Source organism: Lactuca virosa, chromosome 4, assembly GCF_052849685.1.
Source record: "Lactuca virosa cultivar CGN04683 chromosome 4, Lactuca_virosa_CGN04683_v6, whole genome shotgun sequence".
Taxonomy (NCBI): domain Eukaryota; kingdom Viridiplantae; phylum Streptophyta; class Magnoliopsida; order Asterales; family Asteraceae; genus Lactuca; species Lactuca virosa.
The window spans coordinates 133,280,725-133,352,813 of record NC_136429.1 but is presented as its reverse complement, the minus strand read 5'-3'; the positions used below and the strand labels follow the sequence as shown (position 1 = coordinate 133,352,813).

The following is a 72,089-nucleotide window of genomic DNA, read 5'->3' as shown; positions in this document are numbered from 1 at the left end:
TCTCTGGATCTAGTTCTAGGTCATTTTATGAGTTTTTAGCCCCAAATCTTATTGTTCTTGGAGTTTAAGTGAAGTCCAAAACCTTTGAGTGCATTGATAGCTTTTGGACCTTGGGGTTTGTTGGAAAGTTGGCTTTCATGGGTTTTTGAGTGAACCCATGCCTTGGTATTGTCATTAAGAACTTGGAATTAAAGATCTTAACTCAATAGCATGTCCTAATGGATTAAATGTGTTTCAGGTACTTCAGATGATCTTGATTGTACATTTTGGCTTGCAGATTTTGTAACACCCAAAAATTTCAAACCAATTTAAACTTTTAAAACATGTCAAGTTCATCAAACATTACAACTTTGTTTTCAAAATATTATTTATCAGAGTATTCCGAGAAACATAAACATAATATGAGGAGCTGTACGATCATGCCTTCGCCTTGTCGCGATCCCCTGATGTACCTGAAACGATAAACTGAAACTGTAAGCCCGAAAGCTTAGTGAGTTACCCCAAAATACCGATACACATACAGTCCACATAACCATATCATAACAAACTGAACAGCATGTAATGGGTCCACAGCCTTACAGACTGGATTACCCCTGGGCCCACAGTGTGAGTCTGGATTGCCTTACGGGCCCACAGCTCACATCTGGCTTGCCATCGAGCCCACAGTACGAGTCTCCCTTAGCCCGTAACTGGAATGCTCCCGAGCCCACAGTACGAGTCTCCCTTAGCCCGTAACTGGAATGCTCCTAGGGTTTGTTGGCTACCGCACGGAGCAGTACAACCTCAACCCATCCCACGTAACATATAACATACAACATAACCACAGAGCATGCAATAATCATATAACATCACAGGTAGTCCTACAGGTCTACCTAACTGGCATAACCACTAGCATGCAACACTAACTCATACTCACCATCTAACACTGCTAGGATAACATATCCAATGGGCCGGCCTTGGTGCCTTATACCCCTTAGTATAGTGAGGATAACTCACCTCGCAAATGTCGACTCGGAAGATAAAACCCAACCCTCAAATCACTTGGCACAGGCTCCACCACCTAACACCAAAGCACAATATACTCATAAGTCCTTAACCATATAAGGTACTACATAACCCACTAGTCAACCCCTGGTCAAAGTCAAAGTCCTCAGTCAAGGTCAATAGTCCATGTTGACCCCAACTCGCCGAGTACCCTCGGCTACTCGCCGAGTACCCTCGGCTACTCGCCGAGTTCCTTGAAGCACAAACCAACTCGCCGAGTCATCGGGGTGACTCGTCGAGTTGCTTCGATTCTCGTTCAAACTTTAAGGCCACCCGTCGAGTTCCCTCCTTGCAACTCGACGGATACATACACATATATATCCTAGGGAAAACTCATCCGACTCGCCGAGTTGTTCTTCAACTCGCCGAGTCTTATGGTAATCTTCATCGGACTCGCCGAGTTGTTCATCCAACTCGTCGAGTCCACGACCATCTTCATGTGACTCGCCGAGTCAACCGTTGCGACTCGCCGAGTCCATTCAGTCCCTTTTCCATGCAGACTTGTTTTGAGCCATGCAGCGGCTCCAAATCACAGATCCAAGCTTCTAGGGCATGCTTATCACGTAAAGTTGCAAACTTTACGTGCATGCATGGCTATAAAGGCTCTAAATGCCTATTTTAAGTTCTTAATGAAACTTCATGCTCAAGAGGGACCTTAATCCTGACCAAAACTGAAACTTTATGCTTATAGAATCCAAGGAGGGTCCAGATCTGAAGTTACAACCTCAGATCTAGCCCATAGCTCATATTTCCAACTTAATATCTCACCAAAACCCCTAAAACTCAACCAATAGAAGAGATTCACAAAGAAAAGGCGATTTGGTTACCTCCAGAAGATGATAACTGAGATAAGAGTTGATTCACACACTCTACTTGCTCCAATCTCCTTCTCCTCTAAGCCTTCTCCCTCCAAGGATCCTTTCTTCAAGCTTCAAACACATAATGGGCACACACACACACACGTATTAGGGTTTTAAGGGGCTCTCAAAGACTGCAAGGAGGCCATAGGAGGCTTATCATTCCTTAAATAGGGTGCAAAACCCCGAGATTTAGAGTTTCTTCTGCCAGCTCCTACTCGTCGAGTCCCTTAGTGGACTCGTCGAGTAGGTCACTAAACACGCGTTCCAATCCCGCTGCTACTCGACGAGTAGGGCAACCAACTCGTCGAGTAGGACAATTAACCTTTTATTTAAATCCATACCTGGAATCGGGGCGTTACAATTCTCCCCCACATGAACTAGACTTCGTCCTCGAAGTCTGCTGCAGCGAATAACTCCGGGTAATGCTCCCGCATTTCGGCCTCCGTCTCCCATGTCCACTCGGACCCCCTTCGATGATCCCACTGTACTTTCACCAAAGATATCTCCTTATTCCTCAGAATCTTCATCTTCTTCTCCAAAATGGACACAGGTCTCTCCACATAGTTCAGGCGCTCATCGACCTGAATATCATCCAGCGATACTACCGCCTCTTGGTCCATGATGCACTTTCGCAGCTGCGAAACGTGGAAAGTGCTGTGTATCCGACTAAGCTCCTCCGACAGCTCTAGCCTGTAAGCCACCTTGCCAACCCTGGCAATGATCCTGAACGGCCCAATATATCGGGGGCCCAATTTTCCCCTCTTCCTGAAGCGAATCACGCCTTTCCAGGGCGAGACCTTCAGGAGTACCATGTCACCCACCTGAAATTCCAACTCAGATCGGCGTCTGTCGGCATAATTCTTCTGCCAACTCTGAGCGGTCTGCAAACGCTGTCTAACCTGCTGGATCTTTTCGGTAGTCTGCAAGACTACCTCCGTACTACCCATCACTCTGTGTCCAACTTCACCCCAACAGACCGGGGTGCGACATCTCCGCCCGTACAACAGCTCGAATGGCGGGGCGCCAAGGCTAGAATGATAGTTGTTGTTGTAGGCAAACTCCGCAAGCGGTAAGTGAGAATCCCAACTCCCACCGAAATCAATGACACACGCCCTCAACATGTCCTCGAGGGTCTGAATAGTCCGTTCGCTCTGGCCGTCTGTCTGCGGGTGGAATGTTGTGCTGATGTGCAACCGCGTGCCCAGCTCCTCATGAAACTTTTGCCAGAAGCGGGAGGTAAACTTGACATCCCGGTCAGAGACAATGGAAACAGGAACCCCATGGCGAGACACGATCTCGCGAACGTACAATTCGGCCAATTTCTCGGCCGATGAGCTCTCCCGTATAGCCAAGAAGTGGGCGTTCTTGGTCAATCGATCCACGATGACCCATATAACATCAAACCCCTTTGCCATCCTCGACAACTTGGTAATAAAATCCATCGTGATTTGTTCCCATTTCCACATGGGAATCTCTAGGGGCTGCAGCTTTCCATGCGGCCTCTGATGCTCGGCCTTGACCATCCTACAGGTCAAGCACCTCTCGACGTACCAAGCGATCTCTCGCTTCATGCACGGCCACCAATAGCTCAAACTCAAATCCCGGTACATCTTGGTGGCCCCCGGGTGAATAGAGAAATGAGACTTATGAGCCTCCTCCATAACCGTCTGCCTAACCCCACCCGATATCGGAACCCAAACCCGACCGCATCGGGTCAATAGTCCCCGACTATCCTGTATGAACCGGGTATTCTCACCCTTGATTCTCTCCAACTTCCAATTCTCCGGTCGCATGCCCTCTACCTGGGCATCCCTGATCAAACTCACAAGCGGAGAATCCACCGCTATCCTCACACATACCGCGGGGGTGGAAGACCCAGCTGAATTGCGGCTCAAAGCATCCGCGACCACATTCGCTTTTCCGGGGTGGTAAAGGATCTCACAATCGTAGTCCTTGACTACATCCAGCCACCTGCGCTGCCTCATGTTCAGGTTCGGCTGATCCATGATATGTCTCAAGCTCTTGTGATCCGTGTAAATGGTACAGCGGACCCCATAGAGGTAATGTCTCCATATCTTGAGGGCGAACACCACCGCCCCCAGCTCCAAGTCATGCGTAGGGTATCTCGTCTCATGCGGCTTCAGCTGCCGCGATGCGTAGGCTATCACTCGTCCTCTCTGCATGAGGACCGCCTCTAAACCTGTGATGGATGCATCACAGAACACCACAAAATCCTCAACTCCCTCCGGGAGCGTCAATACTGGTGCCTCACACAACCGCTGACGGAGGGTCTCAAACGCCCTCTGCTGCTCGGGACCCCACCGGAAATCCACCCCCTTCCTCGTCAGACGAGTGAGGGGTACTGCAATCTTGGAGAAATTCCGTATGAATCTCCGGTAGTACCCTGCCAATCCCAGAAAGCTCCTAATGTCTGAGGGAGATTTCAGAATCTCCCACTGCATAACCGCCTCGATTTTGGCCGGATCGACCAAAATCCCCTCCTGGTTAACGAGATGTCCGAGGAACTAGACCTCTCGTAGCCAAAACTCACACTTCGAGAACTTGGCGTACAGCCGTTCTCGTCTCAGAACTCCCAACAGCTCTCGCAGATACTCCTCGTGCTGCTCTCGGGTCTTGGAATACACCAAGATATCATCTATAAACACTATGACCGAGCGATCAAGCATCGGTCTGCAGACCCGATTCATCAGGTCCATGAACACCGCTGGCGCGTTGGTGAGCCCAAACGGCATCACCATGAACTCGTAATGTCCATAACGAGTTCGGAACGCGGTCTTCTCCACGTCCTCCTCTCTGACCCTGACCTGATGATACCCAGACCTCAAATCTATCTTGGAAAACCAAGATGCGCCCTGTAACTGATCGAAGAGATCGTCTATCCTCGGGAGTGGGTAACGGTTCTTCACCGTCAACTTATTCAACTCCCGGTAATCAATACACATCCGGTGCGAACCGTCCTTCTTCCGGACAAAAAGTATCGGTGCTCCCCATGGAGAACTGCTAGGTCGAATGAACTGCTTGCCCATCAGTTCCTGTAACTGTGATAACAGTTCATGCATCTCTGGTGGTGCCAATCGGTACGGCGCCTTAGCGATAGGGGCCGCACCTGGCACCAGGTCGATCGTGAACTCGACCTGCCTCTCCGGAGGTATCCCTGGCAACTCCTCTGGAAACACATTTGCGAACTCCCTGACCACCGGTACATCGGAAACCGGAATCTGATCCCTGAATCGCGTATCTACCACATATGCTAGATAACCCGCACACCCGTGCTGAATGTACTGTCGAGTCCTGGCAGCTGAACAAAACCCTGATCCTACTCTGGTGCCCTCGCCATATACAATCAGTTCTCCCCCTCTTGGGGTTCGAACTACCACTCGCTGGCCCTCGCAATCAATCATAGCACCGAACCGACTGAGCCAATCCATGCCCACAATCACGCACACCTCCCCCATGGGGATCGGAATCAAATCTATCGGAAAGGTTACCCCGAAAATCTCCAAGTCACACCCTCTATAAACTGACGAAGCAGAAACCCCGTGCTCGTTGGCGATAGACACTCGCAATGGACACTCTAGCTCGCCCACAGGCACACTGAACTCCCTACTAAACGACTGAGACACGAAGGACCGACTCGCCCCCGAGTCAAATAAGACCAAAGCAGGCAAGGAGTTCACTAAAAACGTACCTAACCACAGGTACAACAGATAAGCATACATCAGATATAGGAAACGAGATAAAGGATAGAAACATACCAGCAACCACATCTGGTGCTGCTCTGGCCTCCTCCGCTGTAAGCTGGAAGGCACGACCCTGAGCCTTCGGAGGCTCTACCCTGACTGGTCTCCCATCCGTGATCCTCAAAGTAGCCGGCGCTGGAGCCTGCGCCGGTTTGGCGGCGAGTAACGGGCAGTTGGCCTTCAAATGGCCAACCTGATCACAATGGTAACATAACTTCATACTCGGTATCGGAACGGCCTAGCGACAATCCTTCGCATAGTGCCCCTCCTTGCCACACCTGTGGCAGCCACTGCTGGCTCGACAAACACCAGAATGACCCTTGCCACATTTCCCACAAGTGCGGCTCTGCTGACCCCCGGTCCTAGTATCAGCGGTCTTTGACCGCTTCGGCGCCGGCTGAGAATGTGTCGGGGCATGCCGCTGTTCTCTCAATTGCTGCTCAATCTCCAACTCACGCCGTTTGGCGGCCTCATGCAACTCTAGAAGAGTATCACATCGTTGGGTAGACACAAACTGACGGATATCCGTCTTGAGCATGCTCAGATAACGGGTCATCTGAGCCTGCTCTGAAGCAAACTCCGGGCAAAACATCGCCCTCTCAGTGAACATCCGGGTGATCTCAGTCACCGACTCCCCATCCTGTCTCAAGCTCAGAAACTCCTGTGCCAATCGCTCCCGCTCAACCCGTGGAATGTAACGGGCGCGGAACATATCCCTGAACTGCTCCCAAGTAACAGCAGCTCTCTGATCATCAGTGTACGACCCAGTCGCAAGTCTCCACCAGTCCTTGGCCCCAGACCTAAGCAGGTTTAGAGCACACCTGACCTTCTGGTCAGCAGGACACAAGCAGGTGAAGAAACACCCTCCACGTCTGAAATCCATCTCATAGCCTTGATGGGATCCTGCGTCCCATCAAAAGTAGGGGGCTTCGTGTTATCGAAGTCCCTGTACTGAAAACCTCTACCAACTCCTCTCCTGCCACTGATACAGCTGATGCAGCTGCTGCGGCGGCTGTCTCTACAAGGGCTGCATAGCGCTCATCAAAATACTCCACCATGGCGGTCTTAATCGACCCGAACATCTCCGGTAACTGAGCCCGGAATGCAGCAGCAACCTCATCATGCAGGATCCCTCGAATCCTAGCATCCAACTCCTCTGTACCCATCTGCACCACCGGCTCGGGTGCTGTCGGCCCCTCCTGGCCTCTGTCCCCTGATCCTGATCCCGAACCGGATCCAACCACATAGCGCCTCGTCATCACCATTCTGAAACATACCACAAGATATCAGATAACCCATATAAATCACTGGGAGCCAACTCCCTACTAACCCTAGGGATTGTGACTTACTTGACACGTGTATGGGTCCTGTGCTTTCAGTAGTACGGGCCCATACTACCTTCCACACCTACCCATATTTGTCTCAAGCATCATCACAAAGCCCTATACAACATGGCGAGCGCTCAATTCTCACCCCTAGAGAAATGCTAACTATCTCATAACTGGCCTCCCGGTCTCTCACTACCAACCCATCTACCAACTGCCACACGACCCTTCATTGGTGCCAGTTAACTATTGCATGAATACAATCACATACCATACGACTTAAACAATCTTAGACTAAAAGATTTAACCCCACAACGGTTGGACTCAGACAAGAGCTACGCAGCAGGACCAAATCCCTTATCCTAAGACCATTTAACCCATGTAGCATGTGAATTAGAGTATTCACCCAATGGTTAGTTCACACGCGAAAGAGTCACAAACAATCAATTGAGGTACTCTACATAAGATAAGGCATCAAAGATCAGGCAATTCTATCATACGAGTCCTGAGGATCCCTATCTTATTACTAGCATGTTGTTCTAACATATCACATAATATCAAATAACTTGTATGGTATTTTGGGGTCTACTTACTGGCTTCGGCTGATCGTACACCCTGCTTCCTCCTTTACTTATTTTGAAAACCTTTTTGAAAAATCGTTTTGAAAATCCTTTCCTTGATTTGAGACTGGAGTTACACGCATATTCCTCCAATTCACTCAAACCAAGGCTCTGATACCAACTTGTAACACCCAAAAATTTCAAACCAATTTAAACTTTTAAAACATGTCAAGTTCATCAAACATTACAACTTTGTTTTCAAAATATTATTTATCAGAGTATTCCCAGAAACATAAACATAATATGAGGAGCTGTATGATCATGCCTTCGCCTTGCCGCGATCCCCTGATGTACCTGAAACAATAAACTGAAACTGTAAGCCCGAAAGCTTAGTGAGTTACCCCCAAAATACCGATACACATACAGTCCACATAACCATATCATAACAAACTGAACAGCATGTAATGGGTCCACAGCCTTACAGACTGGATTACCCCTGGGCCCACAGTGTGAGTCTGGATTGCCTTACGGGCCCACAACTCACATTTGGCTTGCCATCGAGCCCACAGTACGAGTCTCCCTTAGCCCGTAACTGGAATGCTCCCGAGCCCACAGTACGAGTCTCCCTTAGCCCGTAACTGGAATGCTCCTAGGGTTTGTTGGCTACCGCACGGAGCAGTACAACCTCAACCCATCCCACGTAACATATAGCATACAACATAACCACTGAGCATGCAATAATCATATAACATCACAGGTAGTCCTACAGGTCTACCTAACTGGCATAACCACTAGCATGCAACACTAACTCATACTCAACATCTAACACTGCTAAGATAACATATCCAATGGGTCGGCCTTGGTGCCTTAGACCCCTTAGTATAGTGAGGATAACTCACCTCGCAAATGTCGACTCGGAAGATAAAACCCAACCCTCAAATCACTTGGCACAGGCTCCACCACCTAACACCAAAGCACAATATACTCATAAGTCCTTAACCATATAAGGTACTACATAACCCACTAGTCAACCCCTGGTCAAAGTTGAAGTCCTCAGTCAAGGTCAATAGTCCATGTTGACCCCAACTCGCCGAGTACCCTCGGCTACTCGCCGAGTTCCTTGAAGCATAAACCAACTCGCTGAGTCATCGGGGTGACTCGTCGAGTTGCTTTGATTCTCGTTCAAACTTTAAGGCCACCCGTCGAGTTCCCTCCTTGCAACTCGACGGATACATACACATACATATCCTAGGGAAAACTCATCCGACTCGCCGAGTTGTTCTTCAACTCGCCGAGTCTTATGGTAATCTTCATCGGACTCGCCGAGTTGTTCATCCAACTCGTCGAGTCCACGGCCATCTTCATGTGACTCGCCGAGTTAACCCTTGCGACTCGCCGAGTCCATTCAGTCCCTTTTCCATGCAGACTTGTTTTGAGCCATGCAGCGGCTCCAAATCACAGATCCAAGCTTATAGGGCATGCTTATCACGTAAAGTTGCAAACTTTACGTGCATGCATGGCTATAAAGGCTCTAAATGCCTATTTTAAGTTCTTAATGAAACTTCATGCTCAAGAGGGACCTTAATCCTGACCAAAACTGAAACTTTATGCTTATAGAATCCAAGGAGGGTCCAGATCTGAAGTTACAACCTCAGATCTAGCCCATAGCTCATCTTTCCAACTTAATATCTCACCAAAACCCCTAAAACTCAACCAATAGAAGAGATTCACAAAGAAAAGGCGATTTGGTTACCTCCAGAAGATGATAACTGAGATAAGAGTTGATTCCCACACTCTACTTGCTCCAATCTCCTTCTCCTCTAAGCCTTCTCCCTCCAAGGATCCTTTCTTCAAGCTTCAAACACACAATGGGCACACACACACACACGTATTAGGGTTTTAAGGGGCTCTCAAAGACTGCAAGGAGGCCATAGGAGGCTTATCATTCCTTAAATAGGGTGCAAAACCCTGAGATTTAGGGTTTCTTCTGCCAGCTCCTACTCGTCGAGTCCCTTAGTGGACTCGTCGAGTAGGTCACTAAACACGCGTTCCAATCCCGCTGCTACTCGACGAGTAGGGCAACCAACTTGTCGAGTAGGACAATTAACATTTTATTTAAATCCATACCTGGAATCGGGGCGTTACAGATTTTATGATTTTCCGCATTTTAATACTCTGATTTAGGATGACTGTATTTGATTCACCTGAGATTTTTATGACTCGGTTTTTATAATATTGGATGTTTCTCTATTTAAAAATGAATTTTTTCGTGGTAAAAATCAGCGTGTTACAGTAAACACTTACACTTCCTTTACCTCATACACAAGAGATGTAGGAAAACAAGTAAAGAAACGACGACTCTATAGGACCCATATTGGCCGTTGAAGATGAAGTTAGCTTTTTGCAAAAAATTTGCATGTAAACAAAACACCGAAAGACAAAACCTATGTAAATAAAAGGCAAGTGTGTTTGTTGTAGGGATGGCTCATTCTTATATATTTTTTTTCCAAGCTAGAGCTTAGGGCCCGAATTCTGCTTAGGGCCCGAATTCTAAAAGGCCTATATTCTCAAAACTTAACCAAATGTTAATATATCTTAAATGGGTTTGAATAAACTCAAGGAAGCACTCTGCAAGTAAAGGTTGTACAACAACATATATTTGTTCATTTGTTGGTTTGCTATCTTTGTGCGTGTCGCCATATAGCTTCAACCACATACTGTTATAAATTTGTTCTATATAACTTCTTTTAATATATGTTTTACACATGCAATCCATTATTCGCCAAATATATGGAATGCATACGCATGTTTCTTATGAAACAAAATGAATCAATGCTTCATATATTTTCAAGGTTGATCTCTTACTATTTTAGTACGTTTTCCATGTCAAACACGTCCGCATCATCTACTCGTCATGTGTTTTCCTCATGACTCGTGAGTTATCAACCCCCACCTCATCGTAATCTCATCAAGGGCGATACGTTCAAATTCCAAAGTCTTTAAAATCGGTCCAAAATATATTTCCTTACTTCTATTGCACAACACCGTCAAACATCCTTTCTCCGTTTCCTCGACTCGAATCGACTTTCCCTAAAATCTCAGTTTTCAGTTACGAATTCAATTCTTTTCAGTTTCTTCCGTTTCTCTCTCTCACACACAAACACAAAGGAAGACACACACTAAACAAGATCAGAGATGATGTCAATTGAAAGGATTTGCTCGCATGAAATTCTGTGTGGAGTTCAAGAAGAAGTTCTCACAACGATGGATCAAATAGCTCGAAGGTTTCCGAAAAATTCTATACAGAGTACGCCCTGATGTTGTAAATTTAGTGTAGTTTTCTTCTAAGTACAATACAATCAGATAATCATCAGGAGTGACTTCTGGAATTTTTCGTCAATTTTATGTTTTAAATTTGGAAGATCGTATATCCGAATCGGTTTTTATCACTTTATATTGCTAAAGACTCTTCGTTTTCTTAGTTTAAGTAATTGTTAGAAGTTTCGGTGTTTGTTTGTCTGATAAACGAAGTACCGTAATTGAAATCTGGTGTTGATGGTGGAATTATAGAATCCTAGGGTTTCATATGTGCTCTTTCCTTTCTAAGATTTGATAGTTCTGGTTGGCGTTGCTGTTTAAGCTTTTAGATAAGTAAATTGAATGGCGGGAAGTAGTAGTGCGTTAGGGTTCCCGAAGAGTCAATGCTGTAGCAGTTTAAGAGAACAGTTGGCGAGAACTACATTACGAAATGTGAGATTAAAGGGTCACTCGTATGTGGAGCTTAGGGAAGATAACAAGAAGCCTATATTCTTCTGCGTTTTGTGTCTGTCTCCATGCCATAACGATTCAGTTCTGCATGATCATCTTCGCGGGCATCTCCATAAGAAGAACTATGAAGCTGCTAAGTCTACCTTGCTGAAAGAGAATCCTTGGCCCTTTAACGATGGGATGCTTTTCTTTCATACTCCATGTAATGAAAAGAGTCCCTTGCTAACTTCAAACCCTAACTTAGGAAGTAATTTGCTGTTGAGTGAAAGTAATGAGAACAACAGTCTTGCCATTGTTGCTTCTAATGGAAGCCCAAGTTCACTTGGAGATGAAGACAATATGGATGTTGATGAAAATGGGTATCATTTGATTGTACCACAAGTTCTGCATAAAGATATAGTTACTGATCTAGAAGTTAGATCAATTGGTCTTGGGAAAATTGGTGTTAGGTACTATCAGAAAGATGGAGTTAGAAAGGGTATCAGTAGAATCTGGTGTGAATGGATTGGGAATTGTCATCCTAATCAAGATGATACAACCCCACATCATGACTTTGCCATTCTGTCATTTTCATTTAACTATGACATGGGCAGAAAGAATGTGCTAGATGAAATGTTGTTTTTGCCTTCCTCAGAAGTAAACAAAGAGAATAGAGGAAAGAAGAGGAAGTCATTCTCTGATCCAGAAGATGTGAGTGAATCTTTGAGCAATCAGTGTGAATCTTCAGGTGAAGAATACTTGGCTTCTGGTGACTCTAGTTCAAGAAAACTTGTAAAATACGATGATAACTCACTGAAATTGGGAATTATACCTAGCCGAAGTGTGAGGAAAGAGTTGAGGGTGCATCGACGTGTAGCTTCAGAAAGAGTGTGTGATATCTGTCAACATAAGATTCTTCTTGGTAAGGATGTGGCTACACTTCTCAACATGAATACTGGTAGACTTGTTTGCAGCAGTAGAAACTTGAATGGGGTATGTTCAATATCTCTTCACACTCTTTATGTGGCTGTGATTATAAATATGAAGCTTTTCTGTATAACTATGCAGGCGTTTCATGTATTTCACATTTCGTGCCTCATTCACTGGGTACTTTTCTGTGATTATGAAGTTTATACAAAACAACTAGTTGCTCCTAAAGTAAAGAAGCGAGGTAGAAGGAAGAAAGGTGTCAATATTACTGAAGCTGAAAAGGAGGAAAGAAAGCAAATTTATTGTGCATTTTGTCCAGAATGCCAGGGGACTGGTATAGACATTGATGGAGATGAGTTAGAGAAACCAACAGTCTCCTTATCTGAGGTTAGTAAAATTTATATTTTTCTTTATATAGTATTAAAATATAATAGCTTCCAAACTATGGTGTGTTATTCTACATTATTTTCTTTTTCAAAACCTGGTAACCGGGAAAAGTGGCTTCTTTAAGGGATTAAAAAAATTATAATGGTTTGATCATGAGAGAATATTTATATCTTTTGTTACTCATAATGATTTTTGAACAACCAAAATTCCCTCCATTGTTTCAGATGTTCAGGTATAAAATGAAAGCAAGTGATGGACACAGAGAATATAGAAAATGTCCTGAAATGTTGCAAAATTGCTCAACAGGGTTTCATTTTCCTACCCAGTCTGAAGAAACAATGCAGGTTATACATTTTTGCTGTTGTAGTTTTCCTAATTTTATTAGGGCAAATTGCATGAAATAGCAACGTTTTTTTTACTCTTTTTGTCAATCTAGGAAATATACTTTTACGTATTTACCCATTACAGAAACATACTTCCAATTTGATAAATAATCATGTATGTAATGTTGGTTATTTCAGGAAAACGTGTCACCATTGAAGATGCTTCGATTCTATCGTGCTGTTTGAATAATGAGTAATGTAAACCTTATGTATGTAGTTGTACATTGGAAAAACATCTGAAGTAGGTCCTTGTAATTTGTAAATGTACATGTATATCATCTCAAGTATATGGTTCTTTGTTTGGGCTGTGGTTAATAATTTCTATTTTTTTGTATGTTTTTTTATTATATAACAAATTAATTGAACACAAGATGTTGAAACCTTGAGTACGTATTGTAATGAAGAACCAATTCATGGCAGTTGTATGGATAAATGATGTTTATAATATATTAGAGAAAAATGTAGCCACTTAGCAAAATGGAACCAAAGAATAAAAGAGGGGAATTTTGTAAAAAAGTTGGGACTAATGCGCAAAAAAAAAAAAAAAAAAAAAAAAACTCAGTTATCACTTTCTCTAGCTATATTAATTCCAACAAACAAATAATATATTTGTAGGGATGAGCATCGGTCTTGAATTGGAACTGAAGAATCAGACAGAATACCACTGTTCTGGTTCCAATGGGTCATATGCCTATCCATATATATTTGCTTTCTTAGGGGTTAAAACACAAAGCTTTCGCTGCTATAACCAGGTAGATTTTGCAAAATATAATGTACTAAAATGAAAAGAAAAAAGAAAAAAGCACGATGTTGTTATTCAGTAGATTTTTCAAATTGCAATGTTTGATAAGAAAAAAATTGGATTTACAATGTTGCATACAAACAGATTATAGTAAATTACTTTAATAAAAAAACTATATGAAAGTATATTGCTACTTTTATATTTAGTCCCAAGAAAATTCAATCTTGAAAACTATAACCAGAAATGAAAGTATGCTGCTATTGTTAATTGGTTGTAAAACCAAACAAACACCGTATCTAAACAACATTTTTTTTATAACATATATAAGTCCTGAATGTTTGCTTTGTCATATTTAGACTTCGGGGGTGTTTGTTTTATCTTTTAAAACATCTTTTAGCTTTTAGGAAAAAATAAAAAACTAAAAGATGTTTGGTAAAAGCAACAGATCTTTTAAAAGCTACTTTTGGATATAAAGAAAATAAACTTTTTGGAAAAGTCAGGTAAACCTGACTTTTTGCAACTTTTCCTAAAATGACTTTTGTCCTCTCAAAAGCTAAACCAAGCACCCCCTTCGAGCAATAGACTTATTTGCAAAAATCCTTCATCTTGGATTATACATGCTAAATCTAACAAACAAATTTGCAAATGGTTGAAATTTTGTTGTCATCAACGAGCCAAATAGATATAACTTGAACTGTAAGTACAGATCAAACGTGTCAAATAAATCATAAGTCATTGAACTCAACCAAAACATATTCGATGTTTCATGTTTATCACTTATACGCCTTTTTATCATTTTTTGACGAAAAGTTAGAATATACTAGGTTAGTGTTGTTAATGCAATCATCATATCTATAAAAATAAAGAATTCAAACTGAACAATAAATACCAGATGATTAATTTTTATTATTCCTTCTAAGCTAAATCAGCAATGAATCCTTCTAAAATATCAATATAAATAAATAATCATCTAAAGCTAAATCTCAACGATTTGCAACATCCTTTGTCGATCGAAATGCGATTACTGGTTGTTGACCGACAAATTGAACGCGACTGCAAATGAAGAGAAGAAAATGAAGTCGCCGGCGATTGGATAAAAGAGTCGACGATGAGATTAGTAATGTCGGTAAGTGGTTTCCTGTACTTGTTTTTGTTCTTCTTCTTCAACGTCATCTTGGCACTAAGCTTGTTTTTGGAGATGGAGAAAAATGGAGGAATGTTCTCTTTATTATCATGGTATTGGCATAAAGAGCTCATTCCCTCCATCTTCTCGATTTCCAGAGTAGGAGAAACTTGACTGGAAGAGTTAATATATACGACTTGGATTTGGATTTGGATTTGGAGGGATGAATTTGATATTGAAATTTTGGGGATTCGGACAGTGGAGGAGGGAAAGGGAGAGTCTACATTTGGGTTTACGGAAAAACCAAAACTTGAAAAAGCTTTTCCGTAATTTTGGTTTGGGGGGCAAAATCAAATTGGCGCCTGCGGGCTGCTCTTTTCTCCGCCGTGTCATTAAAAAAAATGATTATTGTTTTAAAATAATAAAAAAAACAATTATTCGTCATATGAATGAGGTCGCTTAACTTTTTCCTTTATTACCTTTGATTACTTTTACTTCCAAAATGGTTTATTCAGTCGTTTATAAGTTATAATCATTTCAACTTTGGTTAAATGTCAATTATATTAGTAACTAGATTATAACTCGCGTTAAACGAGGATGAACGCATAAAAAACATACAAACGTCTTTGGAATTTATTATTTAAATATTATTTGTTTTTTTTTAATTTCGAAGTATACTTTGTTATTTTAGGGTTATGAACAAAACCTATATAATTTCGATTGTTATTTTAGGGTCATGTCCCGAAATATATAATTTATTGAGTTCTAAAAACTATAAAAAAAATAGTAACAAAAAATAGTAACATGAACACTATATGTTATTTATAGCAACATACTTTCAAAGTTCGTTGTTATTTTTGCTCATTTATGTTATCAACATGTGTATTACACAAATTTTAACCTATAAATGGATCTTAAAATTATATTATGTTCTATAGGACATAATTATATTAAATGCCTAACATACATAACATATATCAAATATTAAAATAAAAGTATATATTAATTTAAAATAATTAGTATAACAGTCTAAAAAAACGTATATCTTATTAATTTTAATGAACGCATCTGCAATTGTGAGGTTTGTCTAATGTGATATGGTAATAAATCAAAAGTAAGCAATGTCCATTTGCTGAATATATAGAAATAACAGTTTTGCCAACACCTCTAGCAAATAGAGTTGTTGAAGCATCTATAACAGTCCCCATGATTATACAAAGAATGGAATTAAAGAATATTGGTGAAGATAATAACGAATTAAAGTTGGTTAACAAATATAGAGATATAATTAGAAAACATGTGTCGTGATTTTATATTAAATAAAAATATATATCAAAAATAGATGAATTAAATCCTTTTTAATAAGATTAAATTAAATGATTGTTTCTAAATTGATAAGGGTACATGATTTTGAAAAGATTTAAAGATAATATTTACTTATTAAACGATTTAATCATAAATGCCTGCATTCTATATATTGAAACATGATAAATATACATATAACTATTTTGGAAAGTGTTTATGATTGGCGGTATAATTAGAATGATAATCTGCATAAATAAGAATATAAGATTCATGAAAGAAATTAAAATTTGTAGAGTACGTGCTCGTGTTGACAATTATACCATTGGTCATAAGTAATTACCTTTAAACTTAAAACAAATTAACAATAATAGACTTGGTAAACATAGTTTGTTATTTAAACTTAAAACAAATTGACAATAATAGACTTGGTCAACATAGTTTGTTAAGAACAATAAAAAAAATTATTGTTATAAAATCTTGTTTGTGGAATAACAAACTCAGTGGTTTAAGCCAAAGATTAAGGCATGAAGAAGTAACTTTTTGATCAAAGTCTAACCGGTAAAGTCAAATATTGGGATCCTATTGCAGATTTGCAAAGTAGGATGATATAATGTGTATATACTTTTAAAAAATAGTTGAAATATAATTGTATCATGCTGCAAAACATAACTAATCAAATATGATTCCAAACAAAATTTTATTTTAATTAGGGTAAAGATACTAAATGTTGACGAATTATAAGAAAGTTTGGTAGTAGAAATCAAAATTAGTACCTCCAAATCAGTAAGATTGCAATGATGGATGAATCCAGAAGTATAATTATAGTATGTGTAGGTGGTAACAATGTCATCGGCTGTGTTCTGACTACTGTTGTCTTCAAATTTGAAGAACATATTAGTGTTATTTTGACTTAATACATAACAGACTTAATTAATTCAGAAAGAATGAGTACCAAATATGCAGCCAACAGACCACATGTCAACAACTGTTGAATAATGAGTAGCACCCAAAAGGACTTCTGGAGCTCTATACCAAAGGGTCAATATCTGAAATGATACAAGTTATTTAGCAATCTTCAAATTAACTTTTTTTAAGAATTTTAACCATTTTGTCAATCGAAATGGTACTTTTTTAAGAATTTTCTCCCAAGAGGACTGTCTTCCCATCTTTGTTTACACATTGTTTCACATCCAACAACCTGTTTGATTTCGTTAATCGCAGTCAAATCGGATACGCATAATATAAACCTAAAACCCAAATAAGAGTGATTCAAATAAAAATTCCCGTTAGAATAATCAAAATGGAAAACCAGATGCAGATTCATAAAAATTCAAATACCTTGAGAAGAAGAAAAGCGCAATGGGAATAATCTTTGGTAGTGAATCTAAATTTCAAGTTGTTGGTGACAAACACGATGCGGGAGATGCATTGATGGATGATGCGACCTGAACTTCAACCGGATTATCGCTGGTAAATCGGGTTTCTCGTCGCCTCTGCAATATCACAAGAAAGAGAGGCCGTCAGCCGTTTCCCGGGAAGGTGCTCCCGGAAGAACGCTCTGACGGTCAAGTTAGAAGGTATCTAGGGTTTGTTGTGTCTTCTTTTAGGGAGAAGAGCTTACCTCGTGAGTTTGAGAGTGTATCCTTTTATACCTAGCGCTCCTGCCCAGTCCGTACTAGACAGGATCGCTTTTTGGGGAGACAAGATCAGAGGCGCTGATTGGAAGGTCGTGCGTCCTCAACCGTTAGAGCGCTCTTATTGGCTCTGGCGGTAATGGACTGACCCCACCATTTGTCCCCTGATTGTCTTTTTTGTCTTGGAGCTGGGAGCGTTCTTTGGCGGGTGCGAGCCCCTCGCCTAGGCATTCTGTCCCCGGGGGCGCTGGCGGGCGCTGAGCCCGCTGGGCTTAGCCCGACTGGAGTGCTCGGTGCTCTGGCTAGGCGCGATTCTATCGTGCCGTCTTAGGCACGTCATCAAGTCCCCCAGTCTGGTAGCCGTAGCGTTGCAGCGCTAGTTACGGCGTTCCGGGCTTAGTTAGCTTACACGTGTCGGTTTTTCTTTACCCGCCGTTCCGCCCTTAATGGCGACGTGACTGCGCATGATGGCTGGCAGTTACGTCATCGTGTCAGACATTTTAAATGCCCTGCCTCTTCTGTTTCTTTATAAAGACGCTTATAGGGCTTCTTTTTTCCTTCACTCTTCCTTCGTTCTTCTTTTCTCTGTGTTTTCCTCCTTTCTCTTCCTCTATGGTGAGTCTTCCTGGTATCCTTCCCTCCGCCGCTGAATACCGCCAGCTTGAGATTTCATATGGTTTATCTTCTGTGGAGGGTGTGGAATATCCTTCTCCTTGTTCTAGCATCTCATCCCCCTCTTCTGGCAAAATCGGGGTTTACGTGAAAACCCTAGACGATGGCATCTGTTTTCCGTTGACGGACTTTCAGGAAGAAGTTCTCCAGAAGGATGGTTGCAGCTTGCAGATGCTGACCCCAAATGCTGTTAACAAAGTGGTAGCATTCGAGATGATCTGCAGAGCCAATGGCTATCTTCCATACTATTTCATGTTTAAGTATTTCTTCAGATTCTGCGCCACCGGGGATAAGTGCACATTCTCAGTCCGGCAAGGAGGGCATGCTCTAGTTCCCGACGGACGAACCCCCAAGAACTGGCAAGATAAGTGGCTATGGGTGAATCAAGAACTGGTTGGGAGTGGTCGGTATCGTGCGAATACCTTTGCTGATACTATCCCCAAGCTTTTCCCTCACAATCAAGGTGTTGCTGATTACCTAAAAAAGTGTCCAAGTATCTCCTGAGGACTACTCTGAGGCCCTCCTCTCTGGTGTAGGGATGAGTCCCTCTTGGAGGCGTCGCGGAAAAATGGCGGTGTTCTTTTGCAACGTTGACGGTAAGTGCTTTGCTCGGCTCTCTCCTTTCCTCTTTTCTCCCCCTTTTTTTTGTGACTGATACTTCACGTTCTGGCCTTCCCAGGTGCTGAATCATATTTTTCTATGGATGAGGTTTTACGGAAACGCTACCGGAGTAAACTGGAGTATTGCGAGGTGGATCTAGTTGACCGGCTCCCTCCGCCTCGCCGGATGGTCCAACTTGCTTTGACTGCTGCCCCTTCTACTTCTCCTACAGGTGAGTCGGCGTCGGAGATGAATCCCTTCCATGCTCGCCCTATTTCTGCTTTCATGCCTCTGGGTAGTACCCTCTCTTCTTCCATGGAGAGCAGCGAGGATAGCAAAGATGGTATCATCGCTGATGTTCGGCGTATGCAGGCGAATAGGAAAGCTCTCTTGGCCATGGGTGAGCCGATTACCGACGCACCTAGTGTCGCTAAAAGAATTCAGACCAGGCGTAGCTTTTCTCGCCTGTTGAGTTCTATGGCTTCTATGCCGACCGGCGTGGTGGTGATCCCTGATGACGACACGCAACAGTCCGAAGGGATCTATGGGGCGCGTGATCAGCCCATTGTTTCATCTACCTCACCCATACCTGTTCCAAGTGTTCCGTTTCTTCCTTCGAAGCTTTCTCCTGTCAAGGATTCTAGCGATCCCGGCCAAGCGTCGCTCCCCCCGGGCGGTGTTACTGGGGAGAGTTCTGCCAGGTCCCCTGTCTTTACCCCTTCTTGGAATCTTCACAATGACTCTCGGCTATCTGTTCGTGCTAATGCTTTGGAGTTCTCTCACCATGCTTTTCCTCCTGCTGTCGTTAGTGACATGGAGGCTATGGGTAACCCTGCTATTGTCCACAATATGGCTTACGCTACTGCGCAAGACATGTTCTACCTTGTTTCCGGCTCTCGGCGCATCCACTCCCTCGGCGAAATGGAGGCCACCCATGCCACATGCGAGTCGCGTGCGGTAAGGCTGGAGCGTCGCGTCGGCGAGCTTGGTGAAGACCTCCAGCTTTCTAAACAAAAGTGTCAGCTCCTTGCTTCCGAGAAGGCTATCCTTGACGATGCTAGAGCCGCTTTAGAGGCCAAGGTTGACTCCCTTACTCAAGTGAATGAAGGCTTGATGATTCAAGTTGAGAGTCTTGAGCGCGGTGCTGCTGATCATGACAAGTTAATTTCTTCTTTGCAGGCGGATGTGGGTGTTTCTCGCCGGTATTTGGATTGGTTAGTACGTATGGGTGTTGTTCGTATTGTGGACAAGTTGATTGAGCATCCAGATTTCACGAATGCTATAAGTATTATTCGACACGCTGCTTTTGTGGCTGGGATTGAATCCGTTCAGAAAGTGACCGCTGGGGCTGGGTCTGATGATGTTGGTGCTTGTCTTTCCTCCACTGGTCCGGTGGTTAGCGTGAATGATGCTCTGTTATCGTTTGCGAGTATGGATCATGCATCTTTATTGGGTTTGGGAGATTTGGATATTGGGGGACTCCGGGAGTTGTGTTCTTTTTCTAGTTCAGAAGGTACCCCAGAGGGTATGGTGATTCAAGGGGGTGAAATCATGCAAATGGTCAAGGGTGATGCTGGCCAAGGTGGGCAAGATGTTGAGGATGATAGCGACCGCGACGTTGGGGTGGGTGACGAGGATGTGGTGGTGGAAATGGTCGTTGGTGATGGACACAATGGTGATGACAACAAAGATGCTCCGGCATCGTGTGCTACCCCTCCTGGGGCGTGAAAATATTCTCTATGGTTGTTTTAGTTTCCTTTTGTTGTTTTTGTCTGTTTTTCTCTGGGCATGTAATGTATGGACTTTGCTAAGAATTACTCTTTTAATTGTATGTAAAAACGTTTGGTGTGCTGGGTGTCCAGCTGCATGCTCTAAGCATTGCTTTCTTCTAACAGTATTTTGATGCACTAAGCATTTTGTTTTGCCCTCATTAGTATCGACACGCTAAGTGTCAAGGCTGGGTTCTCTAAGCACCCGACAATAAAATTTCATACGTTAAGTATTTAAACACTTTAAGATTTAATACACTGAGTATTAGGATTTGACATATCAACCATTCGATTACATTGGCCATGGGCCCCAATACACTAAGTATGAGAATCATGTCGCTAAGCATGAGATCAAGTACACTAAGTACTTGAAAATGTGGTATACTAGATACGACGCTGGGCAACTGGGGCTACTTGCCACTTCGTTCTTAAAAGAAAAACTTCTTCAGGTTTCTAGCGTTCCATGTTCTTGGATCCGCCTTCCTTCCACTGTTTCCAGCACATATGCGCCATTCCTATTTGCTTCTATGACCTTATATGGGCCCTCACATACCGGGCCCAGCTTGCCTTGAGGTTGGGTTCGACTTGCCTCGTTCCTTCTCAGCACATACTCGCCTACTCTGAACGCTTTCTCCTTTACCCTCTGATTGAAATATCTTTCTGTTACACGCTTGTATGCAGCTTGGCGTATCTCCGACTTCTCGCGCCTCTCTTTGAGGACATCCAGGTTCAACCTTAAGTCTTGGGCATTGCTTTCTTCGTCCGCATTAACCGCTCTTAGCGTGCCAACCGTTATTTCAGTGGGAAGTACAGCCTCCGTCCCATATGTTAGGCTGAACGGGGTCTCTCGTGTGCTTGTTCGTGGAGTAGTTCTGTATGACCACAACACTGCCGGTATCTCTTCTGCCCAATTCCCTTTTGCCTTACCCAACCGTTTATTGATGTCATTCACAATGGTTCGATTGAACACTTATGTTTGTCCATTAGCCTGTGGGTGCGCCACTGATGTGAACCGCTGATTTATCCCCTTACTGGCGCACCATTCTCTGAAAGGGTTTTCAGCAAATTGTAGGCCATTGTCACTGACGAGCACTTTAGGTGTTCCGAACCTTGTCATGATATTTTTCCATACAAACTTTATCATGTGCCTTCCCGATATGCATGCTAGCGGTTCTGCTTCAATCCACTTTGTGAAGTAGTCTACTGCCACCACCATGTACTTCAGCTTTCCAGGTGCTTCCGGGAACGGGCCTACAATGTCTATGCCCCATTGGTAGAATGGCCATGGGCTAGATATGTTCTGCAGTGGTACTGGCGGGTTTGCTTGGACTGGAGCATAAGACTGGCATTCCTCACACTTTCTAGTCACTCCCAGCGCGTCTTGGTGTATAGTGGGCCAGTATATTCCCATTCGGAGCACTTTGCCCGTTAAAGCTCTAGCTACCTCGTGTGCGCCCGCCTGGCCTGCGTGCGCCTCCTGTAGCGCCTCCATCCCTTTGGCCTGATCTACGCATTTCAACCACGGTGCCGTGAACCCTTTTCGATACAGTTCCCCGTTTATCAATGCATATGCGAGTGCTTTTATATGTATTTTTCTGGCTTCACTGTGGTCGTCTGGTAGTACTCCCCTTTGTAAATACTCCATAAATGGTGTCATCCATGTGGGCCCAGTGGTTGTCAGGGTATTTATCTGCTGTTCGTCTATACTTCTTTCTCTGAGCACTTCTACCAAAACCTTCTTCGATAGATGATCGAAGCATGTAGATGCCAACTTGCTTAAGGCGTCTGCCCTTTTATTCTCGCTCCGCGGTATTTGCTTAATTGTGAATTGTCTAAAGGACTGGACAGCTGTCTTACCATTCTCACATACCTCTCCATTCTCTGATCTCTTGCCTCAAAACTTCCATTAATTTGGTTCGCGGCTAATCTCGAATCTGTTAGGGCTGTCACAGCCTTCGCACCCATTTGTTTGGCTAAGCGCAACCCTGCGAGCAAGGCTTCATACTCCGCCTCGTTATTTGAGGTGTGGAAGTCGAAACGAAGAGCATAGGTCACTTCCTCTCCCTCCGGGCTAGTCAAGATTAAGCCTGCCCCTGAGTCTTCCCTGCTGGACGCCTCATCGATATACAATGTCCATGAGCAGTCGTTGGCTGGGACCTCCTCTACCGCCCATATTCTTTCCTTGGCTGAGCTTCCTTCGTCTGGAATTTCGAGCAAGAAATCAGCCAGTGCTTGTCCCTTAATGCTTGTCCTTGGACAGTAGCTTATATCATGCTCCCTTAGCTCAATTGCCCACTTTGCTAATCGGCCCGAAGTTTCTGGCTTGAGCAATATCTGTTTGATGGGGCAATTTGTTAGTACCTCTATTTGGTGCGCTTGGAAGTAGCGCCTCAAACGTCGCGCCGCGTAAATGAGTGGCAGGACTAGCTTTTCCAGGGTGGGGTAATTGAGCTCAGGGCCCTGTAATGCCCTACTCACGAAGTATACCGGCTTCTGCTCTCCTTCCCTTTCTATAGTCAACACTGAGGATATTGCTTCGTTTGAGGTCGAGAGGTACATTTGCAGTGTTTCCCCTGGGATGGGGCTGGCCAGTGTGGGCAGCTTGTGTAGTGCTTCCTTAATATTCTGGAGCGCTTCTTCCGCCGCGGTTGTCCATTGAAAATTGTTCTTTTCAATACAGCCTTTCAGTGTATGGAATAGTGGCATGACCTTGTCAGCAGATTTCGAGATGAATCTACTCAAAGCCGTGAGCTTCCCATTCAAACCCTGTGCATCTCTGAGAGTGCCTGGGGGTGGTGTCTCCATGAACTCGTCCACTTTAACTGGGCTAGGCTGGATGCCATGTTTGGTAACATAGTATCCCAAGAACTGTCCTTCTTCTACCCCGAATGTGCACTTGGCCGGATTCAATTTCATCTTGACCCTTTCTAGTGTATGAAAAGTCTCCTCGATGTCTTGCAACATTTTGTTTTCATGGGGGCTCTTAATCACCATATCGTCGACATACACCTCGATATTCCTCCCAATTTGCTTGGCGAAGACCGAGTCGACCAGACGCTGGTATGTGGCTCCTGCGTTTTTTCAAACCGAAGGGCATCTTGGTGTAACAGAAGGTGCCATGATCCGTGTAGAAAGCCGTTTTTTCTTTGTCCTGCTCGCTCATCAGAATCTGGTGATATCCCTTGTATGCATCCAGGAAACACTTTAGCTTAAACCCTCGCAACGATTCCACTTTTTGGTCGATCTCCGGGAGGGGGTAGCAGTCCTTGGGACACACTTTGTTCAAGTCTGAGAAATCAATGTACATGCGCCATGACCCGTCTTGCTTGCGTACCATAACCGGATTAGCGACCCAGGTTGGGAAAACTGCTTCCCTTACTATTCCGGCCTCCGCCAGCTTAGCCACCACTGCGTTAATTACCCTGTTGCGGTCCCCTCCCTGGACCCTTTTTTTTCTGCTTCACTTCCTTTGTCCCTGGTTTGATCGCCAGTTTGTGCTCAATGACCTTCCTATCTACCCCCACCATATCTGTGGGAGTCCATGCAAATATGTGCTTGTACCGTTTGAGTAGATCAACTACCGCTTCTCTTACGTGGCCTGGGAGGTCATGACCAATGCTGGTCGGTTGATCAGGGTATCCTTCATTGATTACCACCTTTCCTTTTGTCGGGTCTTGCCGCGGCTTCTTTGTTTCTTTAGTCATCTCTGCTGGCTTCATGACCGTAAAGCATTGCAATTCCCTAGGAAGGGTGGCAAGTACTGTGGCTGGGCCTGCCGAAGTGTCGAATTTCAAGATTCCATGCATGGTCGACGGGACCGCTCCTAGCTTTAGGAGGGCCGTCCTACCCAAGATAATGTTGTGCTCCGCCGAATGTCGAATAACCACGAAGTCGATTAGGACCGTCTTCTTCCGTTGTTTACAATGGCTGGTGATTGTCAGGGGGAGGTGAATCGTGCCCAACGGCCACAGGCTGTGGCCGGTGAATCCGACCAGCCTTCCCGCCGTGGGTCTCAGGTTGTCTTTCCAACGGTCTGGGAGGAGCCGAAAACAGTGCTCATAGATTATGTCTGCGGAACTCCCTGTGTCGACGTAGACCCTGTGTATGGTCACATCCTTGATGGAGGCTTGGATTACCAGTGGGTTATCACCTCTCCATCCTTCAGGACGGGGGTCTTGCGCGGAGAACGTGAGCATTCACGCTGAGGGTCCGAGGATCCACTGGTTTGGCGACTGTGCCTCCCTACTTCTTTTGTTACATATCATGAATATTGCCTTGGGTTGAACTCCTTCTCGAGGCGCATTCTTGGCGTTTCGGCGTCAAACTTGACACGCAAGCTCCGCGTTATTTCCACCAAGTCTCCCTTGAGTTGCTTTTCTTCCATTTCCTTCTTGAGTACCGAACAACTGGCAGTATCGTGTGTCTTGCTTTTGTGGTACTCGCAATATCGGCTCTTGGGTGACTTGGCTGGCTGCTGCTTCTCTGATACCGTGTACACCTCCGGTCGACGACTCCGTCTGTCGTCTCTATCGAATGGCCGAAACCTCGCCTGGGGCCTCCTTACCTGGCCAAAGTGCCTACTCCCCCCTCGAAAGTCTGTGTGACTTGGATTGTGGCGTTTGGTCGTCATGACATTTAGGTATGCCTGTTTTGCTGCCTCGCCTTCTTCCTGCCTCAAATATCGTTCTACCCTCTCCTTTAACTCGACCCTCGTCTGGGGTTTCTTCCCCATAAGCTTTTGTGACAAGGGGCCTGGCAAAAGTCCCCATGTGAAAGCGCCAGCTATGAGTCCCTCGTCGTGTCCCGGCACGTCTAACGTGGCGTTTATGAACCTGGTGAAATATTCTCGCACGGTTTCACCCTCCTTTTGCTTACAGCCTATTATGGAATGAGAATCTCCTTTGTACTTTCGTAGCTGCATGAAGTTGGTAAGGAACAATTATTTAAGTTGAGAGAAATTGGAGATGCTGCCCGAACGCAACGTCTTGAACCATGTGCCTGCGTTGCTATCGAGAGTCGTCGGGAAATATGTGCACCAGAACCTCTCATCAAGCTTCAGAGACGTCATTGTCCACTCATACGTGTCGATGTGGCTATCTGAGTCGGTAGTACCATTATAGGTTTTGAGCGTTGACAGTTTGGCCGTGTTTGGTATTTCGTAGTCTAGCAACTCTTTAACAAACGGGGATGTAACACTGCGAGAAGGGCAGTCTTGGGTTGGAACGATTGATGTGCCATGCGACTGGTGCTGGGGGTTTAAACCGTATGACGACGATGCATGATAGCCTGGACTTGGTCCGTAAAAGGGGTGTTGTTGGAATGGCAACTGGAGAGGATAGTCGGAGGGGAAAGGGTGTATTGGTGTTACAGGGCTGATTGTCGAGGCCTGCTGAAGGTTATGGTTGGGGGCAATGGTCGGTCCGGTCCATGTGCCCGCCAACGAGTAGATAGGTGGTGTATGAGCTACCATAGTCTGCGCCAGCGGGGGTAGGGAAAGCATTGGGCCCAGTCCACCCGTCACTTGATTGAACGGTGACATTGAAAACGACGGCTGGATGTTGAGAACTTGGCCTGGTGGTAGCATCGTTGAGTGGACCGATGGCGGTTGCTACGTTGGTGGCACAAAGAATGGCGACATCTGAAGGGATGTGGTTAAGAGTGGCCCCGCCGGAGTTGTTCTTGGTTGGTGAGTTGCCGGTTGTGAGGTGGTGTTGGTGGTTATTGTAGAGCTTCCCTCGCCTAGGGTTGCTCTGTTAACCACCGTGGGCGGCGGTGTTTCGTCCAACGTTGCCATGGAGCGTATGGGACTAGCCTGATAGCCATCGTGTCCATCGCTGCCGTCGAACGCCATTGATTCTTCAGCCTTTTGCTTTTAGTTTGTGTTCTTCGTCTCACAAACGGATGGCGCCAAATGATGCGACCTGAACTTCAACCGGATTATCGCTGGTAAATCGGGTTTCTCGTCGCCTCTGCAATATCACAAGAAAGAGAGGCCGTCAGCCGTTTCCCGGGAGGGTGCTCCCGGAAGAACGCTCCGACGGTCAAGTTAGAAGGTATCTAGGGTTTGCTGTGTCTTCTTTTAGGGAGAAGAGCTTACCTCGTGAGTTTGAGAGTGTATCCTTTTATACCTAGCGCTCCTGCCCAGTCCGTACTAGACATGATCGCTTTTTAGGGAGACAAGATCAGAGGCGCTGATTGGAAGGTCGAGCGTCCTCAACCGTTAGAGCGCTCTTATTGGCTCTGGCGGTAATGGACTGACCCCACCATTTGTCCCCTGATTGTCTTTTTTGTCTTGGAGCTGGGATCGTTCTTTGGCGGGTGCGAGCCCCTCGCCTAGGCATTCTGTCCCCGGGGGCGCTGGCGGGCGCTGAGCCCGCTGGGCTTAGCCCGACTGGAGTGCTCGGTGCTCTGGCTAGGCGCGATTCTGTGGTGCCGTCTTAGGCACGCCATCAATGGAGAAGAACATGGATAGAAATTGGAGAGATCATCGGCTATTGAGGATGAAGAACATAGATAGAAATTGGAGAGATCATCGACTCTTGATATTATCTTCATCAGAGACAGAAAGAGGAAGAGTAACAATTCTTATTTTGGAGGGAAAATGGTTATAAACGGTAACAAAGGCGTATTTGTAGTTCCCTTATGTTACGATGACATCAACGAAATTGATCCAGTGGTTTAAAATAATCAATGAAAAACATTGAAGGGATCAGATTGTTTTAGGTGATGTAATTAGGTTTCTGCTTTAATATATATAGAGATATGGAGTCGTAACTCGTAATGCCACTAACACCTCAGGTTATCATTTAAATTGTTCAAAAGATAACGGAATAACATGTGAAACGATTTTCAAAAACTTAACTTAAAAGATTTTAGTTTCTACAAAACAACCACTAATTTCTTCTTAAATGGCAGAATTATTTTTTATATACTGATTTTTTATTTAAGGATTTTCAAAAATCCGAGAACAAAATATTAGAAAAAATGTTTTAAATTTTGTAGAAACAAAAAATTGTTATCGTATCATTTTATGACAAATGATAATGCAATATGGTTCGTTTTTCTTTTGTTAACATGAAATATATGACATTGAAAACAAAATGTAAATAATAACAAACAACAAGATTACCGTTATTGATTTTTTTGGTATTACTTGTTTGCTTTATAGTTGCATATTTGAAATAAACTTAAATACAAGTAAAGTAATCTAAATTACCCTCTATTAGTTTTCTTCTATTTGTTTTCTCATAGACAAAGCCTTGTTTAAACCGTATTAAAATAAAAAATAAAGGCAAAACCATTTAATGGTCCATGTGGTTTGTAAGAATTAGCCCAGTAAGGACAACTATGAAACCGGAGTTGGTTATTTGCCCCATATAAAAAGACCTTTGATATTTTATTTTTGACTATACGTAGTTATTTTTTTAAACAGAGGAGATTTGACCATAACAATTTAAGAGAAACTGATAGTGATAATAATAAGAAACGCAGTCCAACATAAGCTATGTTTATAGATACCATCCTAACCTTGCAACAAATGAATGTCTAGAAATAAAGAAGAATTTGCCGAAAATATAGTCAGTCTACAAATGAATGTCTTTTACATACACAAGAAATCAAAGAGTTCCTTATCTCACCATGTTCTAACTTTCTAGATTTGAAAAGAATTATTAGTCAAAGTCCCAATCCCAAACACAATACAACATGTTTTATTCTGTCTTATAGTCTTGACAATCAATAACAGATGTCCTCGACAATTTTTTCACTATACTCTCATAAACCTCTTCCAATAAATGCCCTTTCCGCTCAAGTAATCCAATCATTTCCTTAGCTTCATCCGCATTCCCATTCCGATCCAAGAACTCAAGAATTGAAGTTAAAGTAGCCGTATCCACACTCCATCCCTTATAACTCCCCAAAATCGATTTCCTCATCGCCTCAACCGCCTTTTCCATTCCACCATTTTTAACATAACCCATCGCCATCCGAGACCACGTTGAAGCATTCGGCTCATGTCCCCCCTTCACAAGCCTCTCCACCACCCCCTCCGCCTTTTCAAGCAACCCCTTCTTACAATAAACCGTAATAACAAGATTCGGGATTTGATAATCAAAGTACACACATCCCCTTTCCCACTCCTCATACAGCTTCGCCACCTCATCAACACAATCCAACTTGGCAAGCGAACTCATCATACAAAGATACCCATGATTATAAAACTTCCCCATATTTTTATAAACCTTCCAAACGCGATAAACATCGGATTTTCGTCCGGCGGAAGCGTATAAAGTGAGTAGAATTTCATAAGCTATCTTTTTTTGACTTGGTCTTATTAAATACTCGGATTTCTTTAATAAAACAACCGCCTTTTTGATATTTTCTTGATCACCGGTTTTCAAGTAACCGTTTGCCACCGTTGTATACGCATGCCATTCCATTTGGATCTCGGGGTCCGCTTCCATTTTTAGTAAAAGTTTTTCCATTTTTGGTATTTCTGAGGTTTTCGCGTACGCGTTTAATCGAATAGCGTATGTGAATTTATCGATAGGTATACCCTTTTGTTCCATTTCGTCCATTAAAAGGTCGAGTTTTTCGTATTGTAACATAGTGGAATACAATCCCATCATGACATTGTAGGTTAACGACTTTGAATAACCTAAATCCCGCATTATTTGAAAGGTGGATTCGGCTTTTTCCAATGATTTTGCTTCCTTATAGCAATTTAGAAGTGCGCCATAAACTTGCCAAACACGTAAATTATTTGGGATTTTATTGAAGTAGTCCTCAGCTTGCTTTAGACCGTAAACTTTTGAAATTAAATCGAGCTCGACTGAAATACTTTTATGTGAAACATCGAGGTAAGGCTTGTCGTTCATCCATTGGCAAATCTGTAATAAGAATTACAGGAAACGACTTAATGGAAAAAGTCATGGAAATTAAGAACAAATGATGGATTGCTTGTAAATATCAAGATTGGTTTCTCCAATGATGTTTTTTATTAGCAAAGAAGATGGTTTTATATAAGGCTAAATGCAAGAAATAGCAACGTACTTTATTTCATCTATTACAACATTGTACTTTCAAAAATCATATTTATTTTTTAACAAGTTTATTTTGAAGAATCAAATAACTATAACACTGTACCTTTATTGATATTTTTCTTATTAGGACATTATACTTTGAAAAATCTAACTAAATTTTGGTTCACGTTAGGACATTTTCCTTTGAAAAATCTAACTAAATATAGCAATATAGCATTGTACTATTATTTTTTTTTTCTTATTATGACACTACACTTTAAAAAATCTATCCAATTATAGATTTAGAAATTGCTTTGTATTTGGATAATATTGCTATAATTTGGAATGTCTTTCAAAGTACAATGTTGCAATAAAAAGAAATGGAAGTAGGATGTTATAATAAACAAATCAATGAAGGCGCATTGTTATTTCTTGTATTTAACCATTTATATAGCATCATGCTGACATTTTTTCTTATACAACTATACAAGCATTGTACTTCCAATTTTTTTTAAGGCATTATACTTAGAAAAGTCTATCTAATTATAGCATAGCACTTCTAACTTTTTCTACTTATTTTCACTCCTAGGTCCTAAGTTGCTGCCTACAAACTGCATATAACTATAGCCATGGTCTTAATCTGATTTGGAGGTTATTGATCAGTCTACTACTTTAGGTTTAAGGCCTTGCAAAATGGTCCACTACCAATTGATAGAGTGAGAACTGTGAACTTGTTAAATGTTACAAATCCTAGCTTGTGTAACAACTAACAAATGCCAAATGAAATGAATTGCAAGAATCAACCCTTCTAGACTAGCAAACAACAGTGTCAAAATTAACAGACATTACCCACCAAATTAATTTCCTAAAAAGCCCAATGAATTCCACAAAGAGGATCAAACTAAGCAAATACTTATAATGTCATGTTCACTAGTTCGAGAGATGAATATAACCTGGAGAGCGTGCTTGTAGCGGCTGAATTTCCGAAGCTGCTTAATAATCCGATGGAGATCTTCTTGGTCGATGGGTCTTCCTTCTCCTACCCATTGGTCTAGAACCGGGACAATTGAAGGTTCTCGAAAACCGACGAGTCTGTGGTACAAAGTGGTAGCGGTAGCAGTTGAAGATGTACTGTTTACGTGATTAGGGGTTAGGGTTTGTGTGGAGTAACGCAAAACCCTAGACGAAGCGCAACAAAATTCATTCCATGAGGCTAAAGGAGGCGTGCGCAATTTCTTCATTATCATCATCATGACGGAGGAGCCACCGGAGCGTATTGTAGTTCAGACTTCAGATGCTTTTAGCCTTTACAGCGCCGCATCTCGGCGAATTTTCGCGGCGGTGTAAAAGTAGTTCGTATTTTCAAAATGGATGTCATTTTAAAATATTTGCTGCAAAAATAACATCAAAACCAATTTTTTTTTCCTGTTTAAACATTAAATTTTTATTTCTTTTAAATAAACCATGCAATTTTTAGCAAAAGTAAAACCACGATCATTCTTACATGATAGAGTCGGTCACACATGTAATCTTTGATGATATGAATTTTAATTACTAAGGTGAACATGGACGGAGTTAGAATTTTAGAATAAGGAGTACTTGAGTTATAATAAGATGTTAAAGTGTATTTCAAACACAAGATCATTAATATGATCATTAATTAATATGCTTGCTTGTAAGCAATCAAATTTATCAATTTAAGAAAATTTCTTTGCTTTCTTGAGTTAAGTCGCTAATCATGATATCTTAAAACACATGCTTGAAACATGAGCCATTTAATAGCTTCAACATAAGCTTTATGTTGTAATAATTAATAAGAATTTATCTCTCTTAAAATCGTTTTTTTTCAAGTTCAACATTAGTTGGTTCTTCGATATTACTATTCATTTCATGTTGTTGTGTGTATTATGAACATGCTCCATATTATTATTACTAATAAGAAACTAATCATAATATATCATTTCCAAATTATATTGCTAAAGAAAATAACTACAATTTACAGAAAACTTAACTGTGCAATAATTAATAAGAATTTAAATGACTTGTTATTGAAATTGATGTTTGTAAAGTAGAGGGTAAAAGTGACGCCATTTGTGTCTGCCGATGAATATTATAAAAAAGATTATGTTAGTGTGATTGCCGAATTTCTTGAAGCATTAGACAAATTAAACAATTAGGCCATGGGGGTGGCAGGTGGGCTAAATGATGAAAATCCATGGGTTTAAATGATGAAATTCAATGCTATGAAAAGTAAACAATTTTTTTTGCTAATCAAATAAAAAAAAGTTGGGGGAGACAAAGCACCTGCTAGCCTCCCCACTGCCTCCGCCCCTCCGGTGACTTTTATTTTTATTTTATTTTTGTATCTAAAGTCCATACACAAAGAAGTCGATGTCTTCCTTGTTTTGAAGTGTATTCCGAATTTCCAATCAAATGATCAATAGGTGTGGTTTTGAAGCGTATTCCGATCACCGGAGTGTGGTTTACTGGCTTTTTCCAATCAATAATGATGATGGTTTACGAGCTTCTTCCAAATCATGGCAAGTGTTTCATACAATTGATCAATCGTGTACTTGAGTAATTTTCAAGTCCATCTTTCGTATCTCATGAGTTATATTAGCTTAATCAAACCTAATATATTTATAAAATTCAAGATCATGGACATCTTGGAAAAAGGATCAACCTATCCAGAAATTTGACAAAATTGCAAAAATGGTCCCTGTGGTTGGTCCCTATGGTTATATTTTATTGTGTTTTTGGTCCACATTCCACTTAAAATGACTAATATACCCCTTAAATAATTATATTTAAATTTCTTTTATTTATTTTCTTATTCTTAAAATAAAATGAAAAACAAAAACAAAATAAATCCACCTCTCTCTCTCTCTCTCTACCCAACTCTTAAAATACCGACCCCTCATCTCTTCCATTGTAGTGCCGGAAAAAGAGCAGGAAGAAGCTACACCACTCTACTGCCCACCTCAATGATCCTTCTGGCCACCTTGCTCCACCATAAACGACCAACACCTCCCACCGGCCGCTACTTCCCCTTCCCGGCGTGAATCGCTAGAGTAAGCAAGAAAACCAAAAGTCGACTGCCACCCATCGCTGATGCAAACCACCATCATCGACTATAGCCGATGCCGTCGAAATCCCTTCCCCTACCTCCCTTTCATCTCCAACTCGTCTCTCTCCCACGTTTCTCACTTCTCCGGCGAAGAGAGCCACCACAGTCGACTGTGGCAGCTCCTCCGCCTCCCCCTGTCGTAACCCACCACCATCAAACACCCCAACGCCGCTACTGCCTTCTATCTGTTCCTTGTAAAGCTACCTAACAGAAGAGAGAGGAAGCGGCGGAGCAACCCGCTGCCATCACAGCTCCGCCATCACCAACCGATGCCACCACCCCGTTGCTGTCGTCGTTATCTTTAGCCATCACCACCCGATGCCACCCACCCGATTCACTTCCCTTCGAAACCCCTAGCCCCCTTCCTTCGCATCCTTCTTCCGAGACAGAAGAGCACAAGAGCTGGACCACTGGACCATCGATCGACCTTGGGGCTGTTCCCGTTTGTATTTCTTTTTCTCCATCGGACGAGGATCTTCATAATTTTGTGTATTTTGTGTGTGTGTTTGTTTAAGAAGATAAGAAACCAGATGAAGATTTAGAGAGAGAGAGGGGGGGGGGGTGACGGTGGGTTTTTTTTATTTTGAATAAAAATAGATAATAAAAAAATGGAAAAACAAATTATAAGGGCATAATGGTCTTTTTAAGTAGATAGGGACCAAAAACAATAGAAATATCCAATTTTGGACCAGTGGTGCACCAACATTTCGTTTTGGACCAAAAACACATAAAATTGACAACCACAGGGACCATTTTTGCAATTTTGTCCAGAAATTTTATGGATGTACGGATTAAACAATTGAAATTGTATGAACTCAGCTTTAGTTTTATAACTATGTAAATTAAATGGTTTATGTGTATGATCCACAAACAATTCAGTGTTGCAGAAATCGGCGATTAACCGTTTGACGGTCTTGAACCGATTACGATTAGGGTACTTGGCGTAAATTGGTCAAAGTCGGGTTTGGCGGTCCTCGGCGGTCATTCGGGAAATTTTTATAAAATTCAAAATTTTTAGTTTTCAAATATTACACCAAAATTTTAAAATTTCAAAATTTTAAGTTTTCAAATTTTAAAATATTATAGTAAAATTTTCAAAATTTCAAAATTCTAAAATTTTAAATTTTCAAATACTTAATTTTTTAGGGAAAATTAATTATTAAATAGTTTTATTAATAATTAAGGGTCCCCGATTAATCCCTGATTAATCTCCGCCTAGTCTGATTAATCGCTTATCGTCAGTCGACCGCCGAACTACCGCCAAACGATTTTTACAATCTTGAAACAAATTACAATTTTTTTCTAGTGAATTGATCATCCATTAGGAAATCCTCTCTAATAAATAAATGTTTTTTTTTGCAACTTGTCACACTCTCATTCAATTTGTCAAATGTCATTTTGTGGTTATTTTGAATTAATTTTTTTTCCACATGTCATTTTATGAGCTTTTCTATTTTATTAAATTTCATATAATATTTTAATGTAATAGTTGTAATAAATGTAGTAATAAATGGATATTAATTTTATTAATAAATTTACCTTTTAATTTCAAAATTCTCAAAATTAAAGTTTATTAGTTTCTTTTATTTATTTAAATTATTTGTTTAAATTTAAAAGATAAAAAACATTTTCATTATAATAATTCATTATTTAACTTTTTTTTTAAAATTAACTCATGTAATACATAGGTCTCACAACTAATGTATATTACTAAAGAGACCTTTTTTATGAAATGCATGAGTTGAGGAATAAGAAGCTTATGTCAAAGGAATTAGTGAAAATGAAACCAATAATGACGTTTTCGCATATGTTTAATATAGTAGTGTTGGTCATGATTTTTCTTTGTTCTGCCTTTTAGTAAAAAACTCAAACAACCTTAAGTTTGAGAAAACATACCTAATGACTACGGTTCTCCCAAATCGGTCATTTGCACATTTATGATCAACTAACTATAATTTATTCATGTAAGTTTGTAAAAACACGATAACCAATTTAATCCTGTCAAAAATTTGCATAATTTTGTCAAAAATTTAAGAGAATGATGGTCACAAATGTGCAAATGACCTATAATTATGAATCACATATATGGTATTATGGTGTATTTCGTGAATGAACACATAACAAAATTTCAACTTTCTAGATACAATATGTCATGTCATCAAATAATCAAAATAAGAGAAGACACAACATTACACAACATACCAAGAAAAAACAAATTCGGCCAAGCGACCTCTCATCTCGAACTGTTTGCCTTCTTGCCCGTTGTGTACTAAGCCAGGCTAAACCATATGACTCTTCATACCCAAACAACAAATCTCTTGAATTCCCAAAAATCCCCTCGTACACCATTTCTCCAAACATTCCGGATATCGGGCTTGTTGGTAAAGTTACGTCAGGTACTTCTTGTTGAAAGCCATGAAAAATATGTTGCTGACATGGCATGACATGGACCCCACAACTAGGCATAGAGGGCCTACGTGGGATCTGGACAAATTTTTCTTGAGTATTAGGTTTTGCGGTCGAGGTAGGAACGTATAATGGAATTAGGGCTTTTTCTGATATTTCGGTTATGGGTTTTACATACGGGGCATAGTGGATTTACTTTGTGTGAAAGATCAATCCATTTGTAAATACATGGCCAACAATAGAGATGTCCACAAAGTGTGACCACCGGATCTTGGACTGTATCTAGATAGATATTACAATCGAAATTATCTGAAGGTACATTGTTAGATTCATCAATGGAATTAGATGATGAATTCCATTTCTTGAGAGAGGATTCGTCGTTTTTGTTAATGTTTTCTTGAAGCACGGTTTCATGGAGATACGATGCCATGGATACAAGGTTATGAGTTGAGGTGCCTGAAATAGATATGAAGAGAATTTAGATTTATAATTTCTAGTCCTACTTGTTTCTAATTATTCATTTTACACAAAGTAGGGTTTAAAGATCAAATATAACTAGATGTGTTTTCAGCAAGAAAAATTATTTGAACTACTAAAGTATAACTTTGGAAAAAGCATCCGATGAAAAGTCGGGTTTAAAGATAAAAATTTCTCTTGAAGTGGTAGGATTCTGATGCATCAGAAAACAACTTTTGCTTTGTTTGTATACAAGATAGAAACTTACATAAAGGGGGAACTCATGACTGGCCCACATATTTTAGTATTTTTAGTTGTTTATATTTAAAGAATGTGTTCAAAGTCACAGAAAAGGATTTGATCTTGAAGAAATAATTGGTTTAGGAGGATCATCATTCAAAGGTGTTCAAAGAGTGTATAATTATATATTATATAATTACATATATTTAAAAAAAAATCCTTTAAAATCGGTGAGTAAATCTTCAAACAAGTGAGAAACAGAAACTCGATTACATTAACAGACAACATCTTCTTTGTTTTTTCAGTCGATCGAAGTAAAAACTCAGAAACAAAATACTAAAACAGAAATAATACAAGTAGTTATACATACTTTTCTAAGAATGTCCAAAACTACAAGTGATTATTATGACTTAAAAAATAGGAATCAAAAACAGAACTGTAGCAGCGATATATTTTAATTTCAGTTTCAATTCCAATCTCTAATATAACATGCCCATTAATTTGAATTTCTATATGAATTCAAATCAAATACGTACCTAAAACCGAAGATTTGAGTGTTGTCTTTTTGATTGAAGTCTCTGAGAGATTCGAAGAACGAATTAGCTACGTCGTGAAGTTGCCGAGTCCCGAGTGAAGCGGAGGAATGGCAGCTCCGTCCGAAGAGAGAGAGAGAGAAATAGAGATAGAAAGAAGACTTCGGTTTGATTAGTATATATATAAACAACAAATGTATTTTAATAATTATGTTATTTTAAAAAATTAAATCACAACTGAAAAAAATGAAGTCCACCAAAAACAGTATTTTATTAATTAGATTATATTTAAAATAAATTCAACGGCACCTCTATTATTTGATTTATATTATCATATCATACTTTTTAAACGTTATGTTTTAGTTATTTTATTATTAGTCAAATACAACTTACAATTTTTTTTCCCTTAACTATATTATCAAGGTCTATTTCAGTTAGTCGATTATAAGTTAAAATATTATTGTCAAAATACGTATTTTTTAGACACATTCAATATTCTATGTTTTGTTTTAGATTATTTTTGTTATTAACAAAAAAAAAACCCTCTTTTTATGAACTATTCATTTTTTTTTTCAATTATTATAATTTCGGAGTTTTTTTTTTTCAAAAAACTCTTTTTATTAATGTCCGAAATTTCATTTTGAAGTGTTTAATATTACAATTTTTTCAACAGGGGCGGACGCAAAATTTCACAGTAAGGGTTGCACGGGAAAGTTAGAGGTTGCACGATAGTAGAAAAAATAAAAATTTTTAAAAATTTTCGAAAATTTTTCCACTGCGGCCGGGAAAGTCAGGGGTTGCCGGTGCCACCGGTAACCCCCTAAATCCGCCCGTGAAAGAGACATAGAACAAAAGAAAAAAGAACAAAGTTCAACGATATTTATGACAGATTAACTCCCATTTCCACTCTAGAGTAGCATTTGATTATTATTATTATTATTATTATTTTGGAACGGGCGAGATTTTACTAAAGACCAAATTAGCAAGATGCCAAACAGGCCACAACCCAAAACATGTTATAAAGTACAGAATACAATTTAAGAAATACGCAACTCTGGGGAAGGGGGGAAGTTACAGAATGCTAAATGGGTTATTAAACCACTTTCACCCGATTGCAATTTTCCATTTTACCCTGTTTAATCCACCCCTAAATCATAGTAATCCCTTGGTCGGTTGGTCCGCTGTTGTGGAAGGTTTTGGAGGAGTTTTGTTAAAAATCATGTTTCATCCAAATACACCACAGAACGCCATAAACAATGTTTAATAGGATTTTCTTTTTCTAAGTGCAGTTCCCCACTGAGCCGCAAACCTGATTATATCCTCCACTTTGGAAAATAATTGAGTACCAATGACACACCAATCAAATATCCAACGTGAATGTATCTCTCGAGCAAATGAACATTCAATTAATAGTAAAATAGAAAGAAACGTTACGACGAGATAAAAAAAAATCATGTTAAGTGGCAATCAAGGAATTGAATATAACATTCCTTTCTCTCCTATAGTAATTTTCATTACATACCGGAGCAGTTTTTTTTCATGATTCATTAATTCATTAATGGAATGATATATATTATAATTGAAAATTACTTTAAATATTCCATTATGTAACATACACGTTTTGAAATCGTGTTTTAAGTAAATAATATTATGAAATATTATGTGATATTGAGTATTGAGTTCTAACGGATAGTTTTTACTATAAATAATGTAAAACTATGTTTAGAATCACTCGGAAAATATTGGAAGTCTTATGAGATTCCAATTAAAAGATAAATATCGAAATTTAACGAAAATATAAAATTTGAAATAAGTAAAATTTTATTAATGAAAGTTGTAGATAATTTCGTTAGAAACATTTAGGCGAAAACCTCATCGAAATCTGAGTTATAACAAAGAAGTTATGACCAATCGAAGATCCGTGACAAAACCGGCACGACGCCGAATGACGTAAAAAGTGAGTTTTTGATAAACTACTTTTTAGACTTGGTGATCTAAATGAAAGTCGTAGTATTTGTTAAACCGAGAATTTTCATAAAAAAATACGCCCAAATCTGACTTCGTATGAGGAAGTTATGATTTTTCTAAGTTTCAGCTTAATAGTAGACAGCTAAAAACTCGAATTTTAGATCGAGTGATTTTTAGCCGATACAACCTAAACGAGAATCGAAGGTCTCGTCAATAGTAGTACAACGGTAAAAAGACAAACGAAAACGGACGTCAGATGAAGAAGTTATGAATTTTTAACGGATTTTCCTGTCCCGGTCTGTTAAAAATAATAATATTAAAAATAAAGTCCAAATTATCCGACGAAGTCTAAACGAAAGTTGTAGAATATATTCTCGCCTACGCGTGCATATAAAGAACGTCAAAAACGGAGCCCGTATGCGAAAGTTATGGATTTTAGAAGATTTGGGCTCATTTTCCGAGGAATCTCGCAAGGATAAGGTCCGGAATAGGCCACGTCATCGGATCCTCGCATACATACCCCGTGCCCGACACGCGTGTCGCTTGCTGATTTGACAGCAGAAGTGGTCCAATGGCCTTCCGACGCGCCTCGCTTCTGACTTCGCCCAGTGTCCGAAGCGCTGGACCAATCCGGTTCCGACGCCTGCCATCCGAGCCTCGCAGATGACTCCTCCGGATCCGAGCCTCGTTCCAGCTGCCGCGTGCCGAAGCTCTGGACCTCGCTACTATAAATAGTAGCTGCGAACCCTCCCGGCTAATGTTAGGAAATTTACACATTTTCACCCCTAAATCCATATTTCCACTATTTCAACTTCCCCCGAATCCCCGAGATTATTTCCAACGCCCGAAACACACCCCGAAGTTCCCGAGAAGCCCGAAAAATTTATCTTTTCGGTTTTGAAGCTCTACCTTCGCAGAGCCCGGTTTTCAAGAAAACTCCCGGTTTTCAACGAAAGAAGTTATAATTAGAGCCGAAGTGCTGCCCAAATTACTATTTTAACCCCCGGTTATTTCACGGTGAGTTTAATATATAGGAACAATTGTATGTTATGTGTTATATGTGCTATGTGTTTTTCCATGTTATCATCTCGTGTTATTATTTCTGCTATTTTTATAGCAAGACTATACATCTGACCACGAAGTGTATGACATAGGCATCACTTGGGTATTGGTATGTACCGTTGACCATGAAGTGTATGACATAGGCATCACTTTGGCTTCGGCAGTATGCTAAGATAAGGCTGAAAGCCTGAATAATCTAGCAAAATGATATTCCTGAGTATTTTCTGTGCCACTTGTGCTGAAACTTTATTGATTGTATATCAAGTATGGAAATTGTTATGTCTCATTGATTGATATGGAAAGCTTTTCGCATTATTCACATATGCCTTTGTTGTTCCTTGTTCCTCCTTGCTTCCGCCATATTGAAGTGTATATATGACATAACGTTATATTGTATCTATTATTGAACTCACTAAGCGTCACCGCTTACCCCTCTCAATGTTTAACAAATTTGCAGGAGATAAGTAACCAGTATAATCGTATACTGTTGGAAGATTTTTGAATAGTATGAAACTATTGTATTTTGTACTCATGTATGTATAACTTATAGTATCTTGGGAAGTTATGTAACATATAAAAATTTGTAATAGTCGGTTTGTATCCAGTCTTATGTAATCAAGTTATCAATATAAAATATTGTTTTTATGAATATGCAAGTAGCATGTTTTGGGATAACAATTGTCGAGTATGAAAGTTTGGGTCTTTTAGAAATACAAAAGTTTAGAAAGGGGCTCTTTCACATTAATATATTATAATTGAAAATTACTTAAAATATTAATATAACCTTCAATGATATTAATCTTGTTAAGTATATTAAAACTTTAATTAAATATCTTAAGTATTCTTATAATAATATTTAAAATTCAGTGGTATCTATTTCTTCACATTTTGTAAATCTTTTAGACAACAGATAACTATTTTTTTTAATTATTTACAACCCATCACTACAAAAAAAATGTCAATAAGTGACTTGATCAATCATGATCGTAGAAAGAGTCGTCAGTAAGTGATTTAGTGACCAAAATTTTCGTCACTAGGTCTGTCACTAAACTGATTAGTGACTAAAATATATAAGTGGTCACTAATTAGTGACTAAATATCTTCGTCACAAAAATCCGTGACGATCCGTTCCGTCATTAATGTGTCACTGTTAGGTGTGTCAAGCCTAACAAATATTAGTGGTATATTAGACTTCAAATACACTGTTTTAATGCACTAAAAAGTAGTACAAGGCAAGCAAGGTCGAACCACAGAGACACGGGATACAAGGAAATAGATTTGTAAACAGGTTGTTGAAATGGTTCCAGTTCTAGTTCTCAATGTTGACATTTAACTTGATTACAACTTGATGTAATTCATGATTGTTATTATATGTTGGTACTGAAAGATATTAACACGCTCTAATACCTCTTGCTTGCCAAATTATCTAACCAAAATACGCTCTTTGAGTAGACCTAGCTTTACTAATTCAACCTAAACATGCTCTTAAATTGTATTGAAAAACTACATTAAGTTTTATACAAGCTTCCCAACAATGTTCATTTCTTCTCATACGCTCGGAAGTGTGAAAACATGTGATATATGTTCTACAATAAGAAAACTTATTTTTTGTTACCAATTATTAACTTAATAGAACTATTAGGTGCCCTAAAAGTTAATTAACTACACCAAAATTCAATTTATGAAAGTGGCCAATCAAACACAAATCAAATTCAAGGGTTCTAGTTTAAACAAAAACATAATCACTAATAGAATCACAAATCAAACATCAAATCACATGCTTCAAGTTAAATAGTAAACATGTTTTGAACATGAACTAGAAACCAGGGTTTCTTAGCCACACATGGCTAAGAACAAATCAAACAAGAATAAAGATGGAATTGAAATGCTTAATTCTTACAAAATGGAAATCAAAAGTGTTTGCAATGATTAATAGTATTCAAGAGCTCCAAATTTTTTCCCAAAAATCGCCCTCTGTTCTCCAAAAACTGTCTCATTAAAAAATGGCGACTTCCTCCAATTTAGCTCCACAGTTAACTCCTCACGTGCTTTCCATAAGACCATGCGTTTTTGTCATGGCCATGCCTTTTGCCCATGTGTTTCTAAAACTCCAATAAGTCTTCAGACTTGGTTACGTCTTCGGTCTAGCTTCACCACGAGTCATGTTGCTCAAATATAATATGAAAAAGGACAAACACGACCTGTGTCGGTGTGACACGAACCGTGTTCCAAACGTAGTCATTTGTTATGATGATATGCAACGACTCGGGTTACGTCTTCAGGTTTTCTTCCATGGCATGACCGGTTCATATTTTCTTCATGCTCCAATGCTCCAAGCTCCAAGCTCCAAGTTCCAAGCTCGTATCCATAGTTTCGATGCTCCAAGCTCCATAATGCCTAGAAAATTAATCAAAATTAGTGAATTACCAGGCATTCTGGATAAAACATGCAAGTGCCAAATAATTAACTAAATGCAAGAATTATGAAGTAAAATGCAATGAAAAGATAGAAATAGACGTGCAAAATAGATACATAAAATGCACCTATCAGTCACTAATCAATAAAAGTCGTCACTATTTTATCCAATTAGTGACGAGTCTTACCTGAGTAGTGACGATAAAAACCCTTCACTATTTTATCTAATTAGTGACCATAAAAGTTGTTAGTGGTATATCCAAATAGTGACCAGAAAAAGTTTTCACTAACTTTTGTTGTTATTTATTGTATTTAACCCATTTAAGTAACTAGTCAACGATAAGATATACTATAATCCATTTATCAAAATATATATCGTCAAATGATAAGCATTAGTTGTTCTCAGATTTAAAGGAACCTACGGTATTCACCATTGGACAAGATATTCAAAGAAGATGGATTCAACCACTTTTTTACCATGAAAAATACTACAAGTTTGTATCTCATGGCCAACAAAAGAACAAATAAGAGTAAAATAAGTAGATGGTAAGTTTCATTGCAATCCACAACCTTATTTCAATCACACATTTTATTTTGATTGCAAAAGTAGATCATATTGAACATCTATCAAATCATTAGTTTCAAGTGAGAACCTAGTAAAACTGGAAGATGACAAAATGATAGTACATTGATGTCCCACCCTTACTCTTCACCTACAAAAGAAGTATAAATAAGACAAAGAAAACAAATGGTGGGATCGCAAAGGACCTGGACACATTTGGGATCACATATCGGGGGCCAAGGGTAGAATAGGGATTTTTACCTGAATATTCTGTATTTAAGGAATGTTAATTGTTTGTGTGAGGTCAACTGAGTTTTGTTAGAACTTTCTCTTCGAGAATGATAACTTCTCGAATTGTTATCTTGTCATTCTGTATTCAGTATTCAATTAAGTAATCATTTGAATCTCTTGTTATTCCCTATTATCTTTAATTGTAGTAGAAAGTATCATGGAGGTTGCAGGCATAACAAATTGGTATGCTTTATCGTATACACTTTCTATATTTCCTTAGTTTTGTTTAGATTTTAGTAATTAATAAAACAAAGTATTTTTTCGAAATTCTGAAATTGTTCATCGGATTTTGAAAATTATTTTCCTAAAATCCAGAATTTCCGATTGGATCCGAAAGTTCGGTCCGAAATGTATTTTTCATCATAAAAAAAAACTTTTTGGTAAGTAAGGAATGAACCACCACGGACTTCTTGGTTATTTTTCAAAAAATATATTTTTTGAGTATTTCCTTTAAGATTAATTTAAAAATATGGTTATTTGTTAATAACTTAATATCCAATATTCTATACACATTAATTATAATTAAATATTTTTATTAAACTCTATACATATGTTGGACATGCGAATTTTAGAAGTTTTTTGAAAGTTTAAACTTAAAGTTCTGCTTTTGGAAAAACAAGCCTCCAGTTCATTGGGAAAAAGCTTTGTTTTCGTAACAGAGATTTAGTTTTGATTTGATTGAAATAAATGAGTTTATAAATTTTGTAAAAAAAATTTATCAATACGTGTTGAATTCGAACATAAGAAAAATATATATAAACCAGATTAAAATTTGACAAAACTGAAAAATGGTCAATGTTGTATGTATTTTTTCCGAGGTTTAGTCCAAACCTCGATTTTTTTTGGCTTCGTCGTCCTTTTAAGCTTGTTTCTTTGCGTCTTTGGTACATCAGTAAATTGAAAAGACTATTATGTGATATATTTTTTATGCCTTTTCCATTTAATTAAAATGAAAACGAAAATAATTAATTAATTTGGGCCTCACTCCTGTGCAAACCCACCGGCGATCCAAACCTTGTTCATAATCCATTTCAACATCAAATTTTAACATCAGAGATCCGAATTCTTTCTTGCAAACAATCGATTCCTCCGATTTCTCCATTCTCAAACAATCGATTCTCACTTTTTTCTTGCAACTTTGATTAAACCACAAACTTATAGATCTTCATCCACTTTCACTATGAACACAAACACACACACACACACACACAAGATCAAGGTATATATCCGACAACGATTCAGCAGCAGAGTGCAGGTTCGATGATAGTGGGCTGAGGTCCAGTGATTTCCGACGGATGTTGAGAAGACCCAGTTTAGTGGCTATCAAAATCGACGCTGCAAAGAAACATTAGTGATGGTAGAGGAGACGATAAACAACAATCAATTCGACTGCTCAGGTTATACCCATGATACACCTGATTTAAACGACAATCAATCCAGAAATATCGTCTACATCCAGGTTATACACAAACACCCATTCGACTGGTAATACACATAAAGGAGAGAAAGATGAATCATAAGAGAAGGAAAAAAAAAGAGAAAGGGGTGAGCCGATAAACGGGAAGAAATCAAAAGGGGCTGTTGTATGAGAGATAAACTTACAGAGGAGAGTGGGTGATTGTTGTTGTGCGCCTTTCTTCTTATCTATACAAATTCTTTAATTGCATATTGAAAACGATAATGGTGGTGTTAGTGGTGGTTTATATGGCAGGGGTGTTCATCACAACTAGAGAATCCTCCCCAAATTCGTAACAGGTGCAGGTATTGGGGTTGGAGTGCAAATCGACGGTGGTCAGAGTGCACATTGATCTAATAAACTTTTAGACCGTCGGTGCCATTGATTCACAATTAAGTGGGTGATTGTTGTTGAGCAAGGGAAGGAAATACAGTGGAATGGGGTCTGATGATGGTGAAGGAAGGGTAGATCTCTGCTTCACAGTTTTTTTTACACAAATTGGATTGTTTGCTCATAAATTCGTCGACATCGGAAAAGTCTCCGGCTGGTGGGAAAAGTCAACACACGCAAATATTTTGACAAAATGGAGGTAACAAGAAATCATCAAAGTGTTTGTGTGTGTGTTTTAAGAGAGAGAGATTGTGTGTGTGTTTTAAGAGAGAGCGCTTTGTATATTTAATAATTATAAAATATTTAACAAAAAGAAAGAAAAAATGAAAAATAGATATACTAAGCATATAATAAAAACACAAAGAAACTAGCTCAAAAGGACCACGAAGCAAAAAGAATCGAGGTTTAGACTAAACTTCAAAATAAATGCATACCAGATGGACAATTTTTGCAGTTTTGACTTAAAATATTTTTATGAGTCAATCAAATAAAAAACCAACACCTAAGTTATATGGAAATAATAATAATAATAATAATAATAATAAATAAATAAATAAATAAGACATGCCTATGTGAACTGGTAGACGATAATTATGCAAACTACGTGAAGTCAACATACCCACGACTCATCGGCATCTTCTTTCTTTAATCTAAACGCCCTTCACATGGTCTTATGGTCAAACACCACACTTCGTTTTCTCATCACCTATAATCTATTAATTTAACAGTTTTTTAAATTACATGTGAATGATCACTAAGAAGGGAACAAATAAATATGTATTTGTTAGTCAAACCAAGTGATGTCTTTAAGACTTTAACATGTGCTAACATATAATTTGTTTTTGCCTTGAATATTTTTTTAGGATCTAACATGTCTCTTTTGTCGCCTTTAATTTTCATTGTGTTGTGTCTAAACTAGATTGTAGAAATTAGGTCATTATCGGAAAATAAAGTATAATCGAAGAATTTGATGAACGTCAAAACAGATAGACAAACAATCAAACCGATAAATAATATTGAGAATTATTTGTCAATTAGTTGTGAATAACAAAAATTATTTATTATCAATTATCAAGTTTTGTCGAGAAACCATATTAACTATTCACGAAATTTAAAAAACGGAATAGCAAAATTAAAACCAACCGCGTACTTGTTGATCTTGACTGATGTAAGATTGCACAGAAGAAACTCATGTCCTTAAAGTTTTTACGTCGCTCTAAAGTTGCAGGCTAGCATAAAACCAAAGATTTGATGTAGAATATCTTCTTGTTCCAACAATATGAAAGAAGAGATAAAAACCATTCGAATTTCGAATCCGATGATGTCGTTATCTGGTATCTCATCCGATTCAACTTGGAGTTTATCTAGTCTTTTCTGGAGTCTTAACGACGAATGCGTCGCACACCTAAATTGCATCATTTCGCACACTCATGTCTACGACTAGGATAAGCGTACATGTGTGGTCTTGACTCATTTCTCGTTTCTGCTAAAGCCTTTGAATGACTAACATGAGAAAATGCTTGAATGACTACGAGTCTCACCCAAGCAAACATAACCAATCAGGCCTTGCCTACGGGTCTCAGCCAAGCTAATCATAACCAAATGGGCTTCGCCCGTAATCAAGAGCTATTCAAGCCTAAACATCACCACAACTCTAACAACCCTCAGGCCCAACAAGGATCGACTCAATAACATGACAGTTCCAACTCAACCCAAGTGAATGTTGTGATCCTCCTACAGACTTACAATCACCAACGCTACAACCTAGCTCATCCCATGGTCTTGCCAGCAATCCATATGAATACTCACCAAAAACTCAACTAGAGTTAAAACCCCAACTTGCTAGACTTTAGCAGGTGTTCGTGCCGTGCTTCGAACCGCAAGGCCTTCATAAGACAAGAATAAGAAGGGATGTCCTAACACAACCCTCAACCGAACCTAGTTACGGGACCAAAATATGTCACTACAGATGCTTCATATCCTCAGACGAGATAACCTGGATCCTCAACATTTGCTTACCTGATTACAACTGTCCGACAAACATTATTCCTTGCATAAGCCTCGACTCATTCCACAATTAGAACTGGCTATCCACTTGCCCTTGGTTATGATATTCCAAGTTGACCCGTACTTGGAAATATTTCCATTAATCCCAAGCGATTCTCCCTCACTTGGAATCATCAACACCCTATCAACCTCATAACAGTTCAAATTTCCAAGCTATCTGCAATTTCACTACTCAAGACTACCGCCAACCTGAGCTTGCAAGAACTAAAATTCCATAACCAGTCGACCTAGCGTACACATATCCCAAAATATGGATAAATATACCTTATTATCTCAAAGAAAACTTAAAGCCTCCAAGCACCTTCCATTGATACAACTCCAAAATCTTCGAGCAACTTCAATAGACGAAGAAGAACGAATAAACCAGCTATAAAAAACGGATAGATATCCAATCCAACCTCCCACTTACTACCGAGCATAACCTACTCGAAAATGCATTAACCACGCCCTAAAGTTGATAGATCAATAACAACTCTTACCCTACTAACAATAGCGATTGGTCCAACAAGTTAACCAGTCCCTCAACTGATATCTAACCTGAGCCGCACAAGCACCCCTTAACTTTATCTTTGTTGTCCTAGAAGGGACAATTGGCTACAACGAGATCTTTGCCTAGAAGCTTCTGATGTGAGGACCACACGCACATCCACTGCAACCTCCCCAGATCCATTGCGTTGAACCCATCAAAATCAACCCACCTGCATATCCTCCAGGTACAACACTTAGTTCACTCCCACCTAAGGCTCATGCTGTCACTGTCCATCTCCTCCCATGTCGACGCTCACAACCGGCTCAAAAAGATACCCTTCAAACATGATTCTCAGTATGTAAAATGACATATGATAAACCCTCGAATAATAACAATCAAGCAATTATAAAGGAACTTTGATTCTTAGACGGAGACTTAAATAAACTGAACATAATGTATCACACACACAATTATATAATCATAAGTATAAATAATAAGAGTATGAAGGAATTGAATACATTACATACCGGCGAGGTCTTGAGGTCTTGACACTACCTCTTGAAAATCCACGGATGATGGGGTATGAGCCTCCCTAATCGTCAAACATGGTAAATTTGCCCTAATGTGACCAGGATGATGATATCGATGACATAATATCACCTCCAGGGTGCAATCTTGGCGAACATGGCCCTTCCGTCCGCACCTGCCACATTTGAACTTGCAGTGAATATGCTCGTAGGTTCCTCCATCCTTAACGTAAGTGTCATGGTCCCTCTGGTCACCAATACATAGCACGACAACATTAAGATTCTTAGATGTTGCTAGGAGAGTCGGGTTAGGAGTCTACTTCCTCTTTCCTAGCTACGTCTCCAAACCAAGCTCCCGCTCCTGAGTCACCTTATCAGTCCTGTCAACTATCTGGACAACTGTAATCTGTTCCTCGAATTTGGTGACCAACCTGTCAGAGATATGCCCTATAATGCCATGTAATTCCTATAGTAAGGTCTGTGAGACCTCAACAGAAATGCAATCACAGGCTCGATCCCTATGAAGGCAGGATGCGAATCCCACCTTCCATCCCTCAGGGCAGAAACTAGTCTGCTGAGCATTCTCAATGTCATCAATCCATCGCCTACTTGCAATCAGTTCCTTCTTCTCGAAGAACTCTGGGGCTCCATAAGCCTAGAACTCCTGAAAAGAGAGTGTCCGTTCCCCGATTTGACCGACCGTAATCTCCACACGAAGAGCCCTAAGCTGCTCATCCAACAGCTCCATGATCCCCTCCTTGATGGTACCAAACATCACATCATTTTCATCCAAAATATTGCGAGCGATCGAGGACGCAACAAACCCGAGTATCCTCCCATCAATCAGCTCAACACCAAAGCCTGAACTTGAACCAGAACTAGAACCAAAAATTCCTCCACGAGTGCTCATCACCATATTTAAAAGCAACCATACAAACGATCAAAACATATTCAAAGAGTTTCTCACCCTACATGCTTCTTAGAATCGTCATGGCTCTCCTTAATTCGAGTACGGATCCTGTGCTTCCAGTAGTATGAGCCCACACTACCTTCCACACTTATCCATATGTATTTCACTACACTCGATCACAGCTAGGTGTACCAACACACACCTATATACTCAAAGGAGCCACAAGCTACTCTTCCTAGATTCTCACCCTAGGATTCTCCTCAATCACGCTTCCGCATTGCTAGAAGCCTCTACTAACACCGTTGGTTGCCTTGTGTATGGAATCCATACATAATACATGATCAAGCATACGGTTGAATAAACGATTCTACCCTAAGCCCACAAGCAAACAAGGAACATGAAATAAGGCTAAATCAAGCATACCAAGGCTATGTGTAATGCCCATAAATTAGGGCTAGACGTGTTAAGTGATTTTAGGTATAATTATTCATTTTATTGAATAATTAAAACCGTCGAATAGGATAATTATTCTTTATATGCGTTACGGTCTATATAAATATCTATTTAATATATGCACGTTATGTGAACAAATATTATAAGTATATAATATTTATTGAAAATCTTATTATAAAATTTATCGTTGAAGCGATAAAATGAGTATAAAATAAAGTTTATTTAGGATAAATAATTTTAACAAAAGTTGTAGTAGTCGTGATGACGATCCCGTAGATATAAAGAACGCTCAAATATGACTTTATATGAGGAAGTTATGATTTTTCGAAGTTTCGCGTTCAACCTTACGCAACAATGTGTCTCATAAAAAAAATGAGATGGAGATCAGTTGTTTTTTTGCCAAAACAATCTAAAAGAAAGTTGATGTCCTCGTAAATACGAATCTGTTGATATGTAGAACGTCGAGAACAAAGTTCGTATGAAGAAGTTATGATTTATAATAACATATTTACGCAGTAAAATAAAATATAAATCATATATATATATATATATATATATATATATATATACACACACACATATTTATTGGTCATTAGAAAGGTATCGAAGATGCGGTTGATATAAGACTTGTATTAAATATTTTCGACATTAGTTTAGTACAAATATCATTAAATCAATTTAAAATAGTATTATTAAGGGTTGTTTAGTAGTTTAAGTAATAATTAGGGTGCCTTTTGAAAATCAATTTACTATAAATAAGAGGCTCTAGGCTCTCATATTTCTTGCTCCAAGTATCTTTCAAGAGCCTTTCTCTTCTTAACCTCGAGCATGTCAGTCCCTCGTGATTCAACATCTCTTTCTGTAGTTTTAGTATAGTAAACTGAGCGATGAAGCGCCAGAAGAATCTTTCAGAAGAAAGATTAAGCGAAGAAGTTCTGCCCGCAAAGTTTCTAAGTTTTCACTAGGAAACCTATCATTTTAAAAGGGAAAGCTGAAGTGTTAGACATGGATCTAACTTTCCAGCGAGTCTTCCACCTCAATCAAGTAAGTGCATAGTTACTTTCATGAACATGAATTTGATACAAGTATTTATTAAAATTATTAAATATATATTGAAAGTTTATATGTGAATTAAATTTTTATTATGTGAATTAAATTTTTATTATTTGAAATATGTGTTAAATGTTTATTTGATAACATACGTTGTACAAACTAGATATGGTTATATATGTGTTAAAGAGTATATATAGTATTATTACATGATAATCTTTATAAAAGTATTATTACTTAAAAGATTAATGTATATTAAATACCTGATACTCTATGTTAAATATATAGAGTGAATTGGTATGCAAAACACATAAAAACACACAAACAGATTATATATATATATATATATATATATATATATATATATCTTATCATTATACTTCAACTTCTTTCTGTTACAACATTACACTTCCAGTTTGTTCCTAATAATTAAGGCATTGTACTTTGAAAAATATACTTGAAAAATTCAAATAGCATGGTACTTTCAATTTTTTCATACTACGACATTATACTTTCATGCATTTAACCGATTATAGCAATGTAAATTGTTATTAAAAATGAAAGTAGGATGTTGTAATAAACAAATCAATGAAAGTACATTTCTATTTATGGCATTTTATTAGATACCCTTCAGTATTACAACATTGTAATGAACTCCCTGGAAATTCTTGATTTGGCGCATTCATCTTCAAACACTGAGAAGCAAATCAACCCTAGGATGGATGAATCATAGATCACTTAAGATATCTTTCCCTTATGTATCCTTTAACTGCTTGGAAAACAGAAAATTATCAAAGAAGTGAGCTGAAAACAAACTCACTACAAATGTAAGTAACTGCAAATTTTCATTGTTCTTTATGTGTCCATTTTCATTCCAATGAGAATATAGACATTTATTCAAAATAGAGTACAAATCATAGAGCATTAATGCGTTTATAGATATTTAATAAGAGGTTTTGTAACATAATTCCATTAAAGTATCAATAATATCATGATTTGCACATAAAATTTGAGTTTCTAATTAGGGTATGTCCTTTGATTAAGTCGAAACTACAAAGAAAACTAAGTAAAATCAGAAACTATTATAACAAAACAAGGAATGAATTCATCTCAAAAGCTATTGTTTATAAATCAAAAATCAGAAGCAATAATTCAATGATATTATTCTAAAACTAGGGTTTATCAAAGGTTTTAATGTTAAAGTAGAAAGGTTAGAGATGTTACTTCTCAAGATATAACAGAGTAGCGACAGAGTAATAAATGTTGGAAATGGTGATGACGAAGAATCATATCACAAATTGGTGGCAGAAAGGACAATGGCGTGACCGGTGGGGCAATGGCAAGTAGGCAAGTGGTGAAATGAGGACGAAAATGGCGAGCCAGGGAGTTGATTTCTTGAGCGGAGCAACCCTAATCGATCGACGTTTGCTTTGATTTCTTGTGTGTTGATGATCTTCAATGGTAGTATGTGTTTGAGATTGTTTCTCAAAATCCTTATTACCTTTTTGGAAAAGCCAAAAATTCTTGTTTTTTATTTTTGGAAAAACTATTTTTTTAACTAAAAAGTTAGAGATTTTCAAACACTTTTTTAATTTATTGACTTTTTGAAAAGTCAATAAGTCATTTTAAAAAAGCACTCCCAAACACCCACTAAGGCTTTGAGGGCATTGTTAAGAGACAAATCCTATAATTTGACATTATTTTAAATAGATAGTCATTTTATGCAGATGATGACACTCGTGACATTTTCCCTAGCCAGTCAAGTTAGTCAATGACAACCTTATCTAATCACTATAAAATATCCTTTGGAAATGAAATTTGAATGCCATTTTAATATATTCAGCCAATTATTTTATTTATTTTTTATTTTATTTATTTATTTATTTTAACTTTTAACGCCATTCTAATATTTTGTTTGTCACAATTTTTTTAACTACGTATAAAATATTCTTTGGAAATGAAATTTGTTTTTAAAAAGATAAAATAGTCCTTGGTATTTTCTTAATGCAAAAACATGTTTACATAGTATAAATAAGAAGTTGAAATATCACTATACAAATTGTTAAGAAATTCATTTTATCATTTTTTTATCAAAAACATACTACTTTGTCGCATAAATATAAATCATCAACCCTATATTTAAAATTATCAATTTCAAATTTATATTTAAAAAAAAATGTATAGTTATTTCTTTTCTTCCTTACATATTGAACAAATAACGGCTATATATAGTTTCTAACAAACTTTATCAAATATATCCTATATTTAAAATTATCCATATAATAAAAAATTATTCTATACTGTCTTAAAAACTTTAATTCTTGCCAGATTTCTTTAGATTGAATTTTAATTTTCAAAAACCTTTCTTTATCTTATAATTAAATTACATCATATATCCTTTTAATTTCAACATTTTCTTATAGTGTTAACAGATAAAAAACAATTTAAAAATACGACATAAATTTACGACAGACATTTGTTGTCTGTCGTAGATCACTGATTTTTTTATTATAAATGACATACATTTTATGACAGACTCTTGAGCCTGTCATAAACCTGATGTTTGTCCTAATTCGTCAAGATTTTTTTATTTTTTTTCTAGTAGTGTATCTAGGTGTTATGAAAGTAAAGTGATAGTATAAAATGCTAAGTTGATAACTTTAATGATGTGTATAAGTGAAAGGTGGAAGATATATTTCTCATTTGAAGATCTCTCATATTTTATATCACTACAAGGAAAACGATCATTAGCGGCGACAAAAGTCGCCGGTAATAAGTCAAGTTGTCGCCGGTAATAGTAATAGCGGCGACGCGTCTCCGGTAATAAGTCGCCGCTACTACTTCGTCGCTATTGATCAACTTGTCGCCGCTAATGACCATGTCGCCACTAATGAGGTGTGTCGCCGCTAATAACTTTGTTGCCGGTAATAACTCTGTCGCCGGTATGTAATAGTGTCGCCGGTAATTACAATTTTCATTTTTTTTAATTAACGATTTTGGTTGCCGGTAATAATGTCCTCGGTAATTAGTAATTACATAACAACATTCGATTAAATATCAAAAATAATAGTGTCGACGCTAATTACAAAACAAACATCCGATTATAATTAATTAAATATCAAAAGTCATAATATCCGATTAAATATAAAAAGTAATAATGTCGCCCGGTATTAGTGTCGCCGGTAATTACAAAAAACAACCAAAGTTTTACAATCTACCAAGTAGCAAAGCATGACAACGTATGCAAATAAAACTCATCCCGGCCTACATACCATCATCTTCGTTCCCATCGTTTCCTCGATTATTTTGGGATTGAAAAAACGAATACAACTCATCCCTACATGCCAGGTCGTTCAGCATTGCACGAAGATTTTCCAACTACATAATTAATAACAACATATATAAACTTATAAGTTAAATTATCAAACATAAACAAAATGTAACATCCCAAAATTCAAGACCAAAAATTTCGTTTTAATTTAAGTTATTATATAAAACCATCAGTATAAGAACATTCATATTAATATCTCATGTCAAAACCAAAATGTCAATAATCAAAACATATTATCATAAAACCATATCAGAGTGTAATCCCAAAGATCTCATGTGCGGAAAACATAGTGTGATGCGCTGCGATCAAGCCGACTCCTTTCCTTTGAAAACGAATACCTAAAACCAAAACTGTAAACCGTAAGCACGAAGCTTAGTGAGTTCCCCCATCATACCACATACCATACAATCATATAACATATATACTGCCAGGCATATCTGGGTGCCCGACCTACCCCTTCGTCCCTCTCGACCGGTGACTTTGCCTAGCATATCTGGGTGTATGTATAGGAATAGGGGAAAGGACTGATTTTAAGAGAGTGAGCTTACCACCAAAAGAGAGAAACCTGGCCTTCCATCCGTCAATCCTTTTTCTGATATTCATTTCTAAATCATTCAAATATGATGTTTTTCTTCTGCCTTTGAAGATAGGGGCATCAAAATACACAATAGGGGACTCTTGAACTGAAAACCAGTCCAATGACGAGAAAAAGTTTTTGTCTTCATTTTCTACGACCTATGGAACGAAGTCAAGTTTAGATAGGCTTGACTTTCTATGTGCCCAAAGACCTTGCAACTAAGGGCTTCAACTCACTACAAAGGAATACACCACAAGATCGAACTGCACTCATGCCTCTCCCACATCAAGTTGACCGCCAGACTGGAGCTTCGTAACATGCATTTAGCCCCCCCCCCTTTTCAGCCCTAGACTGGGTAGATTCTTTCGATTCTTCAATGAAAGCCTTCATGAAAGCCCCCTCTCTCTAAAAGGGCCCGTCACTTCGTTCGTACCTTCTTGGCTTAGGCTTGCAACTTCACTTACTTTATGGCCTTGCCGCCTTTTTATAGCAGAAGCTAAGCGCTTGAAAAGCGCGCTAAGAAAGGTTGCTTCTGTCGGCCTTTATGTGCAACAGTGCTAGCCTACCCCTTCGGTCCTCTCGACCGGTGACCGGGAGCTGGCCTCCCCTTCGGTATCTTTCAACCGGTAACCGGGGACTATTTCACCCCTACCACTACCACATAAAACCCTAGCATATAAACATAAATCACATACTGCATAGCATATCTGGGTGCTGGCCTACCCCTTCGGTCCTGTCGACCGGTAACCGGGGACTATTTCACCCCCTACTACTACAACATAATATCATATCACATATATCATAATCTGGCTAGCATGGCTGGGTACTAAACTACCCCTTCGGTCCTATCGACCGGTTACCGGGGACTGTTTCACCCCCTACTACCACTATCACATAACATCATAACATGCTAGCACATAAAACATAACAGGTAACAGCAAACCTAGATGAATATCACAAAGACAATCATCTAACATATAACTCCTACTGGTGGGCCGGCATTGTGGCCGTAGACCCACCGCTACTGGAAGGTAACTCACCTCACACTGCTGAAGTCCCGTAGACTCAACCCCACACTGCTGAAGTCCCGCAGACTCAACCCCACACTGCTGAAGACCCGCAGACTCAACCCCAGCTGCTGGATGACAGATTCTCGAACTGTCAACACCAAAATAACACCCAATTAATAATTGGGATCCAATACATAACCATAAGTCCATGCTTTGGGGTAAAAGGCTACTCTGCCCCTAACTTGGCTTGATTCAAGCCCGAGGCCCAATCCAAAGGCTCAAGAGTCCAACTATGGCTCAAAGCCCAACATATGGCCCAATTTTTCCAAATTGGGCCCAAGCCTTTAGATGTCTTATTCAAAGGCCCAACCAAAAAGTCCAGTCCAACATTTGGTATTCTAGTGGCCTAATATCTCATAACCATAAAGGCCCAAACTATGTCCCATCTATGGCCCAATTTTCCAAATTGGGCCCAAACCCCTTACAGGGGCCTTACCCTAGCCCATTAAATTATTCTAGTCCAATTGCTTGACTTTGGGATGGTCCATTAGTAACCCAATCATCAAGGCCCAATATAGAGGCCCAACAATAAACCCAAGTGAAACTAGGGTTTCACATAAAATGACGATTAGGGTTAAGTGTTTCTCACTTAACCCATTAAAGACTTAATCCATTAAGGACTTAATCCATTAAGTCCATCATTCTTCTAAATAAGTCATATGGTGTGATTGGGATTAATCACACAATTCCATTCCAATGGCCCAAAAGTGGGTCTCAATAAGTCCAAGCCCATAAATCCAATATTAGGGTTTTCTAAACCCTAATTGGGGTTTCCAACCCCATCTTAGCCCAATAGGCCCAATTGATATGTCTTTTGATCAATTAAGGTTCATTAGACTCATTAGTCATCTGTTTGGGCTTTTAGGTCCATTAAGCTTCATTGGGCCCATTAGGGTTTATTAAGCCCATTAAGCCTCATTGGGCCCATTAGGGTTTCTTAGTCCCTTTGTCCAAACATTCCAAACGAGTCACGATCCAACAAGGCACACCACCACTCGACACGGCGGCCGGTGGCGGAGGAGGCGGCAGCCACCACCCTAAGGTGGTGGTTTGAATTTTCTTTTCATTATTCTAGTTTGTTACAATTTACAAGGCAAAAATAAACACACTAAAAGGGAAATAAACACACACTCACACACACAGCCACCTTGTGGTGGCCGGTGGTGGTAGATGGTGGCAGCCACCATGGCTGGCGGCCATGGAGGTTATCCTCTCCGTTTCCAGCCATCAACACTACCTACAACACACACACACGAGCTGGACACGTAAAACACACCCTATCGGTCATCTTGAGGCGGTAACATCGTTGATTTGCAAAGACAGCTACCACCTCACGGTGGTGGCAAGCTTTCTTGAGTCCCCGTCAGCATCACGCGCCTACAGAACACCCACTCGTCGGGGGCTTGACCCTGAACACACTCCGATCTCAGCTATTCTCGTGGAGGCACAAGGCAGTCGGGAAAGAAACCAGTCGCAACAGTGGCACTCGCGACGTCAAACACCTCGAGGAGCACAGATAAGCGAGGCGAGGTGGTCTAACCGAGAGGTTATGGCTGTTCGCGACCTGCCCCTCTTCATTCACCGCCACACTCCGATCTCGGGGGTTTCTCCGACCATTTCCGACTGAACTACGCTCCTTCGCTGGTCTCCTTCTCCAGCAACAACAGGAACGACGTCAACGACGCTTGACTCGATGGGTTGCGTCCTCCACACGGTGGTGCACGACGACTATGGGAGAGATGGTGGCGGCGGGAGGAGAAGGAGGGTGGAGTGGGTGGCGGCTGAACATTGGTTAGGTTTAGGGTTACAGAGAGCAATACAACAGTTAAATACCGTGTCTCATCAAACTTCCCTCCATAATGGCAGGAATGGCCCCTCTCCATAATATTCTTTCCAAATAAAGTCTCGAATTTACCATATCTACCCTAATTTCAGAAATTATTTACAACTCTAATCCAGAATTTACCCAACAGCCCCTAGCTCTCCAAAATCCTTCATAATAAGTCCCAGAAGTTACCATTTAGTCCCTGCCTTCATTAATACATACAAATTAAGTCCGGATTTTACACTTTTAACCCCCAATCTCTTAAAGTGTGACAATTAGCTCTACGAGACCATCATTTGATATATAATTATTTATTTTAGGGCTTCTATTCGTTCATTAATTTGTTTATTTATTTAATAAGTAAACAGGGTGTTACAACTCTCCCCCACTTAAATTAGATTTCGTCATCGAAATCATTTCTTACCATTCCTTACTCGCCCAACCACTCTAGTAGCATGGTCACCAACCTGGGCACACCCTAGCCTCCCCAGGGTAGCCATGAACAATCCTCGTAAAGCCCTAAAATCTGCAGGTGAACGATTTCCTCGCAACAAGATAATATCTACTCGGTCCGAATTCTGATATCTCGAGATGGTCCAAATTCGGACACACCACCCATACTGAATCACTATCGTTGAACCCAGTCCGTTTATCCCTCAACTGACTACTCAACTTCTTATAACCTGTGGTTCCCACTATAAAACAGGGTCACAGAACCAATTATCCTTGCATACCACTAATACTTGGCCAAGGCTCAGATACTCCCGATGTGAGTGACTTGTCACTCCCCAAATCATCTAGCTATTCCGTCCATACTCGCTACTTGAAACATAAACGCTAACACTGCCCAACGCTGAACTGCTTGAACACTGAACTAACTGCCTGGAGCAGTATGCTACTACATAGATGCTTCCCAAAATCTATCGAGACCTACCTGATCTCTATTCGTTCACCAATCATCTGAAATACCGGGTTCCGGCCCGGCTGCGGAGCCAAAGGACTCCCACTTAGTCGCCTCGCACGACTTCTGAATGAAATCCTTTTCTGGAACTAGTTGCCACTAGTTATCATGCCACTGTGGCTCTAACAACCTCCTGATCTAAATGATCGGGTCCATGCGTCGAATCCTGTCATCATCCAATCCAAGACTAAAAGTGATTGCTACCTATCCAATGGTAGCCTTATATCACAAACGACCTTAAGCAGTCCATTGCCTCCCTGATCTCATAACTGTAGTGACGTCCCTACAGTCTCATTACTGGCTTAACCAGATCTAATCCATTTGGGTAAATCCGAAATCCAATATGTGGATTTCCATATCCTCCCTGCTGCACCCGAACTGGTGGGTACTATTGCTCCCTCCGCGTCATAACAACGCACTCATGCTATCTACCAACCTAGCGAATGCTACGGCTACAACCGCAGACTTACAACACTCTATCACTATCTAGCTGCTAGTGAATGCTACGGCTACACCCGCAGACTTACAACACTCTAATACTATCTGACTGCTAGTGAATGCTACGGCTACACCCGCAGACTTACAACACTCTATCACTATCTGGCTGTTAGTGAATGCTACGGATACACCCGCAGACTTACAACACTTTCCATACTACCTGATCGCTAGTGAATGCTACGGCTACCCCCGTAGTCTTACAACACTTTCCATACTACCTGATCGCTAGTGAATGCTACGGCTACCCCCGCAGTCTTACAACACTTTCCATACTACCTGATCGCTAGTGAATGCTACGGCTACCCCCGTAGTCTTACAACACTTTCCATACTACCTGATCGCTGGTGAATGCTACGGCTACCCCGGTAGTCTTACAACACTTCCCATGCTAACTGACCACTAGTGAATGCTACGGCTACCCCCGTAGTCTTACAACACTTTCCAAACCGGGTCGGACACGCACTCGACCTAACACTCAACCGAACTTGAGTCCTAACTGAAGCTCTAATTTGGTTCCCAAAACCTGCTGTCTGAGAGTCTCGAAGGTTGTCTGCTGCTCAGGCCCCCAACGAAAGGCCACTGACTCCTTGGTCAGTCGGATCAAAGGAACCGCAATCTCAGAGAAATCCCATATAAATCTCCGATAATAACCCGCTAGACCCAGGAAACTTCGAATCTCAACTGGAGACCTCGGAATCTCCCCCTGCATCACAACCTCTATCTTGGCCGGATCGACCAGAATGCCCTTCTGGTTGACAAGGTGCCCAATAGATTGCACCTTACGCAACCAGAACTCACATTCGGAGAACTTTACGAAAAGTCTCTCCCCCACTTAGATTCGACTAAGTCTTCACTGTACGCGAGAATTGAAGGATTCCCAATCCTTCTTACTTCCTAATAGTCCACTGACGATAACCTGTACTTACCAGTGCTAGCGATCCATCACCAATCAAACCTTAAGATCGCCCATTCTCTGAAATCTTGAAGAGTACTCTTGAAATCTGGTCCAATCTGACACCCCAATCCATCTCCCATGCTGTCAATTGAAGGTCTCAATCTTCACTCTGGCTGACGAATCCTCGTTCCCACTTCCAATCTTGCAGTACCACTGAACTCTAACTGAACACATCCCATGCGAAAATACAATTCTCTTGATCATGCGATGACCAACCACTTATGCATCTAACACCCGCGACTGACACTACCCTTTTCATGTCACCAGCTCTGTCCTAGCAACGGTAGTGCCTTGAACTCCAAAGTTCATCCATAGACAATTACCGACCATACCTGAACAATGATAGAACCGCTAAACGCTGACTTCACTGGAGAACTATCACTCCAATCCTGACCGAGTATCCTCTAAATAATACTCCTGCATAGATCCCGACAAAGATCCGAAATGATAACGGTATGCGCGGAACCCACTCTACAAGATGCGTCCCTTTGTGGGTTCATCAAGGACCTTTCGGCATGCAGGATGGCATATATGATCCTTGATAACCCAAACACTAGCAGAAAACCGACCCGAGATCCGACTTATCCAAACTCGCTCACAATTCCAAAGCGATATGCATTCCCAACATCCATCTAGTAGCAGTAAAAGATGACATACCGACAACATCTGGAGGAATATCGATCACCTTCTGCTGACATGACCAACCCCGCTACCCTGTAGTAGCCTAAACCCTTGGAGCGACAAACTCCCTTGTGCACTTTCTTGTACGTTCTGCACTGACTCCGACCCTGCTGGCCTGTCACCCGATGATCAGAAGTCATGGGTCTCTTCCCGGAACCTTCTACTATACGCACCTGGCATGACCCTCTCTTCCCAGGGTACTCCAAATCAATCTCGCATCTGCAACTCTTGGAAATCATATCCTTCAAGGTCTGACACCCTGCCACGCTCACTAACTCACTTGCCAATGGCTAAGCTGCAACAACTGGAACATCCTCTGTCCCCAAACTGGGTCACCAACTTCTCCCCGAAGCTTCTCAGATTCTCCAAGACTCTCACCGATTCGAGTATGGATCCTGTGCTTTCAGTAGTACGGGCCCAATACTACCTTCCACACCTATCCATACTTTCCTCAGCAATCCTCCCAGATCCTCCAAGTCACTTCCTCAACTGGTACACCCAAGTCTCACTGAGCGTCACTAAAACCCACTGAAACATATCCTAGGCTTTCCTAGGTTCCCGAACTCACCCAGTCCTCAACTGCTGAAAGATTCCCAGTAATGTCAACTAGCTACCTTATGAATATAGCCACATGCAACAGAGATCAGATAATCCTTCGAGTAAGAGGCCCATCCCTAGAATGGTTGGACTCAGACAAGAGCTGCGCAATAGGGTCATGTCCATCACTCTGAGATTATCTGGCCAGTGTCCCATGTGACTTAGCATATTCACTTAGTAGCTAACTCACATCACTAAGAGTCCCACAAAGCAGAAAGCAAACAACATTCAGACAATGGAAAATCTAACCATCATATTCAAATCAAACCATTCTATCCTCTAATCAGGAATTTGTACATGCAACTCAAAGGCTCATACAATCAGGCATAACCTAAACAGGCTATCCTATCACTGACTGATCAGTACTAGCATGCAATTCTACAAGCACATACAATAGGCATATAAGGCATCCTCCTAGATCATCAGCCCTAATCTAGCATGCAGTCCTCATAATCATATCATAACATAACATATCATAACATGTATTGGTATCTTGGGGAAAACTTACTTGAGCTCGACTGATTGCACACATCACACACTTTGTTCTTTTCAAAGTTCTGTTCTCTTTTCAAATTCTTTTCAAACTTCTTTTTATAAAAGGGTTTTTACTTTTGAAAATTTTCATACCAAGTCCTTAGTTTGAGTTCAGACACACCCGGGAGTGTGCCCGAATCCCTCAAACCAAGGCTCTGATACCAACTTGTAACATCCCAACATTCAAGACCAAAAATTTCGTTTTAATTAAGTTATTATATAAAACCATCAGTATAAGAACATTCATATTAATATCTCATGTCAAAACCAAAATGTCAATAATCAAAACATATTATCATAAAACCATATCAGAGTGTAATCCCAAAGATCTCATGTGCGGAAAACAAAGTGTGATGCGTTGCGATCAAGCCGGCTCCTTTCCTTTGAAAACGAATACCTGAAACCAAAACTGTAAACCGTAAGCACGAAGCTTAGTGAGTTCCCCCATCATACCACATACCATACAATCATATAACATATATACTGCCAGGCATATCTGGGTGCCCGACCTACCCCTTCGGCCCTCTCTACCGGTGACCTTGCCTAGCATATCTGGGTGCTAGCCTACCCCTTCGGTCATCTCGACCGGTGACCGGGAGCTGGCCTCCCCTTCGGTATCTTTCAACCGGTAACCGGTGACTATTTCACCCCTACCACTACCACATAAAACCCTAGCATATAAACATAAATCACATACTGCCTAGCATATCTGGGTGCTGGCCTACCCCTTCGGTCCTGTCGACCGGTAACCGGGGACTATTTCACCCCCTACTACTACAACATAATATCATATCACATATATCATAATCTGGCTAGCATGGCTGGGTACTAAACGGTTGGGTTTTGAGCATTCTAACACTCCTAAGTGTACATGCAACCCTAAATACCTTGGATCTATGTTTTCTCTATTATACATGCAAATATGAATATTCCAAGGTATTACCCTAACTAGCATACAAAACATTGATACTTGGGTAATAAAATAGATAGAATACATACCTTGTTGATGTAGCTTAACTCCATGAAGCTCGAGAGCCTAGTGCCCCAAATGTGACACCTCAAATGGTTCACACAACATCATCAATACTTGGAATAACCATGAGAAGAAGACACTCATGCTCAAATCGGCTAGCCCTCGTATATGTATCACTAGTGCCAATTTCTTGAGCTAAAGGGGTCCTTATATAGTGTGCACATTAGGGTTACACCATGTAACCCATGACTTTTCCATTCCTTATGCTCCATGGGTTTTAACCTCCATGGAGTATCCATGGATCACCACACGGGTTAAACCCAACATAAGGAATCATGGATCATAAGCCCACATATATAAGAATGAATGATTTACACAATCAATCCCCATATATTTAATTAGTCTCTTTTTGATCACTAAATTAAGTCCAAATTAATTCTTGATAAATACTAATTAAATAACATGATTTCATATTAATATATTAGAACTTATAATATATTAATATGTCACAAATGTCTTCTCCTCACAAATGGTCTATCCAAATGTTCCGATGCCATGCAACCCAAATGGACCATGCTGAGTCGGGTCAAGTACATACCAATTATAGTTATGGACTTAGACACTAATCCAACATAAACTACCCCTTCGGTCCTATCGACCGATAACCGGGGACTGTTTCACCCCCTACTACCACTATCATATAACATCATAACATGCTAGCACATAAAACATAATAGGTAGCAGCAAAGCTAGATGAATATCACAAAGACAATCATCTAACATACAACTCCTAGTGGTGGGCCGACATTGTGGCCGTAGACCCACCGCTACTGGAGGTAACTCACCTCACACTGCTGAAGTCCCATAGACTCAACCCCACACTGCTGAAGTCCCGCAGACTCAACCCCACACTGCTGAAGTCCCGCAGACTCAACCCCAGCTGCTGGATGACAGATTCCCGAACTGTCAACACCAAAATAACACCCAATTAATAATTGGGATCCAATACATAACCATAAGTCCATACTTTGGGGTAAAAGGCTACTCTACCCCTAACTTGGCTTGATTCAAGCCCGAGACCCAATCCAAAGGCTCAAGTGTAACGCCCGTAGATCCGGGCTAGTCAATTTAGAGACGATAGACATCAAAAACGACTTTTTGATGGAAGATTATTTAGAAGGATTAATCTTAACCAAGTTGTAGCATATGTCTCAAGGTTTCCGGATATATAAAGAATGCCGAAATCCGAGTTATAACGAAGAAGTTATGACCTGTCGAAGTTTCGCGACAAACCGGCACGGTGCCGAATGTCGTAAAAAGTGAGTTTTTGATAAAATACTTTTTAGCCTTAGTAATCTAAACGAAACTCGTAGTATTCGTTAAACCGAGAAGTTCGTTAAAAAGAACGCCCAAATTTGACTTCGTATTAGGAATTTATGATTTTTCGAAGTTTCGGCTTAGCAATAGACAGCTAAAAACTCGAATTTTAGATCGAGTGATTTTTAGCCGACATGACCTAAACGATAATCGAAGGTCTCGTCATTTGCAGTACAACGGGAAAAAGTCTGACGAAAACGGACGTCGGATGAAGAAGTTATGAATTTTTAACGGATTTACCAGTCCCGGTCTGTTAAAAATAATAATATAAAAATAAAGTCAAAATTTTCCGACGAAGTCTAAACGAAAGTTGTAGAGCATAATTTTCTCTACGCGTGCATATAAAGAACGTCAAAAATGGAGCCCGTATGAGAAAGTTATGGATTTTACAAGATTGGGCACATTTTTCGAGAAATTTCGCATGAATAGTGCTGCCACGTCACCCTCGCTCTGAGTTGGCCACGTGTCCGAAGCTGCTGCGTAGCGCGTCCGAGAAGCGACGCGTGTTGCACAGGTGTCCGAATCGATGATGTGTCCGATGCGCTGGAAGCTTGCATGCGCGCCCCGTGTCGCTTCTGATCCATCCGAGCCTCGCATGAGCCACGAGCCCCCCCACCTCGGACCCGGACTTCGGTCCAATCAGAGCCCTCCAGCGAGGCCCTCGCATGCGCAACCCACGTGCGAGCAGGTGCTGCCTCCTTCGGATCTGCTGCCGCATGGCTTCTCTCCTGGCCGTCCGATCAGCAGCTCGCATGCTATAAATAGGAGGGTGCGAACCCTCCCGGCTAGAATTTAGACATTGGCAATTTTGGCCCATTTTTCAATATTTTGGCTATTTTCACGTCCCCCAAAGCCCCGGTATCGATTATAACCCCCAGAATACGCCACGGAGTGCCCGAGAAGCCCGAAAAATTTATCTTTTCGGTTTTGAAGCCCGACCTTTCGCAGAGAGCCCAGTTTCTCAATAAAACTCCCGGTTTTATTAGAAACGATCGTTTTAGGAAACGAATTGCTGCCCGATTTTCATTAAATCAGGTGAGTGTGTAGTCACTTTCATCTTACACATAGATATGAAGTATTTTATATAAAATACGTGATATGTGTATATATTATTTTATATAAAATACGTGATATGTGTATATATGTTGTTTGTTTATTTGAGATGGATGTTGAATGAATGTTTTATACATGTTTAAAATGATTTAAAATGTATATATATATTTATCTTCAAATATGTTGGGTAAAACATGGGTAGATAAAGTATGAGGGATAGAAGTACAGTATAGATGTACGTTGGTAGCTATGAATTTAGTACAATATAGATGTACGTTGGTAGCTATGAATTTAGTACAGTATAGATGTACGTTGGTAGCTACGGATTTAGTATGTTGGCAGCTATGGACTTAGTGCCTGTTGTATAAACCTTGGCGACGATGTGACTTCGTGCCTATTAGATAAACCTTGGCGACGATGTGACTTCGTGCCTATTAGATAAACCCTGACGACTATGAGACGTAGTGCCTATTGTATAAACCCTGGCGACTATGTGACGTAGTGCCTGTTGTATAAACCTTGGCGACGATGTGACTTCGTGCCTATTTGACATAAATTGCTGAGGGAAAGCAATGTTGTCACCCCGGTGTTTGTTTTATTTGACATAAATTGCTGAGGAAAAGCAATGTTCTCACCCTTTTGACATAAATTGCTGAGAGAAAAGCAATGTTTTCACCTCGATGTTTGTTTGACATAAATTGCTGAGGAAAGCAATGTTGTCACCATTTTGGTTGTTTATTTGACATAAATTGCTGAAGGAAAGCAATGTTGTCACCTTATTGGTTGTTTTATGTTAGGTTGTTTTGTTTCACATAAATTGCTGAGGGAAAGCAATGTTGTCACCCTGATGTTTGTCTTGTTTGACATAATTTGCTGAGGAAAGCAAAGTTGTCACCTTATTGGTTGTCTTGTTTGACATAAATTGTTGAGGAAAACAATGTTGTCACCCCTAATGAAAATCCTTAGGCTAGGTCCCTTGTGATAGTCGTTTTAGGGACGTAAGGTGAGGATAATGGGAATGGGTGATTAGGGTTGTTTTTGGTTGATGAAATTAATAAATTATTTGTTGATTGATAAACTTAAAGAGTTTATTATTTATTGTGGGTTGAAAACCCTATATGCTCACCAGGCTTCCAAGCCTGACCCACTCAGCTTTTTATATTACAGGTAGTGGACCCCGAGCATAGTCGGATGATGACAATGAGTGATTTTTGGATTATAGGCCAGTAGTTGTAAATAACTGATGTAAGGCTTATAATGTCTTGTTTATGCTTTTGATCTGTATCGGAACATGACATCCCGAGGTTTTGATATAAAAGGAAATTATATATTTCTTAAAGAAAGGTTTTGACAAACTTTTATCATGTTTTGTTTTGGGGACCAATTCCGCAACACTTTTAATCAAATGATTACTCTGAAATTATTTTAAAAGCATAAATTAAACCGGTCTTTTCTGGCCTTGAAATTGGGGATGTCACAGTTGGTATCAGAGCATTAGTTTAAGCGAACTAAGAAATTGTAGGATTTCTAGACTTAAACTTAGAATGCTAAGTGATGATTGTGAGATGAGTGTCTACCATATTTTAGACACGAGCACTAGTTTATTTTAGGAAGGATGCCTAAAATGCTTTTATGTGCTAAATGTTTTGTGTTATAGCTGTAATGATGCTATTATTTGTTCGGATCTATGGTCTATTGCCGACCGGATCTGGAAACCTTATGTGTATAGGATTCTAAGCGTATGATTACGAGATTAGAACTAACATGTAAACGTTTCGAAGTGATAAGGAGATTTATACGTCTATCGTAAATAAAGCTTTCCTATCTTAAATTCTCGGCCGGTACTCCGAACGCCTGCTTGGGTGTACAAAACATTATGGTGAAGACTCGTAGAGAATTGAGTAGATGGAGGAAATGAAAAGCTTATGATAGTGAATGATACCTATCAGAAGATATCATAACAGTGGTATCTTGCCTTTAGAATATGTATAATAAAATAACAGAACGTTTAGAGGGATACGGTATGTCTGAAGTACACCTCCGATTGGCAGGATGATGAATGGTTGGTGTAATTCTTGAAGTTGTCCCATCGTCTGGAATTTCCATCACCAACCAAGTTGAAGTAGAATTGATGATTGAAGATACGCGTGGAAGAAGTCCTAGTAGAGTCTAGGAAAATTCTATGATTAATTGGACACATTCGTATGTGTTAAATTGTTTTGTGATTTTAGGACTTGGGGACTGTGAGACAGTACTTAGGACGAGTATGAGTAGGTGTGAATAGTAGTAGAGATCTATACTACTGGAAGCACAGGACTCACGCTTGGATCAGGGAAAGTCACAAGGTTACCAAGAAACTAGTGATTGATTCCGTTTTATTCGGATATGTCATTACCCTTGTTTCAGTAATGACTAGTAAGTTGGTTGTTATTCCGACCCTAATGGTCATTGTTGGATTAATGTCTAAGTCCATAACTATATTTGGTATGTACTTGACCCGACCCGGCATGGTCCATTTGGGTTGCACTTCACCGACACAATTTATATGGATAGTCTTTTGAGAATAGTATATTTATGATTTATATTAATATATTATAAGTTCTAATATATTAATATGGAATCATATTATTTAATTAGTATTGATCAAGAATTAATTTAGAATTAATTAAGTGATCAAAAAGAACTAATTAAATATGGACTCTTATATATATGGAATGAGCCAAGTTCATTTAGGTTGGGCTAAGCTTTCATGGATGGTCCATGGAGCTTTTAACCCATGGATCCTATGTAAATGAAAGGTCATGGGTATTAGGGTTTACATGGATGTAACCATAATCCTCCATAATATATAAAGGAGTCCTTGGCTCATAAAATTGGCACAAGTGTGTGAAAATAAGAGTGAGCCGATTTTAGTGTGCATACATATTCTCTCAAGTTCTTCCAAGGTGTTTTGGTGATTTGTGATTCCATTTGAGGCTTCCACACTATTGGGGCTAAGCTCTTAAAGCTTGAAGACATCAAGCTACATCAAAAGGTATGTCATCTAACTAGAACTTTGTAGTATAGGTGCTTCATAATATGCTAGTTAGGATGAAACCTTGGAATAGTTAATATTTGCATGTATAATAGAGAAAACATAGATCCAAGGTTTATAGGGTTGCATATACATCATAGGAGTGTTAGAATGCTCAAAACCCAACAGTGTTATCAGAGACATGAGTTGTTTTCTGTTATATTGATGCAAATGTTTTATTTTCAAGTTGAAAAAAAAAGGAAAAAAAACATGACGTTTGTCAAATTTTAAGATAATTACTTGTTTTGTGAAAAACGAATTATTTGTAAAATTTGAATCATTTGTTATATGAGTTGAATTAGGTCAAATTTAGTAAAAGATAAAATGATATGATTATTTTATTAGTTTTAAAAGTTTGATCTAAATGTTTTAAGGAGTTACATATTTTGTCATAAAATTTTGGAGCTCAAACGTTTTTTTTAAAGTTGTGATCTTAAGGGTTTTTGAAACTTCCATAAGTTATGGATATGAAAGTTTTTTTTAAAAAAAAAAAAAAAATTTGATTCAAAGTTTTTATGGAGTTACAAAATTTGGTGTTAATGTTTTAAAGAATTCCATAACTTGTTCTTAAGTTATGGAACATGGAAAGTTTCATCATAAAACACCATTAATTCCATAAGTTATGGAATCCAAAGGTTTTCAAGAATTACAAAACTTGCCCTCAAGTTTTGGAATTTGAGAAAAGTTTTTTATGAAAAAAAGAATTTAATTCTAAAACTCTTGGGTTCATAACTTAAACAATTAATTAAATGGTTTTAATTTTGAGTTTAATAATTGGAATTATGATGTTTTGTTGAATAGTTCAAATTAACTCTTATGGACTTTATTAATAGTTAATTAAAGCGTTTAATTAAAAGAGTATTATTAAATCCATAAATATATGGTTTGAGTTTAATTAAATTAAAAGTCTAGTTTAATTAATAGATTAAACCACCAAGTATTTTAAATGTCTAAAATACACCCTTATACTATTATAATATTAAAAGTTTAATATATTATATGTATAAGAGCAAGTCGTCTTACCATTAGTAGGCCTCATTCATGAAGCCGGTCTATAAGGGGGGTATAAGGTTACTGCCTATAAAATGGCAGTTTAATGGGTGTCCACTCTCACTCACCGCTTCCTTGACCGGTGGAGGGTCGTTAGCCGAACAGGTAGGACAAGGACTATAATTCTCCCTTCATTATAAGTATAATGATAAATACTAAGTAACTAAACACTTATAAAATAGTTTGTTGGGTCCTAGCCTTAATATATCATATTGGGTGTTATATTAAGGACTTAAATCAACTTTACGTGAATTTATCCCATTGTTGATGTCTGGTTTAGACAACAATGATCTTCCCAAACCAAGCTTTCCTAATGAATATGACTTCCCGAGTTTGGCTCATGGAAGTCATACTTCTCTTCCTCCACCTCCTCCAATTATTCTCCCTAACCCACAAGTTCAAGGTCACTCAAGCCCTAATGGCAAGCAAGGTCTATGTGTGATCACATCTTAGAGATGAAGTCACATATTGACAAGCCGGGAGAGTTGGGTGTCAAAGTCTTGAGGAAGTTGGATGTTCAATCACTTTCTAAGTCACATAGTGAGTTCCTTTGGGACTACTATGAAACAGACTATGACATGAACCTTAATGATCATATCTATTTGCTTGGTGCTGCTGAATCAGCAATGATTTGGAACGATAGTAAAGCAAATTTGATTAGAAGATCAACTTCCCAAAAACTTTATGGACAGTGACAATGGTGACACTGGAAATCCAGAAAAAGCATTCTCTTCCCAATGGAAAGGGATTGGCCATAGTCAACCCGGTTGACCAAATGGTAAAGAGAAAGGCTAAGTCTGAGATAGTACCATTACCAAAGGGTCCATATGTTTATTTTGCCAAAGGAAGGGGCGTTGATTGCAAAGCTGCCAAATTTACCTAAGGATGTTAAAGTCAATAAGTTTGACTCTACATCAGGTAGAGCCCATTATCTAACTCTGTTAAGTTCTATTCTGAGATCCTCATTACATGATGTGACTGGGTCACATGTTGATGTTTTAAGAATCAAAGAATAGAGATAAATCTTAAAGGAAGTATATGCTGATTCTGATCGCGAAGGTGGATTTCGATCGCTTCAGAATTTTGAGCAGTTGCTTAAGAAGTTATGATATATTGCTAAGGAATAGATAACAACAATTTTCCATGTGGATTGTAAGGATAAGTTTTTCCGCAAAGTTTTAAAATAAAAGAAAATTGTTTAATTTTATTTATTTGAAGTATCCTTACAATGGCATTTGTGGAAAATTGTTGCTTATATGATTCCACTGACAGCAATATTGGAAAATGGATTTGATTCTTTCATTTGTGGTAGTGTCTAAATTTACCAAATCAGGAAAGTTCATCATCACCCAAGTTTCAATTGGACCAAAACTTGGAATCATGCAAGTTGAATAGTATGATGAATGAGAACTTTCAAGCATTGGAAAATCAAGACTAATTACTTGTTCACATGGATGTGTGAGTCAAGTGAAGGACTAAAGGGATCGAGTACACATTCTTGTGCACTGGTCATGTCCACCACAAAGCTCGTTAAGACTATTTGATTTACTAAAGTTTAGTAAATATGGTTATACTTACAAGTTTAAGTATAATTCTGAAACATTGGAAAAGTCTCAATGTATGGCAGAACGAATGGGAATAATCAAATTAGGCAGAAAGATAAAAGTTTCTCAAATCTGAAAAGATGGGAGAGTACTTTAGTATCATGTTTGTGATCATCTTAATGATTTAGAAATCATATCACAATTAGTCCTCTAAAGGTCATCTTAGTGCATTCTTATGACTAAGAAGAGGAGTCATGAATTGTTGAAATTGTTAGATCAGGAAGATGAGTCATACTTCGTTCCAAAACAATTCTTACAGTCATACTCCAAGATTGTAACTTGAGTGACATATCTTAAAGAAAGGTTTAAAACACTTGTCAAATGTAAGAGTAAAAGTGTCCTACTCTTGTACATTTGAAATTGGTAAGTTGTGATGTTTTGGATAAAACAAAGACCAACTAAGGCCAATTGTGTGAAGTGTTTGTCTTGATAAAGAATCTGCACTATCTCTTGAATATTTGGCAAGATAGTCTTATATGTCAAGAGGATAGTGGGAGTCTTAAAGATCCTAAAAAGAATTTCAAGAACTAATCAAGAATAAAACCTGAGGTTCTTCACTAGCACATGACTTGAGGTTTATAACCTATCGTGTTGACATATTCTGTGCCCATTCCAGTTAAAGTTGGCTTTGCATAGGAGTTCTGAAAGTTCTCAATTGGTTGCATAACAACTTGGAAGCAATGGCAGGCCCTGTACTGCCAGGTGGCAAGAAGTTAAGATTGCATAAGTTCAGTCCATATGAGTTTGGATTTGTCATTATCCTTGTCTTGTGACTATGGTTTTGATGATTCACATGGATAAGAACACATACACCATAAAATCTAAGGGTCATAAGGTTTCTCTCCGATTCATGAAAATGATGGTGAGGAAACACTTCCACCAAGTAGATTTGAAGCAGATGGCAAAAGGTCTAAACAATTGAGACTATGATTACGGCATCCCTTTTCATAGTTCTGAAATTGTTTAGACACACATGCATGCTATCTAAGGAAAGGTGTATGATTTTGATAAAGTTTTATCAAAGTATCTCGTATCAGAAATCTGAACTTTGGTAAGAAAGTCAATAAAGTATTGATTTCTAGAAGTCCAGCTGATTTCTGAGTACATGTCAAAGCTAGTGGGAGCATAAGTGTTATGCTAATAATCATCATGTTAGTGGGAGCATGATAATTATTGTTAGTGTTGCAAGTTAGCAATGTTAATTATAGAAAACAAAAGTTTCAATTCGTGAGGCTGCAGGGATTGAAAAAGTTGTTTTGCTATAATTAAGGGAGAGGATATACTTCATTTCAGTTCTAAAGGCTTAGATTGAGACCTTAATCATCTTTAGTCAAGAATATATATATGAATTTCATGTTAGATTGGTTCAACTTAAGGAAATTCTATATATTGCGTTCTCAAAATTCGATTATGATTACGACATCCCTCTTCATAGTCAAATTTTGAAAACATGGCAAATAAAAATATTGTAGCAAAAGACTGGTCTAGAATCATGTCTTTATGTGAGACATCATGAATCGTGTACCATTTGCTTTGGGTACAGGATCGATTGCATGTGCTATAATATTTGTCATTTCTAAATTTTTCCAAATGCCCAGAGGCATTAAGATGGGAAAAGGTCTAGAATTGGATATGACTAAAATGATTAAGCAATTGTCGAGGACAATCTGAGGTTTACCAAAGATT

The 72,089-nt window shown here is 39.5% G+C and overlaps 3 protein-coding genes, 1 long non-coding RNA gene and 1 pseudogene across 4 annotated transcripts; 1 reads left to right on the top strand and 4 right to left on the bottom strand.

The window, feature by feature from the left end:
• The first annotated feature begins 10,454 nt into the window (after positions 1-10,454).
• Positions 10,455-13,298, top strand: LOC145107422 (uncharacterized). The gene is made up of 4 exons (XM_079044302.1): positions 10,455-12,290; positions 12,366-12,614; positions 12,839-12,958; positions 13,136-13,298. The coding sequence occupies exons 1-4, from the start codon at positions 11,211-11,213 to the stop codon at positions 13,181-13,183; spliced, it is 1,497 nt and encodes a 498-aa protein (XP_078900428.1). The 5' UTR covers positions 10,455-11,210; the 3' UTR covers positions 13,184-13,298.
• Positions 13,299-21,287: 7,989 nt separating this feature from the next.
• On the bottom strand, positions 21,288-24,561 carry LOC145105056 (uncharacterized). The gene is made up of 3 exons (XM_079042189.1): positions 24,264-24,561; positions 22,700-23,913; positions 21,288-21,764 (listed from the first exon to the last, which is right to left on the bottom strand). Exons 1-3 carry the CDS (start codon positions 24,559-24,561, stop codon positions 21,288-21,290), a joined length of 1,989 nt encoding a protein of 662 aa, XP_078898315.1.
• Positions 24,562-28,384: 3,823 nt separating this feature from the next.
• On the bottom strand, positions 28,385-31,240 carry LOC145107420 (pentatricopeptide repeat-containing protein At2g20710, mitochondrial-like). The gene is made up of 2 exons (XM_079044301.1): positions 30,816-31,240; positions 28,385-29,730 (listed from the first exon to the last, which is right to left on the bottom strand). The coding sequence occupies exons 1-2, from the start codon at positions 31,113-31,115 to the stop codon at positions 28,552-28,554; spliced, it is 1,479 nt and encodes a 492-aa protein (XP_078900427.1). The 5' UTR covers positions 31,116-31,240; the 3' UTR covers positions 28,385-28,551.
• A 3,822-nt stretch (positions 31,241-35,062) lies between these two features.
• Positions 35,063-36,379, bottom strand: LOC145105055 (E3 ubiquitin-protein ligase RMA1H1-like; annotated as a pseudogene).
• Positions 36,380-43,979: 7,600 nt separating this feature from the next.
• On the bottom strand, positions 43,980-45,054 carry LOC145107419 (uncharacterized). Its single transcript, XR_013707856.1, has 2 exons — positions 44,525-45,054; positions 43,980-44,404 (listed from the first exon to the last, which is right to left on the bottom strand). It is a non-coding gene; the product is annotated as an uncharacterized LOC145107419 (long non-coding RNA).
• Positions 45,055-72,089: the final 27,035 nt, after the last annotated feature.

Excerpts from the sequence above, each read along its gene's own strand:
- LOC145107422 (XM_079044302.1), top strand. The coding sequence starts at position 11,211 with ATGGCGGGAAGTAGTAGTGCGTTAGGGTTCCCGAAGAGTCAATGCTGT. Across the intron at positions 12,615-12,838 it reads CAACAGTCTCCTTATCTGAG|ATGTTCAGGTATAAAATGAA; the intron begins GTTAGTAAAATT and ends CCATTGTTTCAG. Across the intron at positions 12,959-13,135 it reads AGTCTGAAGAAACAATGCAG|GAAAACGTGTCACCATTGAA; the intron begins GTTATACATTTT and ends TGGTTATTTCAG.
- LOC145105056 (XM_079042189.1), bottom strand. The coding sequence starts at position 24,561 with ATGAAGCCAGCAGAGATGACTAAAGAAACAAAGAAGCCGCGGCAAGAC. Across the intron at positions 23,914-24,263 it reads AGGGAGGGGACCGCAACAGG|GAGCCACATACCAGCGTCTG; the intron begins GTAATTAACGCA and ends GAAAAAACGCAG. Across the intron at positions 21,765-22,699 it reads TGGAGAGGTATGTGAGAATG|GCAAAAGGGAATTGGGCAGA; the intron begins GTAAGACAGCTG and ends CGGTTGGGTAAG.
- LOC145107420 (XM_079044301.1), bottom strand. The coding sequence starts at position 31,115 with ATGATGATGATAATGAAGAAATTGCGCACGCCTCCTTTAGCCTCATGG. Across the intron at positions 29,731-30,815 it reads GCTACAAGCACGCTCTCCAG|ATTTGCCAATGGATGAACGA; the intron begins GTTATATTCATC and ends TTCTTATTACAG.